This window comes from Myxocyprinus asiaticus, chromosome 2 (genome assembly GCF_019703515.2).
Source record: "Myxocyprinus asiaticus isolate MX2 ecotype Aquarium Trade chromosome 2, UBuf_Myxa_2, whole genome shotgun sequence".
Lineage (NCBI taxonomy): Eukaryota > Metazoa > Chordata > Actinopteri > Cypriniformes > Catostomidae > Myxocyprinus > Myxocyprinus asiaticus.
The window spans coordinates 20,884,062-20,953,631 of record NC_059345.1 but is presented as its reverse complement, the minus strand read 5'-3'; the positions used below and the strand labels follow the sequence as shown (position 1 = coordinate 20,953,631).

General features: G+C 38.8%; 5 protein-coding genes across 10 annotated transcripts in view; 1 reads left to right on the top strand and 4 right to left on the bottom strand.

Moving 5' to 3' along the window:
- si:dkey-19b23.8 (uncharacterized) overlaps positions 1-2,296 on the top strand; it is a 6,506-nt gene extending 4,210 nt beyond the window's left edge. For both annotated transcript variants that reach the window (XM_051725216.1, XM_051725207.1), the window contains exon 3: positions 429-2,296. In XM_051725216.1, the coding sequence (XP_051581176.1) occupies positions 429-514 (86 nt within the window). In that variant the 3' untranslated portion in view covers positions 515-2,296. The remainder of the gene's footprint in view (positions 1-428) is intronic.
- A 440-nt stretch (positions 2,297-2,736) lies between these two features.
- On the bottom strand, positions 2,737-8,414 carry si:dkey-19b23.7 (uncharacterized). The gene is made up of 9 exons (XM_051725080.1): positions 8,111-8,414; positions 7,608-7,679; positions 7,391-7,462; positions 5,187-5,362; positions 5,040-5,097; positions 4,635-4,806; positions 3,260-3,457; positions 2,950-3,060; positions 2,737-2,855 (listed from the first exon to the last, which is right to left on the bottom strand). The coding sequence occupies exons 1-9, from the start codon at positions 8,120-8,122 to the stop codon at positions 2,836-2,838; spliced, it is 891 nt and encodes a 296-aa protein (XP_051581040.1). The 5' UTR covers positions 8,123-8,414; the 3' UTR covers positions 2,737-2,835.
- Positions 8,415-22,164: 13,750 nt separating this feature from the next.
- si:dkey-19b23.10 (transcriptional-regulating factor 1) lies at positions 22,165-41,709 on the bottom strand. 4 transcript variants are annotated; one of them, XM_051720337.1, is made up of 12 exons: positions 41,449-41,709; positions 33,927-34,827; positions 30,257-30,378; positions 29,590-29,739; positions 28,140-28,363; positions 23,971-24,122; positions 23,748-23,851; positions 23,551-23,611; positions 23,377-23,465; positions 23,152-23,286; positions 22,902-23,002; positions 22,165-22,759 (listed from the first exon to the last, which is right to left on the bottom strand). In XM_051720337.1, the coding sequence occupies exons 2-12, from the start codon at positions 34,735-34,737 to the stop codon at positions 22,354-22,356; spliced, it is 2,355 nt and encodes a 784-aa protein (XP_051576297.1). In that variant the 5' UTR covers positions 34,738-34,827; positions 41,449-41,709; the 3' UTR covers positions 22,165-22,353. The 4 variants fall into 4 exon arrangements, with proteins under 4 accessions (XP_051576297.1, XP_051576288.1, XP_051576305.1 ...); XM_051720328.1 differs by lacking the exon at positions 41,449-41,709 and adding an exon at positions 35,854-36,426; XM_051720345.1 differs by lacking the exon at positions 41,449-41,709 and adding an exon at positions 35,352-35,759.
- A 2,003-nt stretch (positions 41,710-43,712) lies between these two features.
- Positions 43,713-60,421, bottom strand: LOC127453768 (4F2 cell-surface antigen heavy chain-like). 2 transcript variants are annotated; one of them, XM_051720465.1, is made up of 10 exons: positions 57,916-60,421; positions 57,675-57,816; positions 56,979-57,165; positions 56,688-56,875; positions 56,108-56,281; positions 54,169-54,257; positions 53,733-53,863; positions 52,903-53,215; positions 45,866-45,928; positions 43,713-45,703 (listed from the first exon to the last, which is right to left on the bottom strand). In XM_051720465.1, the coding sequence occupies exons 3-10, from the start codon at positions 57,128-57,130 to the stop codon at positions 45,356-45,358; spliced, it is 1,458 nt and encodes a 485-aa protein (XP_051576425.1). In that variant the 5' UTR covers positions 57,131-57,165; positions 57,675-57,816; positions 57,916-60,421; the 3' UTR covers positions 43,713-45,355. The 2 variants fall into 2 exon arrangements, with proteins under 2 accessions (XP_051576425.1, XP_051576417.1); XM_051720457.1 differs by having other exon boundaries at positions 57,675-60,421.
- Positions 60,422-62,295: 1,874 nt separating this feature from the next.
- Positions 62,296-68,097, bottom strand: LOC127453764 (4F2 cell-surface antigen heavy chain-like). Its single transcript, XM_051720442.1, has 9 exons — positions 67,970-68,097; positions 67,419-67,629; positions 66,691-66,878; positions 65,874-66,047; positions 64,488-64,576; positions 64,075-64,205; positions 63,234-63,546; positions 63,046-63,108; positions 62,296-62,908 (listed from the first exon to the last, which is right to left on the bottom strand). Exons 2-9 carry the CDS (start codon positions 67,607-67,609, stop codon positions 62,561-62,563), a joined length of 1,497 nt encoding a protein of 498 aa, XP_051576402.1. The 5' UTR covers positions 67,610-67,629; positions 67,970-68,097; the 3' UTR covers positions 62,296-62,560.
- Between the last annotated feature and the right edge of the window lie 1,473 nt (positions 68,098-69,570).

Sequence of the window (69,570 nt, the reverse complement as noted above, 5' to 3'; positions counted from 1 at the left end):
TCTCATCCACACCCATCATATCACTTCTGAAGATATGGATTTAACCATATCATCATAAGTCATATGGATTGCTTTAATGCTGCCTTTATGTGATTTTTGGAGCTCAAAAGGTCTGGTCACCATTCACTTGCATTGTATGCACATACAGAGCTGAAATATTCTTCTAAAATCTTTGTTTGTTCTGCAGAAGAAAGTAATACACATCTGGGATGGCATGGGAGTGAGTAAATGATGAATTTGTATTTTTTTGGTGTACTATCCCTTTAACTCAACTAAGGAATTTCCTTGTGATGTAAAAAAAAATCTAATATTCTCTAAAATAAACTCTAAAAAGTTCTAATTAGAGTTCTAGCTCTGTTTTGTTTGAAAATTGTCATCATGTTCTTCTATTTAAAAACAAAAAACTTCTATTTTCTTTTGTGTTGCAGTCCGGTGGAAGAAGAGAGGGTCAGTGTCCCGCAGTCCTCTCCGTGCCATTGCCAGACGAGGTTCTGCAAGTGACAGCTGGCATTGAGAGCCCCTGTCTCACCCTGGACCACCACCCCAGAAATTTGTGATGTCTGGGGTTTTTCTGCATGGAATGTGAGGAAAAAGACAACAACCTGCAATGAGTGGAAATTTTGAGCTCTGAAAGAGTTTTAAACTCTGATTTGGTGCCTAAACAGCCACATTTGAGGTTACTGATTCACCAGGCAACAACTGATTTTCTTTATTAACAAAGCAATAAATTAAAGGTTTCTTCAGATAATGGCTTGTGGTTAAGGAAGTTAAAGTGATGAAGTCATGCTGATTTCACTTTTTATCTGAGGGCTTTTACAAGAGATTGATTCTCTATACCGATAATGGACTTAACCAAAGCTGACATCATCTGGGATGGTGCGAATCTATCAAGACAGCAAATTTTAAAGTCATGTATCACAGAGTCGAGCATTTCTAGTCAATCCCCTCCTATGAGTAAGCATATCTGGGTGGAATGTGAATGTGACAGTTGAACAGTGAAACAGTTCTTGTTTGTATTAGAGGTGTCAGGAAAGCATCTGTTTGGGAAGTGGGTGGATGTATGACTGTAAACAGTAGGTCCTGCCAGGATGAGCTGATAATGTCACAATTGCACAACTAGAAGCTTTTCTTTAAGAACATACAGTGGGAAGTAAAACTGATATTTGTAGAAAATCAAACCGTTTTATGCTGAACTATATTTTCAAATTCTCTGTCGTATTGCCAAAGTTCCACAGATTTTTATTGATGATGTTAGAGTTGTAACGTTAGATGATATTGAATTAGTATTATGCCCTCAATGCAGTTCAATGACCATCATAAATGGTCTAATATTTTTTGGACATTTATTTGGCATCAGGACCAACTTGGCAATCAGGGCTGATTGTAACTTAAGTATTGGAAAGGGAGTGGTACTGCAAGTTTTGAAATAAGCCCAGTGATCTATCATAGCCATATCCTGCTTAGTCTGGTTCTACCTCAGTTTGTCATTTCTCATTCTTACTGAAAAGTCAGTCAGGCCTTGAGCTTAAACCATAGATTCTATTTCAAAGAGATAGGGTTAGTGTTATTAATGTGTGCTCTTAATAAGGAAATACAATATGCCTTAAGCAGTTCCATCCATGCTACTGCATACCAGCATGAGGACTTAATGGCTCGTGCTTTTACTGCATAACTTTTGTTCTTTGTGACTGCAAATTGTTTATTCACATCAGTCCATTTTTTCCAAAAATCTGCAGACTCATATGAAGTTACCGTGTCCAGGCAACAATTTAGGCAAAGCTGATCTTCAAAGGTAACTGCAGTGCAAAGATGCAACTTTCAAGGGCATTTTAAGTTATGAAGCACTATGTAATATTTTTTATCTTGCCTGGTTGCCTAATCCAAGAATTTTAAACAAGGGCACCTTGCTTTGTATGGTTGGCACCATTGAGATTTACTACTGCAAAGATTTTCCAGCATCATAATTGGCCATTTCTTTCACACACTGGCTTTCTTAGCTTTTGCATGTGCTCACTGAGAATGGCATCATATATTACAGTAGTACACAGTGCCTCTTGGTGTTTAAATTTCTGCCAGATGTATTGGGTCAATTACATCAAAATGTTGTTTTGTTTTATCCTTATGGATTTTTATTTTTCTCACACTACAAAGACTCCAGATCTGTCCTTGGATCTGTTCTGTCTGCTTTATAAGGTGTTTAATGTTCAATGAATGTTCTTGTACCTTATTATAAACATATTTGTGTGTACATATTTAAATATTAAAAGTATTTTATGGAATATTAAACTTTTTATACATTAAATATTTGTCTTTCATTCTATTCATAAAAAAAAAAAAAACTCTTAAAAACCCAATAATTTCCAGGACTGACTAGATTCCACTAAGGACTTTAACTGGGACTGCCCCCTCTTTCAGTCATAAGGCACAAATCTTTTAATGCAAGGGATTCAAATACTCCTAGTTCGATTTCATAACTTCACAAAAACATGCCATAACTGATTTAGGACTAGATATTATTTTACATATTTTTTTATGTTCAAATACGTTATCCTAATCCAGCTTAATATGAAGAAATCATTATGAAAAACCATTTGTAATTGATTCCCTGAAAAGTGAACACTGCAGCTTTGTTGCACTTTCAATATTCCTGTTTGTTTTGAGTGATCTGTCCAGACTGACACAACATTGGCTCTACAAATGGTGTGAGTTTGTGGCAAATAAGTGTGTATTCAGATAGCTGTTTGAAAATAAAGTTTATTTTTGCAATCCTGTTTGGTGATGCTAGTGGCACAGAAATGACACACTTCAACTTTTAGTTGGATGTCATGGGACTTGTCACTGTAAACTTCTTTGTTCTGCAAATACATTAATTATTAGTCAGTCTTCTCAAATGACAGGCAAAATGTTTTCTTTCACAAATGTATCTTTATTGGAAATATCAGTTTTTGCCTGGAGCTTCTTCTGATAAGGGGCTTGTAGTTCTGTCACTGTCTTGAAATCTCTGGACCTCAGAGAGGCTTTGAAAATGAAGTCGTCTCAATGGCTTCAACTCCTCTAAAACTAAAATAGAGGGTAGAGAAAACAAGGCTATTAGAGGCTAATGGAAAAAAAAGCTACCTCAAGACTTCATGACAATTTTGTTTTATTTTTCATTGGTCCATATACCTTCTTTTACAAGAGCAAAGTAAACTTTCCAAGTGTTAGTATGATGGATTTCCCGGACTCCAATAGTTCAGAGAAATTCTAACTTCTTACCCACCCAGATCATAGAATGATTCCTCTCGGTTTCCCTGAACCACAATCATCTCCAGGAAATTCAGGAGGGCCCCGGTGACCAGGAAGCGCTCCGGGAGGGAGAGGGTTTGGAGGTAGCGCATGTCTAGAGAGAAGGGGTTGTCAGGAGGTGGCATGGTGCAAAGTCCCACCAACTCACTCACTACATCCCATACATGAGTTCCTACAGGAAGAACATGAATTATACAGACACTGAACTGCCTTATATAGACAAAAAAGATATACACTCACTAAACACCTGTACACCTACATATTTATGCGATTATCTAATCAGCCAATTGTGTGGCAGCAATGCAGTGCATAAAATCATTCAAATATGGGTCAGGAGCTTCAGTTAATGTTAACATCAACCACCAGAATGGGGAAAAAAATGTGATCTCAGTGATTTCGACTGTGGCATGATTATTGGTGCCAGACTGACTGGTTTGAGTATTTATGTAACTGCTGATCTCCTTGGATTTTCATGCACAACACTGCTCTAGAGTTTACTCTGAATGGTGCCAAAAACAAAACACATCCAGTGAGCAACAGTTCTGTGTATGGAAATACCTTGTTGATGAGAGTTCAGTGGAGAATGGCCAGACTGGTTCGAGCTGACAGAAAGGCTACGGTAACTCAGATAACCACTCTGTACAATTGTAGTGAGCAGAATAGCATCTCAGAATGCACAACACATCAAACCTTTAGGCGGATGGGATACAACAGCAGAAGACCACGTTGGGCACTTTATTAGGACCATAGTGTTCCTAATAAAGCTCTCAGTAAGTGTCCACCCACATGAAACAAGAAACAAGGGACGTTTTCCAAATTGCATTTTTTGCGCCCTTGAAGTGCACTGCAGGAAGGGGACACCACTCAAAGGGTCTTCCAAACTAAAATAAGAAATTGTTTTTTTTTTTTTCACGAAGGGTCCTACTTCGACTGTTAGTGAAGGGTACATTCAAACAGTATTACCATGCTACCTTCAGAGTGCCCACATCATGAGCTCTGTCCTTTGGAGTGAGTAGGGCATAGGGATGATCACTTTTGACTGGAATTCACCTAAGGTCAGAGACCTAACACTTGCCCAGAACAATTTGTGTTATTTAAGACTTAAAAAAAAAAAAAAAGAAAGAAATTAAATATGCATTATGGTAACACAAATATGTACTGTAACCACCATTCTGCCCTCTGATTTGTAAATAGTTTTTTCTTTTTTTTTCTTTTTGACACATAGCTCAGAAATAAGATTAAAAAAAAAAACCTTGAGCTAAGAACATGAAGAAATTATGTATAATACGTTAGTGAAAAATATGCCAATAAAACATGGTGAAATACAAGATGTTTAAAGATCTGAAAACCTTGTGATGTTGAAACCCAGTCTGTGATGGACTTAAGCTTCATTGGGGTATCTTTGACCAGACTATCAGCTCCTCCAATGTTTACAAGCCGCTCGTGATTGGATCGAATCCAAGCATATGGTTGCCCATACTTGGCATAACCAGCTAAAAGGAACAGGGTGCAGTTCAGTTCCTGCGATGAAAAGAAAAATAATCTCTTTTGGGAGCCTTGACCAATGCAAGACAAGCAGCAATTTCGACCAGATTTCTTATAGAAAGCTACTAAGTCAAGGGGACAATGTCTTATTATTCTTTGTCATAAAACAATAGTGTACTATAAAACCTATTAAATATTTTATTGTACTGCTTCTTTATTTGAGATGTTTGTGGTTGATGTGTGAGCCTATTTCTTGTTACGGTACATACAGGAATAGCTATCTCTCTCTCACTAGGCGAGGCTGGGAGAAGGTGAGATTCAACACTCCTATGAAACAATAATGAAAATAATTAATGTTCTGCACATATTTTTGGTGTAATTGCTGCAGTTCCATTACAAAGCATTTTTCTCTCCACCTGCTGGGAGTTTGTTGCTGTGTGGCCTGTGGTGTCTGCTGTTTGGCTTGTGGAAGTGGCCCTTCTCCTGCCAAAGGGGAGCTGGCATAATCGCTGTCTAGACTGTAGCTGCTACTGCAGGTTGAGCTGGTGAAGGTGGAGGCCACAGACACAGCATACCCAGGAGATCGCCATCTCTGTGAGCAAACAAGCAAGCAGGCTTCAAATGTTATTTACCATCCACTGTCACTGATTTAGCACCACTTGAGCTCCAGAGATCAGATTTATGTTTGTAAAAATTCAGACAGAGATAAGTCACATAAATGACTTTAAGCCAACATGAAATCTGATTTCTTTTATTATTATTATTTTTTTTTAATCAAATTGTTATTTTGTTTCTGTGTTGGTTATTTATGTTTTTGAGTTGTTACAGACATTACATCAGAAATTAGCAGAATTAATTATGATTCAAAATATTGGACAGCATCATCCAATCACTGCCAATCACGTTAAAATAAAATTATACATTATAAATTCAGAATCTATGTACTGTTTACCACTGTCCCATGTCTGCCAAACATGTTGAGTGGTCCAAGCAACATCTGCAGCTTGAAACTGAACTTTTGGTCAGATGTTAGGTGTGAATGCACTTAGCTGCATAGGAAAGCTATAGGATGCTCCCTTGCTCCCTGTTTTGTGAATGATTTAACCTCCAGTGTGCTGCACTGCACTGGTCTCAGAACAGTTCGATTTGAACCTTATTTTTATTTTAACTCCATATAAAGCCTCTGAAAGCAAAATTTTTCATCTTTTGGATGAACCCATTGATTCTCAATGTGATAATACACAGTAAATATAGGAACTCTACAGAAAAAATTAGCACATTAGTGTACATTGTTTTTAGCAGGTTGGCGTTTCGCTGTAAATCGTTGATATTTACAAATGTTATATTGAATGAAACTAGAGACTCTAATCTTTTTATTCAAACATGTTTCAATGTAAAAACTTAATTAGGTTTCCTACCAGATGTAGTTCTGTTGGCGTTTCTCCCAAAGACAAACTGCGCTGTGATCAGTGCCATGTTGTTTGGTCACATGACTCTGTACGTCGGAGGTTTAACCCTTTACTGACAGCCAAGAGTCTCCTGAACTGAGATCATTCAGTTTAGATTAATTTGAATTTAGATCACAATCAAATCAATTTCTATTGTTTAAAATCAAGTCCTGTCCTACATTTTCCTCAATGAATATCCTTTATTAATCAGAAATAAATCAGATTCTGGGAGTAAAATGTGTGGCGAACCAGGGCCATCTCTAGGGTAAAACAGCTCAACCGCCGAATGATTGTAGTCTAGCCCTGTTCAGAACTTTGTGAGTGGAACCGAAGTGGCAGTTTCAGTGAGATGTTGATGTTATTGTGACTCAGTAAATCACTATTTTATACAGATGAATTGCTGACTGGCTAAAATCTTTAAAAAATATTTTCTGTTTAGAATCAGAACTAGCGATGCTCGATATGCAAATAAATCACACTTTTGAGTTGGTCCTTTTCAAATTGCTGAAACGAGTTGGCAATACAATCTGATCGGTTCACGATTATCTCGGAATCATTTGGATGTCTCTCTCATGGATTGAATCATTTGGAGTGGTAAAACAGTAATGGGATAATTTTTTAGAACATTAAATACCCACAACATTAGCTCAGTGGTTCTCACCAGTTTTTTGGTCACGCCCCCTTTTTAAACAAGAAGAACTTTGCTCAGTATCTTTTTGTCACTAGGAATAAATTCATCTGTTATTTTCTGTATACTTTCTGTGTTATATAAATACATTAAACATTTTAATAATGCCTACATACTTATAAAAACATCCAAAATTAGAGTAAATAACAAGTGATACTGCTGCAGGAGCAATGTTAGTGTATAACAGCTCACGCCAAAATTAAAATTTGATGGCCCGCACTTTGAGAACCAATGCATAAGCCCCTGATGTTTTCAAATCCTAGAAACACCCCTGTTGCGAACACCGTTTTCATGTTGACTTTAAAAGCTGCACCTTTTTCAAACATAAAAAAATAGGAATATGCAAATGGCAGGATATGCAAATGCATTATTTGCTGTGCAAAATCATTCACAAAATATAAAAAAAGATTGTGAAAGGAAAAAATTGAGATGCAGAGAGAGAGAGAGAGAGAGAGAGAGCACACACACACACACACACACACACCATGTCTTCATTGACCACAGTCAGCAGAAGTTCTTCTCTCCCTCTTAGCCAGGGCTGAAAATAATAGAAGCCCTGAAAACAAACCAACATAGCATCAGTGAAAGCAGTGCCATGACCCTGAATCATGTCGAAAACACGTGTTGTTGTGCAGTTACAAGTTTTAATTAAATGCCAAAACCAAAAACAATAGGTAGTGTTACTTAGAATAAAATCCCACCTGTAAAGAGCCCAGTATTGCAAGCTCGGAAAGGAAGTCCTGCAGTCTCGTCCTTTGTTCTGTTTCTTTCATCTAATTTTCAGTCACAAAAAATAATAATCATAATAATAAAAAAATAAAATTATGCATGCAATGTACATTTATACTAAACATTTATATTATAAGATATTCATAACATATTTGTCTTTAACCTTCCAATGTAAAAATGAGCAAGCTTTTTTAAAAAAAAAAAAAAAAGACAAAAAAAAAAAAGAAAAGCCCATTTCTATTCTAGGCTTCTTTTTTCTCGTTACTAGGCAACAGCAGCCAAGGCTTTTACAGTCATTGCAAAGCGATGGGTTGTAGAGAATAAAACAAAACCATGCAGTTTACAAATAGCAATACATCATAATACGACATCGTCAACATCATTTGGCATTATGCCAAACAAAACCTAATTGCCAAGTTTATTATATAAAGTATAAATGCATACAATCAAGCCAAGCTCATTTTCGTATACTTACACCGGAGTTCATGTTTATATGCACCTTGACCGAAATGTAATCGACCGCTGTAACTGAGATGCATTACATTGAGCAAATTATTGCAAGAACACTGTCACGCCTAAAATCCACATCCCGGTTCAACATGCGCTTCTTTGTTTTCCCCCTACTCATCCTACATTGTATCAATTTTGGAAAAAAAATAATAAGAGTAACATTCTCCTAATGTTTTTTTTTTTTCACTCCGGGAGCTCAGGTGTATGGGAATTCAGATCTTAATTCGGATGTGTCGCACTGATCATTTACCAGATGCTTCGAACGCACGTAAGGGATCATCTGCATGTTGTGCTCTTAAAGAAAAACGCAAAATACTGTATTATTCAACCTGTGTGTAATATTTTTCCACCGTGTTGTTTTATATCATTCTGAAGAGTGATAGTTTAAAAATAATCACAGGAATGTGATTAATCAAATCAAACAATAGGAATCATGATTACCTGACAGATCTCGTTAGCATGACCAAAAGGCAACCTCTGTAAATACAAGTCTGTCAGCAATAGCCAACAGTACACTGGCCTTCAATGTTTGTGTAAAATACAACAGAGCACTATAGTTAGGCACTGTACATGAACAATTGTAAGGTAGCTGTCGCCATCTAGCTGCAATGTGGTCTCGCCATCACACAGTAACTCAAAACACCTCTAAAGTCATCAGGCCAGACCAACCAGCTAAGGATGTTTACCTCCAAATTGTCCATTGTTGCCAAAGGTTTGCTGCAGGTTCACCACTACTGGTGAAAAGGTGCTAACTTTTGGCAAAGCTTATTTGCATGTGAAAATAATGAGTTACAAATTTGCTGCTAGTTTGCCAGAACTCTCGATTTTTTTGCAAGGGAAATGAACCTATCCAAACAAGTCAAAAGGAAAGGAAACATTTGGTATTTACTGTGTTGACTAGAATTCAGCAGTGGACAGTTAGTCATAAAATCATAATAGCCTATGACTCATTATACAAATCAAGTAGAGTGATGTCACCCAGCTGTACCCACAACAGGAAGTAAACACAATAGCAGCCCTACAATGCTGCCATAAGAGTTTAGAGGCGTTACAAATATGTTCTTAGGACAAACAAACGTACTTTCTGTTTTATTCAGGGGTCTCATTAATTAACCTACTCAGTCTGTGATACTGAACACTATACCAATGTAATGATGGCACTGTTTCACTTTAACCAACCACTTCTCAGAATAAAATAAAGAAGTATGATGTGTGATTACTGTTTCTCATTATAATTTATGATGGTTTCTTCGGTAGCCTACCTTCAAAATGCCCTTTCTGGTTTTAGACATATCTCACTTTCTTGGTCTTATTTGTAAATCTGATATTGGATGACAAACTAGCTGCTGCTGTTCCTCATATTTCAAATTTTGAAAGGTAGTTGCACATTTTTGTAGTATTATTACATCAATTCCTTTAAGTAGTATGTTATCGAATGGTATAAATTTGGAAACTGACTTCATTTTCTATCTGACAGATAGCAATGGGTTATATTCCTGTGCTGCAGTAGCAGAACAGAGCTACACTGTTTTCTTTAATCACTATTTAGATGCTGTACAACATGAATTTTACATAACTTTTTTCATAGGCAAGAAAAGATGTTAATAACCAGTTTGTTTCCATTTCATTTCATTTATCAGTGAATATACAGTAATATATAGGCCTTCACTACAGAACCTTTAAGGTGAAATTCTATTGACACAAAGCTTGTGTATTGCATTGACTCCTCCGATGCAGACATTCTGTTGTGTGACTGTCTTCCCATTCAGATTAACTTAGGGTATTTCATTCTAACACTGTGTCATGGCTATATATTTAGTTCTTGAGTTCGTCCTCATTGCCCACATACTCCTTATCAATACATTTTTCTCACCTTTCCATTATTTCTCTGTCTCTTTTTATCTCTCTCTTTCAGATGAGGGTATTGTCGAGGAAGCTTGCCCATTGTTGCTGTTTTCTCTGGTGCAGTGCTGGATGCTGGTATGTGGATGAGTATGTGCCTTGAGTGCGTGTGAGATGTAGACAGGAGAGGCTGACATTAAGCTAATGACCAGAGAGCAGAAGTCAGCTGCACTTTCAGAATAAAACATTCTGTAGTCCATAAGATTCTCATGATTAAAGACTGCTTAAAAATGCCCTTATTCAAAAATAACTCTATAAAGAAAGACACAGTGGAGTATAAAAGTCCAGACAAATTCTGGGTTTAAAAATCTGATTTAAACCTATAAATATAAAAATAATAATAGTAATAATAATAAAAAACCCAGAAACGTTTTGGTTTGTGAAAAATGTAAAACCAAGAAACACAGAAATCAGATAAGCATATGTGTTGCATTGACCATGTTTACTTGAATATTTAATGCATACTGTCCTTAAAGCAAAATGTTCATTATCATTCTGATGATATTGTTTGTAATGTTCATTTATCCAACGGGTGCTATATCATGCTGGGTGGATTTCCTGCAAATGTGACCTATCATGGTGTCACATTTGGGGTGACATTGACACATTCTCATGCATGGAGGACCAAATGACATAGTCTTAACGTTTCTAAATAGGGCTGGTGTTGGTATTGAAAACATCCAGTGAGCAAAATAGATTAATTCACATTGTCATTTGGGTGTGCTGTTCAGTACTTTTTGTAGTGATGTTTCATTGTGTCCCTTTTGATTTTCAATTGCAGGAAATAAAAGGCTACCATATGCTTCTGCGACTGTGAACTCTCTGATTAAAGGCAAATTAATGCTTTGGCCAGTTCAGATTCTACTGGTACTAAAAGAAAGGAAATATCTCAAATTATTCTGACAAGATGCACAGGCAAAGGCCTCTACTGAGATTTGTTTTACTTATGGGTTTTACTTTTCTGGTTAGATCATTTTTAGGACTTCATATTTTTATGTTATTTCTCTCTCTCGCTTCTATATATATATTATTAGGCACTGAAATATCAGCAGTTCCATATGATATTGATGCGAACTCAAATCATTTCCACATTTATGTGCCTTTTCTGACATGTTGACAAAAATATCATTACACTGGTTCATAAATTGTAGATTTATTGCACAGTTTTATTGTACAGAATAAGAATGTAATGTTGTTGTTAATGTAAATGTAGTGGTTGGTGTTGTCTAATTAAATATTAGCTATGTACAAGGAACATTACGTGTGAAAACAAACACAAAACATCCTCATATGACCAATCTCCTCATTCTGGAAACAAAAACCTGTGGAAAAAGGGCATAAAACCTTGAACTACTCCTATCTTGGATGAACACTCTGTACTGACTCTATACATCAACTTAAACTAATTGCTATAAGGCAGGAGTTAAAGGATGTCTCTCAATGCAAAAAACACTATTTGTAGGATCATCTATTTCTTTATAGAAATATTCGGGGTTCAATCCAAGTTAAGCTCAATCAGCAGCATTTTGGCATAATGTTGATTACCACAAAAAATAATTCCAAATTGTCCATCCTTTAAAAAAAAAAAAAAAAGGCAAAAACTCTGGTTAACAGTGAGGCACTTACAATGAAAATGAATGGGGCCAATCTGTAAACGTTGAAATACTCAGTGTTTCAAAAGTATAGCCACAAGACGTAATCAACATGCATGTTAAAACGATTTTAACGTGATAAAATCGCTTGCTTACCTTTTCTGTGTAAAGTTATATAACATTTGACAACTTTGTTACCATGATAATGTAACGCCGTAAACCCTAAAATCCTAAAATGACTGTAAAAACAATGAAAACAATGATTTAAACAACTTTAGAGCTCAAATAATACACAATTTTGAACAGAAGAATTATCGGAAGTGCTTTGTAACTGCCCCATTCACTTCCATTTTGCCTGACTGTACCCTGAAATGTTTTATTTCTATTGGACTGAATAATACAAATGTTCCTTTAAAACTAGGCTCTATGCTAGTTTTAGAAATCAATTTCCCCAATATTTATTTCTAAATCCATAAAATGGTTTGGTTAGTTCTTATAGTATATACGACTTACATTTTTCTTGTGCCTTTATTTCTTTTTAATGGTCTTCATTCCTACTTTGTCCAGACTTGTGTGTACAAGCCAAAAAATATCAACCTGCAAGACTGCAAAGAAACAACAGCCTGCAAAAATGTGACTCTTTAAGGTAAATTATTCTTCTCTTTCCTCCCTTTCTTAAATTGTTTACGACAGCAGGAATGGCTACCAAATGTGCAGGCCTTTGATTTCAGTCATTAATCAGACAGTTCAGTTTTTCTGGTGATTTTTACCATCTCGTGGGTTGTTTTGTTTTCTCTAGACATATGAAGCTTGAATGTAGAACTAACAACATATGGAACCAGTTCAAGTAGTTCTGCATTCAGAACTTTTTATTGTTTTTTTATTTTTCTCAAAAACTGCATTGTATTTTTCAAAACAAAACAAAAAACATTCCTACTTAGTATAATTACATTTTCAAGCACTGGCGGTGGTCTTTTGGTTCCTGTAATCTATTCAGCAGTGAATCATGTAATTCTGGAAGACATACAATACAAACACATGCTGTAAATGTTCATCTTCAGTGTTCTGGCTGCTTTTTTCCAACCTGTAGGCCTGTGAAATGTAGAACAGTTTAACAGTTTTTTTCTTGTAGAGATTTTACTTATGAGGAGAACTATATGGAGGTATGACTGACATTTTGTATGGTGTCTGTGCTGTTTTCTTTTATAAATCATCCATTTGCCCCTAGGTGTCTGTGAGAAGTGAGCTACCCTGCCCTAAAACTGGCACCATTAAAGAGGGCTTCACAGCTGCCTACTCTGTGGTAAGTGGCCTCCTAAAGTATGTGTGTGGGGTGGGTTTTTTATTTTTTATTATAGATAATGTGTTCTTTGCTGTATTGTGGTAAGGCCCAAACATCAGCTGTAGAGGCCTGGCAGGTGATTCTACAAGGAGAGGGGCAACAGCCTGATGTCATATCAGCTGAAGATGCAGCTGGTCAGGGCTACTTCATAATGGTCACTTCTAGCAGAATTGTGTTACGCACACTCTATAGACAATCTCACTCTACAATCAAAATGGTAAGGTGAAATGTCCATTGCAAGTACCGACTCAACCATTTAGGGCTCCCCCCCTCCCCTTTTTAAAATCATTGTCAAACTTTATTTCAGGTCAGTGGTGTTGCAGTTGAAGTGATCCAGGCCACTGTGTTTTTCAGACAGAACTGGATGGTGGTCATGGTGGACTTGGTTGCTGCCTGCTCACTGGGAAAGAATACTATCTGGAGGATGAGGAATGTAAAGTGAAAAGCTAGTAAGCTTGTCAGGGCAGAGTCCCAGTGTACTTATTTAAAATGGAGTAGTAATGCAGTGTTTTTGAAAAGGTGTTTGATGTACACTACACTCGCATAAACTTGTCGTCAGTCTTCGAGAGAAGCCGTCAATCTCTGAAAGAAGTCTGCTTTATTTAAATGGTGTTGGGTGCATGTTCATGAGAGCTGGCATTTTCTATGAACGGATGAATTGTACTTCCATTTTCAGAATACACTGATCGTGAATTATGGCATCTATCACATTTATACATTGACATTAGGTCTATTAACATGAACTATTTTTATGCGCATTTTGAAATTGTGCATAAGAAATCCTGAATGAAACGCTTCATGTAAATAAACTTTCTAAATTAGCTTAAAATGTAATGCGGTAGGAGGAGGTGGATTTTTGAGTTGCGCATAGGTTAAAATGCGCATTAAGGTGATTATAGCAAGTTTCTAAGTTCTGGGCAATGGAGGAGTCAGGAGACAGCGAACAGTCAAAGGTGAGTGTTTTATTACTCTCTCCCAGTCTTAATAAAACTTAAACAAAATGGGCTCTTGATGGCCAAACACACAAACAGCTTCAGGAACAGGCTCTAGTCTCTCTCTCCCACTCTGACATGCCTTTTCAGGTCTCTCTCCGCCATCACTATAATTAGAGTTAGACTAATAAATAGCACTGGCCATTCCTCCCCTCCCACCTCCTGCGAGAACACAGTGCCCAGCCCTCTGGCAGATGCATCAGTCTGCAAAATAAAGGGGAGAGAGAAGTCAGGTGCATGTAAAAGCGGCCCCCCACACAGTGCGGACTTTACCTTAAGGAAAGCCTATTGACACGACTCTGTCCACTGGACTGTATCGGGAGCCACCTTTTTAGTAAGGTCAGTCAGCGGGCTTGTGACATCAGAATAGCTAGGCACAAACCTCTGGTAGTAGCCAGCCAGTCCCAAAAACTGCCTTAACTCCTTTTTGGCCTTAGGCACTTGGCAGGCTGCGATCACTGTGGTTTTGTTAACCTGTGGAACCCCAGATAACTAACTTCCACCCGCCCAATTGCGCACTTATTTGGGTTGGCCGTGAGTCCTGTCTGCTGGAGCGCTCTCAGGACAGCCCCCACATGTTGCTTATGCCGGCACCAATCATTACTATAAATGATAATATCGTCCAGTATGTGGCGGCATATGTCGTGTGCTGTCTGAGGATCTTGTCCATGAGGCACTGAAATGTGGCCGGGGCCCCGAACAAATCGAACAGAAGTGTCATGAATTGGTGTAATACGAACGGTGTGGAAAAAGCCATTTTTTCTCGGGATATTGGAGTTAAAGGGATCTGCCAATAACCTTTTGTTAAGTCCAGCATCGAGCAAAATTGAGCCGCGCCCAACCAATCGAGTAACTCGTCAATTTGCGACATTGGATAAGCGTCAAATTTGGACACCGCGTTCACCGAGCCGTCGCTCTTCAGTACCAGAACTACCGGGCTGGCCCAATCGCTGTGCGACTCTTGTATTACACCCATTTCAAGTATTGCCTCCACTATTTCCTGAACAATCTTTTTCGTGTGTTCAGGAAGATGATGGGGCGGCTACGAACCACCACCCCTGGGGTGGTCTCAATATGGTGCTCTATAAGGTTCGTGCGACCGGGAAGGGGTGAAAACATGTCCGTGAATTCCACTTGCATCCGGGCAATGTCTGTAAGCTGCGACAGTGAGAGGTGGTCTTCGCAAGGGACCGGGATGAATTAATTTGGTTTGGGAGATTTCTCTGGCCTGAGCTCCACCCTCTCTGGAACTACCGGCGCCAAGGCTACAGGCACCACCTCCCTCCATGGTGTGAGGAGGTTGAGGTGGTAGATTTGACGTGCCCCTCCCCTATCCATTCGCTTAACCTCATAATCGAGATCTCCAACTCGTTGTGTGACCTCAAAGGGTCCTTGCCACTTGGCGAGTAATTTGGAGCTCTAAGTGGGCAGCAATACAAGCACTTTATCTCCCTGTGCGAATTCCCGTAGTCGAGTGCCCCTGTCGTACAGTTGGCATTGATATTCTTGCGCTTGGAGAAAATTCTCCTGTGTTATCTGCCCCAAAGTGTGGAGTTTTGTTCTAAGGTCAATAACGTATTGAATTTGTTTTTTGTTATTTGAAGGTCCTTCCTCCCAAGCTTCCTGTATAACATCAAGCACACCACGTGGCCAACGGCCATATAGTAGCTCAAATGGGGAAAACCCTGTGGAGGCTTGCGGGACCTCTCGTACTGCAAACAACAGGGGTTTGAGCCACTTTTCCCAATTTTTAGCGTCTCCATGTATGAACTTATGAATCATGATTTTCAAGGTCTTATTAAATCATTCGACCAATCCGTCAGTTTGCGGGTGATAAACGCTGGTGCGAATCGACTTAATGCCTAATAATTCATACAATTTGCGTAGTGTACGTGACATGAATGTTGTGCCTTGGTCAGTGAGGATTTCTTTTGGAATCCCCACTCAGGAGATAATTTTGAAGAGTGCCTCCGCAACACTACGTGCTGAGATGTTGCGAAGAGGCACAGCTTCTGGATATCGCGTTGCATAGTCCACCAGAACTAGTACAAAGTGATGCCCGCATGCAGTCCGCTCTAATGGTCCGATGAGGTACATGTCAATTCTCTTGAAGGGGACCTCGATCAACGGCAGAGGGCACAATGGTGCTTTTGGGGTAGCCGGCGGATTCACCAGCTAGCATTCACGGCATGCCGCACTGTTGTATGTTACAATAACTTCTTAACTATAAGAGCAACTTTATATAATATCCTCCTAAGACCAGTGTGACAGCAGTGTGCATTTTACTTTTTTATTTAATTAGAAGCACCTAACAAACAAGCCAAAGTTGAGCAAATGTTTTTCCTGAAAATTGAGGTCCATGTATGTGGACAGTGGGAATAAGTCTTTGTTTTTTTTTTATCATTTCCAGGAGTGTTTACAGCTGATCTCTGAAGCTAAATAAATAATTCCGATTTAAAGTAATGGCTAGCATTATCCAATCACTGCCAACCATGCTAAAACAAAATGTAGCATTATAAATTCTGAATCTTATGTACCGATTACCATTGTCCCATGTCTTCCAAAGATGTTGAGTGGCCCAAATATAATCTGCAGCCTGAAACTGAATTTTTGAACTTTTGGTCTGATTTTAGGAGTTCATGGTCTTGGCTGCATAGAGCGCTATATGGTGCTCCCTATTTAGTGACTCACTTAACCTCCAGTGTGCTGTCTGTCTGCAATGGTTTCTGAACAGTTAAAAGTACACCTTTTCATCCTAACTCCATATAAAGCCTCTGAAAGCAAAATCTTTCAGCTTTTGGATGAACCAGTTGATTCTCAATGTAAAAGATAAAATGTATTAAAATTAAGCGAAAATCCACAGGTTTGTTAATGTGGAAAGCTATTCAAAATGACATGATTTTTTTTTTTTTCAACTCTTGTGGGAATAATGTTTCACAATACATGCACACTCAAAGGATTTTTGCAGGTTGTTCAGTTTAAACTAAAGCAACAATTAATTTTATTTTGTTCTATCCAATTAAATTTGAACGTAAATTTACTTAATCCATTTGAGTTGGGACTACAATACCTTTTGTAGCATTCAAAATGGGCAGGGGATTTTTATTTCCCAGCATGCTTTGCATGGGACTGGATGGGGTGAACAAAGGTTGAAATTAAGTTTTTTTTAGCAAAATGAGAATAGGAGATTATTAGTGTTTAATGTTCTGTTATATTGGTATTTAAAATGAGCATCAGTTATGCTCGAGTTTTGGGGGTTACTTAACATTGTGAAGAATGTCTCGGTTACTGTATTCCCAAACTTACCTGTTTGTACCTGACAGAACACGGGACAAAACTGGCTCAACCTGGAGATTGTAAAATCTCACGAAGGTATTGGGTGTCGCCCGGCCTGCTGCCCTGCAGATGTCTGCTAGAGAGGTGCCATGGGCCAGTGCCCACGAGGATGCCAGACTCCTTTTGGAGTGTGCTCGTATTCCCCAAGGGCCAGACGTGGAGGTTCCAGAGGTCTGGGTGCGGGTGCCAGATGGTGCCCCTCCCTTAGAAAGAAGGTCCTTCCTCAGGGTCGCGAGGAGCGTGAGGTCTGAGAACCAAGTCTGGGTGGGCCAATACGAGGCCACGAGGGTGACCTGCTCCTCGTCCTCCCTGACCTTGCACAGGGTCTGTGCAAGTAGGCTTACTGGGGGGAATGCATACTTGCACAGCCCCTGGAGCCAGCTGTGTGCCAGTGCATCTGGGCCGAGGGGGGCCCCCATTGGAGAATACAAGAGCGGGCAGTGGGAGGTTTCTTGGGAGGCAAATAGGTCTACTTGTGCTTTGCCGAACGGACTCCAAATCAGCTGGACCATCTGGGGGTGGAGTCTCCACTCTCCCCTGAGTGTCACCTGCCGCGACAGCATGTCCGCTGTGGCGTTGAGGTTGCCCGGGATGTGAGTGGCCCACAGTGACCTCAGTCACCGCTGACTCCATAGGAGGAGACAGCGGGCAAGTTGCGACATGCGATGTGAGCATAAGCCACCTTGGCAATTTATATACGCTACTGTTGCTGTGTTGTCCGTCCAGACCAACACATGCTTGCCCCGGATCAACGGCAAACGCCTCTGCAGGGCAAGCAATACTGCCAGCAACTCAAGGCAGTTGATATGCCAACACAGTCGCGGTCCTGTCCAGGAGCCAGCGGCTGCATGCCCATTGCACACGGCGCCCCAGCTTCGCTTGGAGGTGTCTGTCGTAATGACGACATGCCTGGACACTTGCTGTAGGGGAATTCCTGCCCGTAGAAATGCAAGGTCTGTCCAAGGGCTGAACAAGTGGCAGCAGATCGGCATGATGGCCATGCGATGTGTGCCGCGGCACCATGCCCATCTCGGGACTCGAGTCTGAAGCCAGTGCTGAAGCGGTCACATATGCATCAACCCTAGTGGCATGACCGCCGCCAAGGATGCCATATGCCCCAGGAGCCTCTGAAAGTGTTTCAGTGGAACCGCTGTTCTCTGCTTGAACGACTTCAGGAAGTTCAGCATCAACCGCGTGCGCTCGCTCGTGGCATGCTATCATCGAGACTGAGTCTAACTCCATGCCAAGAAAAGAGATGCTCTGAACCGGGGAGAGCTTGCTCTTTTCCCAGTTGACCCAAAGCCCTAGCCGGCTGAGGTGCCTGAGCACGAGGTCACTGTGTGCGCACAGCAACTCTCAAGAGTGAACTAGAATCATCCAGTCATCGAGGTAGTTGAGTATGCAGACGCCCACTTCCCTTAAAGTGACTTTCATGAAGACGCGAGGGGACAGGGACAGGCCGAAGGGGAGGACCTTGTACTGATACGCCCGGCCGTCGAAAGCAAACCGTAGGAAGGGTCTGTGTCGAGGTAGAACCGAGATGTGAAAATACGCATCCTTCAGGTCTACCACCACGAACCAATCTTGATGCCGGACACACGCCAAAATGTGCTTTGGCGTCAGCATCTTGAACGGGAGTCTGTGCAAGGCCCGGTTCAGAACTCGCAGGTCCAAGATTGGCCGCAACCCACCGCCTTTCTTCGGTACGATGAAGTAAGGGCTGTAAAACCCTTTCTTCATCTCGGCTGGAGGGACAGGCTCTATTGCACCCTTGCGCAGAAGGGTCTCGATCTCTGCACGCAAGGTGGTGGCGTTCTTGCCCTTCACCGAAGTGAAGCGGACGTCGCTGAACCGGGGCAGGCGCCTGGCAAACTGAATCGTGTAGCCGAGTTGGATGGTCCTGGCCAACCACCGCGACAGGTTGGAAAGCGCTAGCCACGCGTCCAAGCTCTGGGCGAGGGGCACTAAGGGGACGATCGCGTTTAACGTACCTGTGGGTGGGGCCCGCATTCGCAGGGTCTAAGTTGCAGGTGCTCAATGCCCAGTTGCCGTGATAACGGCAGTTGTAAACACTGGCTATGTGACCCAGAGAGTGAGGAAACTGCTCTTTGATTGAGAATGTGGGTACCGCAGCCCGTTCGGGGTGCAGAGAACATAAAATAAATGGAAACCAAGGATTTACCTCCCGGTCCTCCACCGGGGGATGGAGTGGTCTGGATACCAGCTCCGGGTTTGCAGTAGACATCTCTCTCCCTGGGTCATCCGTCTCAGGGGCGCTTAGGAGCCTTCCCGTTCCTCGTGCCGGCCCGTGAGGCAGGGGGCGTCAGCTTCCTGCAGGGGGCTCTATGCTGGAGCCAAGAACTGGGCTCGGGCTGAGGTGGAGCTGCCTGGGCTTTCGCCGCCGCAGGGGGACGCCCTCGGCGAGCAGATGGGATAGGGGATCTTGAGCCGCGCCGGGGCAAGATGTGTTGTATAGCCTCCTTCTGCTTCCTCACCGCTGAGAACTGCTGGGAGCAGTCCTCGAGGTGTCACCGAATAGGCCGATCTGGGAGATGGGGGCGTTGAGAAATCGAACCTTGTCCGCGTCCCTTATCTCGACCAGATTCAGCCACAGGTGGTGTTCCTGGACCACGAGGGTGGACATCGCCTGCCCGAGTGCTTGCGCCGTGACCTTTGTCACCCGAAGGGCAAGGTTGGTCGCTGAGCGCAGCTCCTACATCATATCGGGATCAGGACAACCCACGTGCAGTTCCTTTAGTGCCTTGGCCTGGTGTACTTGCAGGAGGGCCATGGCATGCAGAGCAGAGGCGGCCTGACCAGCCGCGCTGTAAGCTTTTGCTGTCAGAGACGACATCGTCCTACAGGCCTTGGAAGGGAGTGCCGGGCGATCCCGCCAGGTGGCTGTGCTTTGCTGGCACAGGTGCACCGCAACCGCCTTATTCACCTGAAGGACCTCCGTATACCTGTTGGGCCGCCCCGCCATCGAGGGTAGTGAAAGCGGATGAGCTGGGAGGTTGGTTTCGGGCAGAAAAAGGTGCCCTCCACGACCTCGTCAGCTCGTCATGCACTTCCAGGAAGAAAGGGACCTGGGGGGGCATGGCTGTGAGTGGCACCCCGAACCCAGGAACCAATCATCTAGCCGCAAGGGCTCAGGGGAGGGTGGAAGGTGCCACTCCAACCCGACACACGCGGCGGCCCAGGCAAGCATGGCGGTCATCACGCCGTCAGCCTCAGACTGGGTGGGCCGACCCGAAGGTGGCAGCCCAGTTGAGTCCTCGGCGTCTGACATCGCCAGTACGCTCTCCGATGCAGCGATTGAGCACTCATCCCACTCTGGAGCTCCGAAAGGGACACTAAGCTGGCCCTGGGTGAGCTGGTCTCCTCTCAGAACTCGCCGGGGGCAAACGAGCGTGCTGGGGAATGGGAGGTCCACGGGGATTTACCCGGCAGAGCCGCGGCCATTGAAGCCCCCAAATTGCCTCCACCGCCAGCCGGGCCGGCCTCGTACCCGGAGGTAGAAGGCACAGTGCGGGGGGCGGCTAGAGTGGCTTTCCCCAGGAAGAAGGAAAGCCGCGACCGCAATGTTGCCATGGTCATATTCTTGCAATGAGAACATAAACCATCCACGAACGCTGCCTCAGTGTGATTACGACCCAGACACATGAGGCAGCACCCGTGGCAGTCGGAAGCGGAGAGATAGCGACCGCATCCAGGAATCACACAAAGATGGAAAGGCATCTTGAAAAAGACGCGTCTTTAAAAAGACATTCACATCAATATGTTTTCTCTAATAGAGAAAATATACTCTTTACAGGAATATAAATTCTCTTAGCGCTGTCGAAGTGCCCAGGGGCGTAATCTGCACAGATCTGTGCAAAAGGAGAGAAAAGCCACTGGAATGCGCCGTATATCCAACAGCAAATGCTTCTTGGGAGGTGAATGGACTGGTACAACTGCTCGGCTCCAAAGAAAAAATCTGAAAGCCAGCTCCTTTTATACCCGTATGTCCGGGGGATTGGCATGCAAATTCCACTCACCAATTCTCATTGGCCTTTTCTCAAAGATCTGAGGTGTTTGGGGCTCCCAAGGGTGACCCCTAGTGTCACTACATCACAATGTCTTGTTCCCTCCATCAGGGAACGGAGGTTACGACAGACGTTCTTCACAATGGTAAGTAACCCCCAAAACACGAGCCTAACTGACACCCATTTTAAATACCGATATAACAGAACATTAAACACTAATAAATCTCCTATTCTCATTTTGCTAAATAAAAAACTTAATTTCAACCTTTGTTCACCCCATCCAGTCCCACAATGTCGAGTGAGTGACAGAAGGGGAATGGTGCTTGTGTTTAGGTTGAAGATGGACTTTCATATTAAAATGACGTTTCAGTGCTGATTGGCTCGATAAGCAGTTGCTATCAGTTTCACTGTCCTTACACTTGCTCACCTGGCATTTACTAATAATTAATAAATTTAAGTTGGACCAAAATAAGAATTAAATGTTGTAAACATTAAATTGAGTTTGACTAACCTAATAAAGTTGAGTTAAGACTACTATAGTACATTGATTTGACCTAATTTAACTAAATTATGTTGGTTCAATGAATAGAATTAAATTGCTTGTAAAACATTCTCAAATTCAAGTAAGGGTAATTACTTGAAGAATTTTTTGAGTGACATGTTTATCGTGCTGACACGGCAAAAAGTTTATGATAAAAAAAACAAAAAGGCATATTAAATGAAACTAGAGATGCTACTCTACACCCAAACAGGTTTAAATTATCTATCTATCTAAATTTGATATACTGTATATGGTTATTTCATATAATGGTTTGTGACAATGAGCCCTTTATCTTTTAAAAGATTTTGTCTGCAGTAATGGAAAAACCTTTAATATTTTAATTATATTTGGTACTGTATTTGAAGACTTCAAACAAATGCTATACAAGTCAGTTTTAGACTAGACTATCAGTTATTGGGCATTAGCCAATGGATTATTCCATGAGTGGAGTATGGAGCCCATTTATCAGAGTTCAGCCTCAGTTATAGAACAGGCCTCCTGTCTCCGCACTGTGCAGGGAGCCCCATGTCTGCTGATGTCCAGTGTAGAGTGGTAAGGGTGGTGCTTTTGACACAATCTGTGGATTTTGTGTGGGATCCATGCAACTGGTACTACTGCTTGGGCACGTACTCTGAGTCTTTGTGCTTTGAAGACAAGCCAACTGGGTCTGTGACTGGACCAGATTCTGAATAAGACTTTGGGACAGGATGTGGTTCTGATGATGGGTCTGGGCTAGGATTTGCTGGTTCGGATGAGCCAGTGCTCTGGTGGGATTAAGGTTGTGGTGCTGGTTTGGGTGTATGTGCAGTTTTTCCCTCCAGTCCTCTTGCTGTTGCCGATGGATCTTCATGTGGGCGTTTCTACTTTTGATCTTGTAAAACATCCTGCAAGTACAATTTACAGGGTTAAAAATGGTGAACGACTGAACACCAACATAATGTGTTCACGGAAAGCCTTGGTCTTTACATTTCAACAGACATGTAAGGAAGCCCTAGAGTACCACAGGGAACATTTGTCCATACATACTTTCCACACTGTTTACAGGGGAAGCTTGTGGGAAGTGGTTGGGTATGCATCAGTCTCTCAATACTGGCTTGGTTAACCAACATCTTTGGAGCTGGAGAAACCTGTGAATGAGTTAGATTTTTAAAGTGACTTGAAAATGAATGTGTTGTAAAAGATTCAGGACTGACAATATTGGCTAAAATTTAGATGATTCTGACCTGATCCTTGGATTTACGTGAGTTGTTGTGACCAGGAGTGATCTTTGTCTTACCTGACTGATGGTGACTAAATTTCTCTCTTCCTCCAAACTTTCCTTTTCTCTCTCACTCTGCTTCCTTTGCTTTTCTGAAAGTCTCAGGGAGTTGTAGTAGAATTCAATACACTGTGACACCTGCTTTGTCCTCACCTAACATGCATGCAGAAAGATGTTGAATTATGGATGCTGTAATATGCAATAATTAGTGATTTAAGAGTTTAAAAATGGTTAATATATTACCATTTTGTGAATGAAGGAGAAATCTTTTCCATAGATTGTAAATGCTTTATGGAACAGTCTTTGTTCACTCAAAGTCCACATATCAGTGCCTACAGGGAAAGTGACACTGGATTAGTCTAATTTTATAATAGGCTGACTGTAAAGGTTTGAGAGAATTATTGTTATTATTTTCACCAGAGTAGTGGTAGTCTTCTGATGGAACAGAATTTGAAAACAACAGCATTTCCAGTGCTGCCTGTTACATGGGATTTGTAGAGATGGGTAGCAGGAGAAAAATAAAATTATTAGTGTGAATAATTTGTGGTATATATAAATTGTGTACATGTGATGTACATCTATAAACACTGACTCTTAAGGAACAGGGTGTTTACCAGAATGTTTCCCTGGCAACGAGAAAGGCTATGAAGAGCAAGCTCCAAATTGGCACCTCCTCCTGGTAGAACACTGGAAGCACTCAGGTCTAGAAGATTCTCCACTGGAGGATAGTGGATTGTTAGAAATCACACTGATTAATGTATTTGGAGAAAGGTATCCAATAATTATATACTCTATGTTCTACTAGTTTGATGATAATTTAGTGAAATGTGTCATTACCATGCTCTAAAAGGGTGTCATTCTCCTCCAATTCCACCCAAGGTTTCCATAACAACTCCTCCCTGACTGATTCTTCTGGCCACACCCTATGCTCTTCTCTTTTCATCAGATCTGGCAGCTCAGCTTGAAACTCTGGGCCTATATTTATACACCTTGGGTGTAAATGGGACAAGAATAAACTTGAAATCTTTAGTCTTATTAAACATCAATAATTGTTTTGGTTTTTTTTTTTTGCTTTTTTTTTTTTATATGAGGGAGATTCAACTCAACCAACCAATCTTTACACACGCACACACACACACACACACACACACACACACACACACACACACACACACACACACACACATACACACACACACACACACACACACACGTTGGTGCAGCTATCATTATGAGGACTCTCCAAAGATATAATGATTTTTATACTGTATGAACTATAGATTCTATCCCCTAACTCTACCCCTCAACATAACCCTCACAAAAAACTTTCTGCATTTTTACATTTTCAATAAAACATCATTTAGTATGTTTTTTAAGCAATTTGAATTATGGGGACACTAGAAATGTCCTCATAAACCACATTTATAGCATAATACCCTTGTAATTACCAGTTTGTAACCTAAAAAAAAGTCCTCGTAAACCACTTAAACCTGCCCACACACACACACACACACACACACACACACACACACACACACAAAAACAGACTTTCCAGGAAATGTAGCTTCTTTTACATAAAATTATTGTGGTCAAATAAATTTAAAAGCTGAAGTGTGCAATGTCTGCACCAGTAGGGTCACCAAATGGAATTGCAAAAATAAATATTGTTTACAAACTTGTTTTCCACGCACCAAACATTTAATAGTTAAATAAAAGTTGTTGCGTCAGGTTGGACGGGTTGCTCAAAATCAACAGATCAGTTTTTAAAGAGGCCCTATTATGCTTTTTGGGATTTTACCTTTCCTTTAGTGTGTAATATAGCTGTTTGTGCATGTAAAAGGTCTGCAAAGTTACAAAGGACAAAGTCCACGTCAAAGGGAGTTACTCTCTCCAACAGAAAACACTGCTCCTGAACTGCCTGAAACGCCTGGTTTGCAGTCCAGCCATTACTTCCGTGACTTAGCTATGTCACAACGTAACACATTTGCATAATGCCCACCTAAGGGCTACTTCAGTTATGGTAAGGGACGTTACATTTCCGACACACGCTCTAAGCAGTTGACCAATCACAACAGACTGGGCCAGCTGACCAAACAGTGCAGACTGGGCTTTTCGAAAGAGGGGCTTTAAAGAGACAGGAGCTAAAACAGAGCGTTTCAGACAGAGGGTGAAAAGAGGTGCTGCAGCAATGTACATTATAAGAAAAATAATGTGTTTTTTGAACATTAAAGCATGTAAACCTATTCTAGTAAACCCCCAAAATAAAATTAGGAACCTGTAAATGAGCATAATATGGGCTCTTTAAAGGGGTCATGTCATGAGGAATCAAACTTTCCTTGATATTTTGACATATAAGAGGTCTTTCTACTATAAAAACATACTGTATATTCCAGAACTCAAAATGTAATCCCTAATGCAATAAAAGCATTTATTGATACCAAGCTGCAAAATGCCTCCTCTACTTCTGCAACTTCCCTATGTCACTAGGGGTACATTAATTCATGACCGCCTCTACAGCAAAAAAACATCAACGCCTAGTACCCATCTGGACTATTTTGAATAATTTTTGTATTTAAACATGCACTACACAGACGTCTTTGACTCTATGATACATATCACGGACTGCTTTTAAAAGACAAGGTGTCATATTACAAATCTGAAGAGAAGCCATTCGGTTTCATTCAGCTGCTGCCTCTTGTTGTTTTGAGCACAAACATCATGGACGCGTTCTTGCGTCCATCTGCACTATTTTTAATTGTTGGTGTATGTAAACTTGCACAAGATGGACGCCTTTGACTGTTTTGATGCATTCCCAGCTTCAGTGCACGATGATACTGGATGTGTGTGTCTTCATTGTGCTTTGGACTATGAATGTGTGGTTTTTAGCCTCACATCAGTGTGGATTGAATGTTTTTTCAGCTCATATCAGCAAGGATTGCTTGTGAACCAGTAATAATATGATTCAAGCTTTGCAAAGGAACTGTTATTGAAGGATGGGGCAGTTAAAAACACTTGGACTCAATCGCAAAAGTGAGTAAACAGTTTCATTCACGAATATTTCACATGTCAGGACTGTTTGATAGTTTATGGAAGGGACTAAAACAAAATGTTTTTCATTTCAGTTCGTTCTGAGCAAAAACAGTATTTTTTCGTTTCTGTTCAAAAGTTCCGCAGCCTCCTTTCCAAAAGGTTACCGGTTAGAACAAAATAAAAGAACTGTTATAACGTTCTTTTTAAAATGACAGTACTCTGCACTAATGGGTGGTTGAAATACCAGTTGCAATGTTGCCAGATCCTGCAAGAGAAACATGCAACATGGTCTGGAAAAACAAGCCCAAAATAAGCCACTTGCCTCACCAAAACAAGCGAAAATAAGCTCGTTTTTTTCCTGGTAGATTTATCGGCATAGAAATCATAACAAGCAGTTAATTGACAGTTACATATTTTATTTACAGATCTGCTTCTGTCAAAACCCGGCAGCATCATATCTGTATTAATGCATCATATCCAGGGTTGGGAGGGTTACTTTTGAAATGTATTCCACTACAGATTACAGAATACATGCTGTAAAATGTAATTTGTAACATATTCTGTTAGATTACTCAAGGTCAGTAACATATTCTAAATACTTTGGATTACTTCTTCAGCACTGGTAGATTTTTTCACTTGTTTTGACTATAAAAACTCTGCCAGTACAGTAAGACAAAATACACATGTTAAAAGTACATTCTCTGAAAAGCCTAAATATCTTATGCAGTGTTTCTACTAAAACAAGATCAATCTAATTGATATTGTTTTAAGGATATTTAGATATTTTTACAGGAAAACAATACAAAAATTATTATCAAGAATATGATTTTTGATCTAATATCAAAGGTCTTACTAGAAAAAAGAAATGATGATCCAATGTGAATTTTCTTGATAACAAAATATGATTGTGCCTGGTAACGTGCATGTAAAATGGCTAGAAATAGCATTTTAGCTTAGCGTAAAGCTGACAGTTTACACGAGGTTTATTTCTATTTCTTCTGCTCCAAACTTACTTCAAACTTAATTCTCTGTCTGCTCGTATGAATGTAACGCATCATAAGAAAGTGTTTCACCGCTGCTCAAAATCTCTTTGGATCGAATCATTTATATGTATAAATGTAATTCCGTTACATGTATTCCGTTACTCCCCAACACTGATCATATCTAACAATAATTCAGTGAAGACTTGGAAACAACTGAGATGAGAAAAGTACTTTTTACCTCTAATAATATTTTCCTTGTATCTGGATTAACTGTGAATGTATATGTAATAATTATACATAGTTATACATACAAAAAGGTCTTCATTCAGAGAATGTGACATCCACAGTGGGCAGTTAGGCAAAGAAATGTGTGATGCAGCAGTTTCCTTCAGGATCAAAACATGTTTAATTTTTTTGGGCAACATGAAGTGGTGTAGTTCCAAAAATGTACTGTGATAAACCCTTTGGTGTTTGGTTTCATGAAAAAGTATCTGGACAAAATTAACCGGTTATAACCGGTTACCAGCATTTAAAAATGTTACGTTTTAAAAATAAATCCGGAACAACTGAAAATCACTTTATTCCCGTTTTTGATTACATTTGGTCAAGAAATTTCGTTCGTTTTCGGTTTTCATTTTCGTTTGTTTTATAATATTGTAGGGTTGTTCATTCTCTTCCTATTGAGTTTCAAATATGGCTGTATTTTTGAGGGGCTGCACGACGAAAAAGCATTTCATGACCCATTCAAACAGAGACAAAGTGTTTATAGTTTTTGAAGAAATCAGCCTACGAATGGCTTACTAATAGTTGTCTCTGCATATTAAGCTGGGACAGGAGAAAGTATTTTAACATGGAAAATGTTACACACTTCAGCTTAAATTTTTTTTTTTTTACTTTAAGTGTTCAGGTTCTGATGCCTTGCTTCCACTGTGATGAGAAGCCCCAAAATTTGCACAAGTATTGGTGATGTCTATTCAAAAACTTAATGCTCACCCGTTTGAGCAATCATGTTTCCTCTCTTCAGTCCACTGTGCTCTGTTTTCCACAGCTAGGGGAGACAGAAGGTTGCAGAAGAGTCCTGTGCCACTGCGGGCGGGGTTCAGCACTGGTGGTGGCGTATAGTGAGACATAGTTCCTTCCCAGTTCTCAATGAGCTCCCTACCCAACTGGATCACACTGTTGAAAGGGACTCCAGTGTATACGGCATTAGGAACATTCTAGGTGAGGGAAACAAATAATACATTTGCATTGTCGATGTTAAAAAAAAGTTAGTATCTGTTGAAGCAGTTACATTTGAAAATTTAAAGAATGAGTACTGTAAGTTAAAATTTATACTGCAGTGCCAGCCACAGCGTAACAGTTGACATAAAGTATTGTATCCCATGACACTTGTAAATAACTGTTCATTTTAAAGTTGTCATGACATGAGGAATAAAATATTCCTTGATCTTTTGACATGTAGGTGTTCATTGTACTATAAAAACAATACATAAGTTTCAGAACTCAAAACTTCCTCCTCAATACAAAAAGAGCATTTATTTAAACCAAGCTGCAAAAATGACTAATTTGGATTTTCCATACATTGTGATGTCACATATATGAATACATCAGCACATGACTGCCTCAACAGCAAGATATCAATGCCTAATTTTACATCATCATACCCTTGACCTGCCCACTGGCCTTCAGTCAGAAAGGTGAAAAGAAGAGAACAAGACAGATGGGTCTACTATTCCTCTACACCAAAGGGGACTTAAACAGTAAACCTTGTGCCCACCTGGAATATTTTTCAACCTTTTTTTTTCACATAAACATTTTACATAGACTAACTGCTTTGACCGCTAACATGCATCTTTTTAGTCACTTTTAAAAGATGTGATGTCAAGTTATCACTCCTAAAATGAGACCACCATTGTTTTGAGTATAAACACATCCTGGCCATGTTTTTGCTCCCATCGGTGCTATTTTTATTTGTTGTTCTATGTAAACATGCACTAGATTGACGTCTTTGACCATTTTGATGTATTTCTTTGGATATGTGCCACGTTTTAAGAATGGTACAAGCTCAACTTTTAAAAACGCATCTGTTGCTCCATTCCATTGCTGCCATTTGCTGGGACACCTGTGTCTCAAATGGAGTAAACAGATGGTGGAAGATGTGATGTAGTGCCTGTGAAGACCAGTGTCTCTGATTTGGCCTCTGTTAAGGCATCCCAACATCAGTAAATAGTGACTGAAATGTAACACATTTCCTGATTGCATCAGTGCAGGATGATATGTGTGGGCATCACGTCACGTTTCAGCATGGATTGTATTATGTGTGTTGCTGTGTATATATGACTGTATTCAAACGGCTGCACAATGTTAGATAATCAAAACAGTTGGCATCTACATTGATGTTTAATGGAGACACTGAGGCACAGAGCCACATATGGTCACATGCCTGTGTACTGAAAGACCCCAGAGGTTTATCCAAGGATCCAGCACTGAAGTTAAGCCTGCAAGTGAATCTTGACCCTTCTCCTGGCCCTGATTCCTGCCCATTGAGGCTGGACTGGTGAAGAGGTCCAAATGAATGGGATAATTGCCCCAACTGCCAAGATGAAAAATATTGAGCGAGAGTGAAACAAACAAGTGGTTGTAGAATTAATGGTAGCCAAACCAGATTTAAAGGGATAGTTCACTCAAAAATTACAATTCTGTCATCATTTACTTGCCTTCATGTTGTTCCAAAGCCATATGACTTTTTTATTCTATTAAACACAAAGGGAGATGTTAGGCAGAATGTCAAGGACTGACAGCCTAAGTCACCATTCTCTTTCAATGTATGGACAAAGATGCAGTGAAAGAGAATAGTTACTGAGGTTTACTTTCCTTCTAACATCTCGTCATGTGTTCTATTGAAGAAATTCATAATTATTTGGAACAACATGAGGGTGAGAAAATAATGACAACATTTAAATTTCTGGGTGAAGTACAATATCCCTTTAACTGCACAACTGCCATGATGTTGAAGCAATTGGTGCATCAGTTTAAGAAGTTTGAGTATTGACCAGGCTGACACTGGTGAAGACAGAAATAAATCATGTCTGAATGTTCAGTTAACAAACCTGAGGCCATGTCATGTGATCTTCGGATGTCCCGGGCTCGTGACCCAGCTGGAGCTGTACACAGGACTGTGGATGATGATGCTGAGCCAGTGCAGAGCTGAGGGACATCTGCAGTGTACAGTCTAAGCAAGGAAAGCACTCATTTCATTAATAGTCATTTTAATGAAATTAATAACAATTTATCAATCCAATATATCTATCTGCCTCACTGTATCAATGATCCATGTGCATTATACATATATACTATAACCTCTCACTTTTGTGAATACAGTTGTTTTTTGTTCTTATTATAGTTTATCTTTATTCACTTGTTTCTACTGTTGCTTGCATTTTTACTGTGTAATACTGTTGATCTACTGTTGTGTTATCTCTGAGGCTTGCCAAAATAAATTACTTTGTATTGTATACAATGACAATAAAGCATCTTTATCTTTATCTGAGTCCAACAAAAAACTTCCAATGAAAATCTTGCTGAAAATAATTTTTATGCTGGTCATACAGGTTGGAAATGACACGAGAATGAGTAAATTATGACAGAATTAAAAGTTTTGGGTGAACTATCCATTTAAAGGTGCACTCAGTAACTTTGGTTGGTGAATATTTGTTATTGAATTTTTAATGACATTTTTTGTGAAATGTTTTTTTTTTTAATATTCAGATCTTAAAAATACAACCATGTTAAATTTCAGCCCCCCCAAAATGTAACCACTGCAATACGGCATGCTTTTTTTGTTTTAAAAATATTTGTCATTAATTGTTGGGGACAGATATGGGTTTTTTAATGGACAATTCTGATGCTGGTGCTCTTAGACACTTTTTAAGAATCTAAGAGAGCAGGGTGGCCAATATAATGCCAATATATCACACAATGAATTCAATTTTATTTATGAATATATTTACAAAAAAATTTACACAACACTTTAAATGTAAAATAAAATTAAAAAAAATTTTGAAAAAAAAAAAAAGGAATTTGTATGTTTTAAATGGTAGATATCAGTTTCTCCTGGTTTCTGTTTAGTCATACCATTTTAGTAATTTATTTGCACATATAGAAGTTGTTTATATATCAGGAAGAAGGAAATAACAACAGTGCACACAGTAGTCCAGCAACCACGGACGTCATGTGCGCATTAGCAATCGCATTTTCTCACAAAATACCAAATCAAACTAATTGTACATACAGTGCACAGTGAATATGACATTTACTTTGAGCGCAAGTAAAGCACTTTTACTTTGAAGTTGTTCTCACACACTCGTGTGGATCCAGCGAGCAGCAATCTCCTGACAGCTTTCAGTTTACACTGCCCAGATCGCCTACTGGAGTGCCACGAACTGACCATCAACACTCGTGGGTCAGAGGAGCAAAGTGTTGGTCAGGCTGATAGAATATGTGCTTCAAAGGAAGATATATGAGCACTCCACAGGAAGAAAACACTGGATTTGTGCAAGTTTAGTTAGGTTTGTGAATTACATTTGTTTAAACGAGATATCGACATATTTGCAGACTAGGCATGCAACGATACACAAATTTCACTATATGATACGATACAAAGCCTCACGATACAATACGATTAAAAAAATAAATAAAACAGTGCCCACAAATATTTCTCTCAAACTTATTAAACATAAATGTCTTCTAAATCGTAAATGACACAGCGGTGTCTGACATTGGCAACAAAAAGCAGAGCTCCATAATAAAGTAACTTAACCAACAGCACTGCATTTATTCTGTTTGACTGTGATGAGAAAAACTCATATGAACTCACAATTTTCATGTTTTCTTGAGAAAAAAAAGTAATTTATATTTTTATAGCACTTTTCACAATAAACATATTTTCAAAGCAGCTTTATAGAAAATCATGCCTTGTTGTCTGAAAGCCCCCTGTGAACAAGCTGAAGTGACTGCATCAAGGAAAAAACTCCTTTCAATGTTATTTAGTGGTGTAAAAAAAAAAAAAAAAAAACTCGAGAGGAACCTGACCTCTGGTTTTACGATATATGTACATAATCCAGTATTATTTTGCGGCTTGAGCAAAAACTGATCGGCACACAATTTTTTGGGCCTCATCCCCGTTTCACTTTGCATGTAAACTTTACTGCCGTTTTTACCCGCTTAAACATGTGCGCAAGTTCATACCCGTTTATATTTCAACGTCAAAACCAGAGAATAATAAGTCTCATGTAATCGTGGGTTTCTTACATTGTCAGATTTTTCAATAAGCTTGTTTTTGTTACTTAAGAGCGTCTTGCTCAGTGTTATGCTCTGTGTCATCTGGGAGAGGCTGGCTGTTAAATGCAACTTTTCTGCTGCTGTGTTTCTGCCTCACAAATCCACTGATTTGCACGGTGATGTCAGCGTAAATAAAATGACATGTTTTATGTACTGTAGCGCCGGGACATGACACCGTTGTTTGGCAAATTCGACAAGCTGTAACACTACAATCCACCTGGTGTTTGCCATTGATCTACCTATATACTGTAGATATGTTGCTCTGTTTTCCCTGTGAGCGCTCAGTGCTCCCTCACCACAGAGGAGATTGTTTCGCAGCTCTTAGTGTTGCGCTTCTTGGTTTTAATTACACTATAATGTGTTTGTTTATGTATCGTATGATACATATGGTATTGTATAGTGAGCCTCGTATCGTATGATACAATACGATACAATATTTTTTTTACACTCCTATTGCAGATGGTGTATGATGAAAATTTTATAGATTTTTGCCTTTTTATCATTAGACACGAGAGTTAAAGTTTACAGGAAACTGTTAAGGAGAGAGAGAGAAAGAGAATGAAACACGTGGGCACTTTAAACATCATGAGCCCATACACGTCTGTCACGGTTCTGATATATACGGGACAGTTTAAATAAGAAGTTGCTGTACACCGATCTATTATTGTAGTACAGTAACACAGTGGCATGTAACAATAAATCTCCTTCACATCCAAGCAGGTGATTCTCGGCACCCTTGTGGCTTGAGAAACTAAATGGCCGAACAGGAACATTTATCAAGTGGTCGACCAATATATCGCAGAGGCAGATAAATTGGCGATATTCTTTATCGCATCGGCCAATTTATTGGTCTTGGTGATGTATTGGTCAACCACTAGTCATTAATATACTTCCATAGGGTAAAAACTCCTTACCTGATTTGTTAGGGTTAGGTTTAGGGATTGGGTTGGGTTATAGTTTCTCCTGACTAATCAGGTAGTGCTTTCCTGATGAATATTACTGAATCGCCCAATCAAGCAGTGCAATACAAATAACTCTTCCCCTGCCATCCTAAGTTTTTAAATTTACATGCTAGGCTCACATTCATGAGCGCCACCATGTTTAAATCATATGACTAGATTTCACTGGTAATTTACTCTTTCATGATGCTGCATCTACCATGCTAGGTGTCAGGGCAACATAAACACAGAAATTACTGAGTGCACACCTTTAAGAAGCCCAATGCCAGCACACCATTGTTGGATCACAGCACCATACTGTAACAAGCATCCAAAACACAACATAGGCTGATGATCAGCTATGCTGGCCCTTACAGGTGGGAAAGTAGCAAAACAAGCAAAATGCTCTGTGGCTTGAGTCAAAATTTCAACATAGGTCTATTACAATTGTTACATTGTTGGTTTGAAATGTGTGCTGCTTTGAAAAATGACTTGACGTTACCTGAACCTTTTGGTGGCGAGTTTATTTGTCTCATATGGAGTTCTGCATGGTCTGAATAACCTGGGGAAGGGCTAGAATCTTGTGGGAGGTACTGGGTTATGTCAACACCCTCGTTGCCTTCTGCTGGCAGCTGGAGCCAAATGGGGTAACTAAACCTGCCAGTGGAAGGGGAGGGTAGAGAGGGAAAGAACTGCAGTGACCCATCTGTCGGTGTAAGCATCTGCGATTGGCTCAGTATCTGCCCAGAGAGGAAGTGCTGATGTCGTTTGGGAGGAGAAAAGGAGGAAGGAGGCAGAGGCGTTGGAGGTGGGCTGAGAACAATAGGGAAGGAGAGAGCATGTGAAGGAGGAGTAGAGTTGTTTGAAGGAGTGCTGAACCCACTCTGATCTCCTCCACCCATCATTCGAGAGGTGCTTCGATTGCAAAAAGCCTCGGAGAAAGAATCCAGTTTCTGTTGCTGATGCTCTGTTGTTTCATAACTCTCTGTTGCCTCCTGCTGGTGGCAGTGAGAACTCCAGTCATTCTCATACACTCCAGACTGTGCCTTGTTCCTGTTCAGTCCCACAGAGGAGACTGGGGACATATTCCCCCAGTAAGATGCATTCCCTGACTGATCTATTCCATTCATAGTGCTTCCGGTGCCATCACTGGTTTCACATGGCAGGTGGTTGGAGACCTCAAACTGGCTCAGCCCACTCATTGAACCTTGCTGGTAAAGATTGTGGCTTGACCTTTGAACTTCTGTCTCAGGTCGGAACATAGGAGCAAAGGAGAGAGACTCAGAGGGCTGGGATGATGTATGATCAGCCATGTGGTGTGTTTGGGTGGCTTTTGCAAATGGCTGAAATACCCTCGACCAGCAAGACTGCAGCAGTTACAGGACAGTCATAGCATCTGAAAACTGTGGAAAGATACACAAAGTTATTAAAAAGTCATAAAAACCCTTACTTCCTCACAAACGTTAATACTCTTTGAACCAAACCACACAAACAAATGAGACAGTAAGAGAAGTTTCTCACCCACAGAAACCTTTCTTTTTATTTCCAATTCTACCTCTGTAACAGTTGATTTTTAAGACCAAATTTAAACAGGAGTCCATCAATGTTCCAGTGAAGGAAAGACAAAGTGATTCAGAAACTGAGAGAACTCTGCTGAAAGAACCAGGTTAAACCAACCTAAGTTTTCCAACCTGGCCAGTTGAAAAGTGCCCAAAACCCCTCTAAAATCATCCAAAAGACCAGCTTGACAAGGCCAGCTTGATTAACAAACCAGTTCAGGTTGGTTTTAGATATTTTCTTTCAGCAAAAGACCACAATGGCCTTTGTTTGTTCAATGGCTTATGTTTAGTTCTTTACTTTCTCTCTTTCATCATTCTAAGAATTACAATCTGACTTTCACGCTAATTTTTCTAATGTTTCTACTCACCAGTGTTCTTCTCACCATTTTCTTCCTCTCTCCATAATCTGTTGTTTCAGTTTTTGTTCTATCTTTTCATATTGACCTGTCACTCTGAATTGTGTGGCGTGTACTACCCATGTCTCCAACTAACTAAATTAAAGTACTGCCACATGTGGAAGCAGACACTCTCTCTGTCTCTCTCTTGCTTGTGCACACACAAACACATTTTACATAAACGTGACAACATTTTCTCACACATACACACATATTTATTTTGCAGGTGCCACCGATCAAAAGGTAACACTTCGGTTGTCATAGAGTCACCCCCTCCCTTAAAACCCTGAACCGAAAGCCACATCCTGAGGAAACAGTCATGGATCTCCCTCTATCTCTCTCTCCTGCTCTCTTTCTCTCTTTCAGTATCTCTCTCCCACTTTCTCTCCTCCCATCCTTTAACCCCCTTTCCTTCTCTGTCTATTTTTAACTGTTGTCCTACATTACAGAGTAAAGCAATCAGTTGTATACTCACAGACTCCCATAGATCACCAATATCTTCTCTAGGTCCATGATGTTTCTCATTCATGTTTGACAAACACAGGAGAGCAAGCACAATAGATGCTGAATCCAGCGTAACTGTAGTTTTAACTCTATAACAATTCACAAAAGATTCAGGATTTAAGAGTGTTGTCTTCAGTGATGTTGGCAGGTTATGAGACCTATTGTGCATGTGGCTCAGAGTGTTCTCTTCAGATTAGCATCTGTTGTGGTTAGTCACTTGAGTGTAAAGAACATAAAAGTAGTCAAACAGGCAGGTAAGGCGTGGGCATGCGTGTAAGTGTATACGACATAAGTGAGAGGCAAAGCTTCCTGTCAAGTGTGTGTCGGTAAGAGTGAGAACATGTTTGTGTACTTTTGAATTTATGTGTTTGAACTCTTCAATTGTTAATTAAATTTTATGCTGCATTTTAAATATCTAATCTTCTCTATCAATCATTCCATCTGTGAGTATATGTGTGTATGCATTTGTGTGGGTGAAAAGACAAACTGTGTTTATGCCAGTGAGAATCTGTTGTTGCTCAAAATCACGTGACAGGAAGTTGACCAGGAAACAACAACTGAAAAGAAAGTGGACAAGGGAAACCTCCGTACACCCCGCCTCCGCTCTCTCTGCCTCTTTCTGCAAGTGTATCCCTCTTATACCCACAATATACAAATTGTTTCCATACCGCAGCTTTACCCGTGCCTTTTCTCCTCACCCATTTTTCCACCCACATATAGTGTTTCCCTCCCTTCTCTCTTTCTTTCTCACTCTCTCTGCCTCTCTCTTTCTTAAGTTAACTTATTTGTATTGTTTAAACTGCAAATCTGTCTGTAACGGCAATAGCGTTCGTTCATAATCATTGACAGACTGTTTTATTTTGAACGAGAGGTAAAAACTACAGGTCTACCCACTCACGTCTCCACGCATATTGTCTTGGACATAAAACTTTAAGAGACGGCAAATCTGGACAGCCCCCGTACAGGTTTTACGTTTGTAAGTGTTGGCTGATGAGGGTGATGTTAATTCAGTGGTAAGTACAGTATGAATGTACCTGCAGAAGTCACCTACACAAACCTCACTATTAGCATAATGTGGGTGAAAGAAAAAAGGTGTAAGACTATACACTGAGCAGACGAATTCCTGAATCAGAGAAATGTAGATATTTCACTCTCGCTGCCCTACTTACCAGCTTTTGCCTCTTTTATTTAACCTAGTAGAAGTTGTAATACCCAAGAACAAAGAGTTCGAGGGTTTTGCCTATAGACTTATTTGGACACTCAAAATACCCTTGTACCGACATGCCAAAAAATCATTTTTCCATGACCTCAAATCAATGTGATATACCCTAAAAATGTCATCAGATAATACTGGAGAAGGTGGCAAGCATGTGAAGGAGAGAGTAAAAGGAGAGAATAAAAATATAGGATACAGCTGAGGGAAAGAGGAGTGTGGAGGCTGTTTTCTAGTTTTCTGTCATATGTGTGAAAGAGTCAACAGAGGAGGGGGAAAGCAGCAAAGTGGTTTGGACTTTTTTTTCCTCTCCATCACTATCATGCTATCAAACCATTTATCTTATCTATCTGACAATGTTCATAAGTGCATGCAAAGAGTTTGAGGTCACAGACAAAATGCACTGAACAAGTAAAAGAATTAGGTGTGAAACACCCTAGTGAGTGAATGCTGCAGGCTACGCAGATAAATGAATGTACTTTTTGTCAAATGCAAGCTAGTCCCCCAAAAGAAATTCAAGTTTCACATGAGTGACTTACAATGAATTTAGAATCTTCACCTTCATTAGACTACTGTAGACTGATGCGAAATGAAATGTTCCGATGATGCAGGCCAGTTTTGCAGAAAGAAGAGTAAGAACTCACGTATTTAAATGTTCAGTGAAACTTACAACAGCTAATGCAAGAAGCAAATCAATAGCTCAGCTCAAAAGGATTTTCTATTGAATTCTAGGAGTCAATTGCCATGTCATTACACTGTTAAACATATAGAAAGATAGGACCACTTGTCACCATAAGCGTAAATCTGAGAAGAAAATGGGAATACATGACTGCAAATTTATGTGGCCATCCTGATCTGCCCTGCTCTGTACCTATGACCTCTTCGGTTTAGAATAGCACATAATATTAGGAAGTGTTTTAGTTTTGCAACATTACACATTTTAGTGGTGGCCTTTTGTAATTTTTTCAGTGTCATTTTAGGAATATAGTTATAATGGAAAATCACCTTTTTGCAGAAGCAAAAGGTTGCCACCACACTAGTATTTTGATAGACCTCCGTTTACGTATCCATTATTATCCGTAAGTGTTGCAGTATTTTTGTTTTGTTTTGTGTGTGTTCATATGATGTATTGTAAAAACAGGATAAAAAATAAAAAAGATAAATTTCCCACAGTAGCACAAAGAAATATAATTTATTTTAACTCCAAAATTGCCTTTTGAATTCCAAGCTTTCTTGAATCCAAACACAAAATAATTTGGTTATTGGTTGGCAGTAATGATGGTGGATCAGTTGAAAGAGAAACAAATAATATATTGTTGACTTTTGTATGACAAATTGCTTGTCTTGTTCCTCCTTTGTAAGTCACTTTGGATAAAAGCGTCTGCTAAATGACAAAAATGTAAATGTAAAAAATTTTAATCTACAGATTATTCAAATTTGCATGACTATATATATATATATATATATATATATATATATATATACACACACACACACACACACACACACACACACACACACACACACACAAAGGCTTCTTATAAGGCTTCTTACATATTACCCCTTATCTGGTGTCTACACACTTAAGAATAAAGGTTTGTTATGGGTTCTTTATTTGCAGCACTTTAAATTCAGCAAAGAACCTTATTCTCATCTTATCTTTCCCTATTCTTAGAACCATTTTTTACTGTTTAGGTTCCTTAAGTTGGCTTTATGGTTCTTTGAAGATAAATTTTTTTTTTTATGTTGTTTTATAGGTTCTTCAAATCAACATATTTGTTCTAGGTATCATTTGTTGAGGAAAAGTGAAGCCCTCCAGAGTTCTTTGAAGTACCAGTACACAGCTGGTTTTCTAAAGAACCGTAGCACTTAAACATGTTCTCATCTGGCATCATTTGGAACCTTTTTATAATCTGTATTTTTAATTGTTAAATTAACCTAACTTCTAAGGTTTCAAATGTATGAGTGTTCATGGTAAAAAATCAAAACATTGTAAATACTATTTAAATAAATATGCTATATGTAAATTAGATAAGTCAAACATTAAAAGTCGAAAAAAATTATAATGAGCCATTTGTATGAACCCTCTTACAAATACGATTACATGATTAGGTTTCCTTGATGGGTCCCGCTCAAATTATTTTTTTTTAAATATGAAAATGATCATATATATATATATATATATATATATATATAATAAGGAAAAAGGAGCTGTTGAACTTAAATAAATCTTTATGAATTATACTGAGCCATTTTAATATGATCTCATCACTTTATGAAAGGGAGATACTCTATAGCTACAACTATTATAGAACAGTTTAATCACGGGTATAACTGAATTCAGTCTCTAATTACACCTTTGTGATTGTTCATCAGTTTTTCTCCTATTAGTCCATTGTACAACATCAGTTTATTGTACAAAGTCAATTCAACAATTTCTCCAGGAATTCAGGAACATTGCATCATTAATTTGACTGTCCGAACATATCATGATATACTTCTTATAAATTCAGTCTAGAATAGGCAAAATCTAGAATAGGCAAAAATCTATATTTCTTGTACATTTGTAGTCTATGCATTTCTAAAATTTTTGTTTGCCTTTCATTGTTTACATAATCGTGCTTATTTATTGTTGGTGGGCAACACCCATTAAGTAAGAATATCAAGAAATGATTATTTCAAGAAATATCAAGCACCTGATTAAATAAGGCTGTTTCACCACTCATTAGAAAGTAGAATAAAAACGTAAATTATATTGGACTTAAACGATCATTCTTGCCTAGGGTATGTCTCGACACCAACATTCTGGGCAGCAGCATTACCTAAGTATATTAAGGCTAATTTATGCCTCAGTGACAAATACACAGGAAATAAGCCTTGCAGAATAAAATCAGAAATTTTGCTTAGAAATCATTGCAATTATTAGGCACAAAGCTGAAACTAAATCAGCAAAAATGGGGATTCTGAAATGATTTGTGGAAATGTTTTACCCCTGCCTGCACTATTAGTCACTGATACTAATTGTGCCTTATTGTGCTCAATTATTTATTATACACATTTACATGAGTCAGCATTGCATGCATTAGTAATCTATTACATTGGAACAGCAGCAGGGCAACTGAGGCGGCTGCATGAAATTATTTGTGTATATTTCAGGTGAGCTCTGATTTCATAAATTATAATTTTGAATTGCTTTTTGCAAAATGACATCATACTCAGCTAAATATTTAAAAAAAAATACAACTAGAAAGTGGCAAGCTTCAATAATTAGACCTTGCTTTTTAAGGTCTAAAACATACGCAAGCAACGGAAGGATTGTACAGTCAATTATACTGTAGGCCTACACTATAAAGTCTCTGGGTTTCTAATATAATTAGCATGCACAGTCTACTGTCAATTATTAGACCTTTACTGATTGCTGTATGTTTTAAAGTGAAGAACCTTGCACATATTAGTGGCTCGAGAAAATCTGACCCATAATTGGAGATTCTTCACTCCAATCACATATACAAGGTGAGTGAAGACAGAAATGATCATTAAAGTTACACATATAAAAAACATATTTTCTAAAGATTAGAAAGCATATTTTTATCCTAGATTGTTAGTAGTAATGGAACACAGATCCGAGAACAGCTTTTCAAACAACTTATTCTCTCATGATTCTCTGTGTGATGATCAAATTCCGTTTCTTGTGAGGATGACTTCACATACATGCGCAAGTTTACATATTATTAAAAAAATAAATCAACTATTTTGTCAGTGTTATTTGTGGAATTTTGCAGAAGCCATTGCAATATGCTCATGGAGAAAACTATTATTAGCATTGACTAGTAGAAAAAAGATATAAACTATATTAGCACATTACGCTGTGGCTTAAACTCAAGAAAAGCTTAATTTGAAGGTGTGAAACAAACATAGATAAAGTGAGGAACATTACTGTCAAAAAGATATCACATTAAGTTGCAAAGATATCCTCAATCCTCCAATCGTATTCTAAAACAAGGCCTTTGCGCCCATGCATGATCTCTTTAATGCAACAAACAGATCCATTTGGCTTGTGTGTTTACATCTGAAGCAATTGTTTGCGTAAGTCTACGGGTCTGGAGCAATAATGAAAGATGACTTTCAAGCACAAGCAAAACACATCTGCATCACTTTACAATTAAAGCATAAAAGCAAACAAGATGAGTGCCAGCACAGCCATGTCTGTAACTTATACAACTTTGTTTGCAAAACTATAATACATGTACTTGTAAAACAGTGTGCTGGCATGTCTGTAGGTCAATTTTAGCACTTGCTAACTCTTAATGTTCTATGTTGTTTTTTTCTTATACTGAGTAAGATGGCGCTTACCTCTCAGAGCTAACTCAAGGCCTGCAGGACAGTTGAACTCTGTGAGCTGGGCTGTACACACATGTCGGTATGCACAAGTGAATAAAGGAGTGATGCACTGTTAAGGTAAGACAGAAACAGCGAGAAAGACATAGAGAGGCTCTGCGGAGGCGTTGGTGATGGTTAGCTTTTCGGTGCGGCAGTCTTCTTTGGGTTCCTCTGATCATTTGAAGCCTTCGTCATTGTGATCCTGGAAACAAGTGAGAAAAAACATCATACGTGAAAGAGAGACAGAGAGAGACAGACAGACAGAGAGAGAGAGAGAGAGAGAGAGAGAGAGAGAGAGAGAGAGAGAGAGAGAGAGAAAGAGAAAGAGAGAGACAAAACTGTATTGCTCTGACCCAGACCTCAGAGGCAGCTCTCAGTTTGACAAAGCACCCATCTTTACCTCTACTTTTTTCTTATCTTCTTTTTCTTATCCCTCTTGATTTGACTTACAGTAACATCATTAAATGCTGCCAGTTTGGATAAAAGGGGGGAAAACAGCGGAAAAAAAAAACCGATTCCATATATTATGATGGTTTCCTATCCATGTAAATGATACTAATAAACCAAAATAAAAGCGATTCAGAAAGTTGAGATAACAAGCAGGTTTTCCAACTGAATGGCAAAAATGGACGTGGCCTGCTGAGAGAAAGTCTTCAGTGAAGGTGAAATCTGAATACACAGTTTTGGATGATGGCATAATGATGAGGATGATACTGATATGAAAATGCTGGTTATTAAAATTGCAACACAGCTGCCAGATGCCCACACAAATGCCCAGTTTTATTTAAGGGGGAATTACTCTTGAATGCAGAGATTATGTTTGACAGTCCGAGAACAATATATTTTGTAGTGAATGTCACACTCATGCTGAAAACAATACAGATGAGTCTAGTGTTGATGATGATGATGATGGTAGTGATAATGGAGGTGGTGATGCTCATGAGGATGATGACTTTGAGATCAAGATGAGGTTGAAGAAAACAGGGTTTAATAAAGTCTAGTGAATGTGAGTAGGCTGTAGCAGTAAAATCGAGAGTCAGGCATGACTGGGCATTGTTCTGTGAGGAGTTTCACATCAACAGGGCGAGAGGGGGCGTTCTTTCTTTCTCTCTCTCTTACAGAAAAGAAAGGAGAAGAAGGAGAGAGGCAGATATGAGCCTCATAATGTCTGAGCAATACAATACAAATCAGTTTTTAGGTTCAAAGTTTTGAGTTTTGAGGTTCATAGTCACGAGGAGGTTTTCTGTATTTCATTTTTTTTTAAATGGATTAACTTAAAGATGTAACTCTAAGATAAGTTGCTGTGTGTGAAGGCTCCTCTTTCAAACTCTCAAAAAAAAAAAAAATCCAGATTCACTGCCGTCAAAAGTTGCCCAGAGTCAAACTGAAACCACCATCCCCACAGAAAAGACACACACACGAACACATGCATACACACACCCATGGACACGTTTGACAAATACACGTAACACAGAGAGACTTGAGACCACACGCTGTCATTTCAAGAGTGCGACATCGTGTTTTACCAGAAACACGTCGCTCTCTCCGTCGACTCTGAAATATCACTGTACCCCCGCTGACATTCAGAGATCAACACAAGCGTGTGTGTGCGCACACACACATGCAAACACACAGCTGTACTGAGTTACACAATCATACACAATCAAATTATTAAGACAGTCACTTAGGTGGAGAAATATTGAATTCAAACTATGAGTAACCTCTAAAATGTATTTAATAAAAATTTACAGTTATGATACAACACATTCATTTCAGCATATGTTTATTGGTTCTGTTTTTAATGTAGATTTACATTACTAATGAATTTCAAACCAAAGATTACAAAATCTAGTTCATTGTTATCCAGTACTATATATAAAAAAGCTTAATGTAGTTTATAAAAACACTTTCGATTGTCCAAAAGAGGGAAAAGCAATTGTTCAAAACTGAAAAATGTTATGCTTTGGATAAACATTTTACATAATCCAAATAATGCAAAAATGTGCACAGTTTATTTTTAGGAAAAAAATACATGCCAGTGCTGTTTAAAAAGATGATGAAAATTATGAAACAAATATAAAAAAAGATTACATTAGAAAGCACATTATGAAACTGATGTAATCAAGAAGCATTAATACAATTTGTTCAGTCTTTATTTGAACATCTATTGAACAGTCTGATTGTAGTTTTTTTTTTTTTTTTTAAGAGTTCTCAGCAAACGTGTAACTCTATTTTCCTTTTTGTGTTTTTGATCAAATTTGTCTTGTAAGTTACAACCTCACTCAACTTGATTTACATTTGAAAAATATTAAAAGTAATTATCATTCTATTGAACTTTATAATCATTAAACAATTATCAAATGTCAAATGCTCATATTGCGCTACTTTGTGTGATTGATGTGATTTTTTATTTTTTTATTTTTATTTTTTTACCGCTCTGGATAACTAACAAAAAAATGTAGAGAGTTACAAAAAATGTAAAGACGGTATTTTACAGGATTCTCGTAGTTTATCATTAAATCATAACCGTGATCAGTCAGCAACTATATTAAATGTATTATCTCTGTAATTCTTCTTTCTATGCTAGTCATTTGAGTGTAGGTAAATGTCTGATTTTTTTACTTTTCTGTACCACACACAGTTTTTCTTCTGATGTCTGTGGGAGGACATGCAAACGAACGGCCTCACCACCACTTATAACAGGGAAAATTCACAATGAGAATTAGACAAAGATCTCATTAGACCTCTCTCACTCACACACAAGAATCAAGCACAGCTTTTTACTGAGGAAAAGATAAAATGGGATCAGCAGAGACAGAAGGTCAGTAAATGAGAACTACACCATAGGAATTTCAGATTTGACCTATGACCTCACATTAATCAACCCTGCTGGGAACAATCTTGATCACAATAAAAATTAGATCAAGGGCATCAGGTAAAATACAATATCTCTTATTGCTTATAGTGTTAATATTGAAGATGTTGATAATTTTCAGCACATTTAGCTGTACACAACCTGAGTAAAAAAACTGAGATTGTAAAGAATTATTTAATTTCTCTATATAAAGCAAAATTATAGTAAGTTGCCATGTTATTTATGTCTCAACTGAAGAGATTAAATGTATTTATTATTAGATATGACCTAGTATGCCATTTTGACCCCATTCTGTTTTAGGTGCTATTCTCCCCCTTCTTTTCTACTTGCCAAATTGTGCAGGAAATAAAACAGTTTTATATAGTACAGAAAATTATCGTACATGACACACATACAAACAAACACCTGTTAAGTTTAGAGACTTCCTTTTCCTGCCCTGCGAATTAACGACATATGGCACACAGCCAAGACACAAGCACACAACAATTATGTATTGTGTGTACAAAATCATATTGGGAAAAAAAAGTATGCCATACATACACACAACAATTATATTGCTGCAGTATAACACTGCAAAGATGAGTAAATTCACAAAAAATTACAACAGAAGTAAATTTATAACAAATGTATTTGTATTTAAATTGATGTTTTGTTTCAAGATAGATTCGAATCAACAGCTCTCTGCATGGAAACAGCACAATTCTGGTATATTCTAAAACAAATTTGATAGCCTTTTTTATTTATTTAAACTTTGTGGTCTTAAATGTATTACTATGAGAGAATAGTAGTTTCAGTAAACAAAATGAAAATCGGAAACATTTTCACTTAAAATTGGAATTTGAAATTCGAATTGAAAACATTTGTACTTTGAATTCCACGATTTCTTAAAATGTGTGCTTGCAGTGCCGACAGTAAGCTGAAAGATTCCCTTTTGGATTTTATGAGACTGCTGACAAAAAATAACAGCTCCAAGACATTAGTGAAGATTTGCATTTATGTGTGTCTCTAGCCTGCATAGGGATAAGACAACAGAACAGCCTGTTTGGCTCCAAGCTCCAATGTCTTTAATGACACCATGCTATCCACGGCTAGATTTTCTGCATTTGTGGTAACACAGACTTGAGCCTTAGCTGGCAGGTCACTATTAGTGAGTGTCATGTTAACAGCAGCATATCCCCAGTTTATGGCAATGAGGAAGCGTTCACTCTGGTCCCAAAGGCGGAGAAATGCTAATGCAGAGGGAGAACTGTAAAGTAACACAAATTCACCGTGCAGAAGAGCACGCTCTTTCCCCCTTAGATCACTAAGTGCTTTGAAGAAATCACGCAATGCAATACGCTCCTCCTGCAGAGTCTAAGTGAGAGAAAACCAAGATACAAAGATGAAGAGAGCAACAGAGAAAGAGAGAGAAAGAGAGAGAGAGAGAGAGATAGAGAGATGCAATATGTTGGTTTTAAAATTTGTTATAAGTACAACTATTTGTTAAAAATAGCAATGTGAATAATGAAAATGTACCTTTGCTGTTGCATTGGCCTCATCTGCTGGGCTTTCCAAGTCCCACATTGCTTTAAGTTTTTCCTGTAAAGGAGGAATCATAAGTCATCAATTTTAAAAATATCAATAAAGTAAATATTAGCATACTTAAGTGTATTTATGTTTCTGTTTAGCTTACACAGCATATTAACCACTTATGAGTATTGCTGGCTTTCTTTGCTAAGGTTTATGGTCTATGCCTGGTAAACTTATCAATAGAGAACCTCGTTCCATCTGTTCTATTCAAATTTGACATGATTGACATGTAACGGGAATACGTATTTAAAATACAAAATATAAGTAACTGTATTCCACTACAGTTACAATTTAAGTAATTGGTAATTACAATACAGTTACATTCAAAAAGTATTTTGATTTACTGAAGAGATTACTTTGCATTTTATTGTCATTTGTTTCATTTAATATTTAGTCCTTTCAGATGGAAAACATTTATTCATATAAATGATGCGATCCAAAGTGCATTTGAACAGCGGTGAAACACTTTCTTATGATGTGTTACATTCATACGAGCAGACAGAGAAGTACGTTTGAAGTAAGTTTGGAGCACAAGAAATAGAAATAAACCTTGTGAAAACTGTCAGCTTTACGCTAAGCTAAAATGCTATTTTTAGCCAGTTTACATACACGTTACCAGGCACAATCAGATTTTTTTATCAAGAAAATTCACATTGGATCATAATTTCTTTTTTCTAGTAAGACCTTTGATATTAGGGCAAAAATCATATTCTTGATAATAATTTTTGTATTATTTTCCTGTAAAAATATCTAAAAATCCTTAAAACGAGATCAATTTGATTTATCTTGTTTTAGAAACAACACTGCATAAGATATTTAGGTTTTTCAGAGAATGTATTTTTTACATGTGTGTTTTGTCTTACTGCACTGGCAGAGTTTTTAAAGTCAAAACAAGTGAAAAAATCTACCAGTGCTGAAGAAGTAATCCAAAGTATTTAGAATACGTTACTGATCTTGAGTCATCTAATGAAATACGTTACAAATGACATTTTACCGCATGTATTCTGTATTAATTTCAAAAGTAACCCTCCCAACCCTGGATATGATGCAATCCAAAGTGTGCTTGAACAGCAGTGAAACACTTTCTTAAGATGCGTTACATTCATACGAGCAGACAGAGAAGTAAGTTTGGAGCAGAAGAAATAGAAAAAAACTTGTGTAAACTGTCATGTGAACATTTAGCTTTATGCTAAGCTAAAATGCTATTTCTAGCCATTTTACATGCACCTTTTACCAGGCACCATCATTAAGAAAATCCACGTAAGATCATATTGTCTTTTCTCTAGTAAGACTTTTGGTATTAGGGCAAAAATCTTATTCTTGATGATAATTGATGCATTGTTTTTTCTGTAAAAAAAATCTAAAAATCCTTAAAAAAAAATCAATTTGCTTTATCTTGTTTTACACTGATAAAAAAATAAATAATTTGTGGTGAAGTAAATATAGCAGAAAATATAAGAACTTTATACATTGAATAAGTTAGTTTAAGCATGAACTTTAAAACATTACGTAAATTCTACATTTGTACTCAATTCAAACATGTAAAAATGAATGCTCTAGCTTATAAGTAAATATTATATATGATTGTTTGTTATCATTACAATGCATCATCATGTCCAATCCTAAAGTAGAAACCTTGTCATCTTTATTTGCTAATTTGAGTAAATTTCGCAGTTAAATTAAATAAGTAAATTTTACTTAACTTTTGGAAGCTGGCGTTCCCAGCATGCACCGGGCTTGAATAATTAATTAACTTGCATGGTTTCACTGTTTGCAAGTTGATTTACACTTTTTTATTGTTGATTTCATGTTATGTTTGGTAACTTCGTATTCTGTGAAGTCTGAAGCTCATTTTCTACTCAAAATTACCCGTTCATGTTCAAAAAAAAATATCTGTTGATTGTTACTGTCATGGTGTTTTGTGCACCAAGTGTTGAGTTCTGCATGCGCAGCTCTGAATCTTACTTCTTTCACCAACAAGGAAGATGATGTTTTTTTCTATCAGACTTCATAACATGCATTAATGGTCTCTGATGAAGGCTTCTGTGTGTTATGTGGTATAAGACTAAGTATGTTAAAAATGCATGGAAATTCTAGTACACTTTTAAAAGCTTGACCTAATTCAGTGCTATATTGCTTAAGTCAGATGTACAAACAAAGAGTGAGTAAAGCTTACTTCAAACAGAGAATATTAGAAAGCAAGCTTTACTTGGGAATTTCTCATTAAAGCCACCAAGAATTGTGTGTAGCCTTTACTTGAAAATATGGTCTGTTAAATTTACTAGCAATTTCTGTGTGGAAATTGTTTCCTAGGTTTTTTTTTTTAAAAAGTTGCATAAGAGATTTGGTCTTTTTTCAGAGAATGTATTTTTTACATGTGTATTTTGTCTTACTGTACTGGCAGATTTTTTTTATTGTCAAAACAAGTGAAAAAATCTACCAGTGCTAAAAAATTAATCCAAAGTATTTAGAATACGTTACTGACCTTGAGTAATCTAACGGAATACATTCCAAATGACGTTTTAGAGCAAGTATTCTGTAATCTGTAGTGGAATACGTTTTAAAAGTAACCCTCCCAACCCTGCCTGAAACATCAAATGTGGAGCCCCCAATTTATTTATTTTTTAAATAAAAGTAATAACACCATCTCCATTAAGTAAAAACACTAAAGTTGTGCATTTCTTTTACAATTTTATGGTATTTTAGACCTTATTTACCTCTAAATTACTCAATAACTCCATTCATGTTCATACATAATAAGCACATTTTATGTAATCTTCACTTAAAAAAAACCCTTAATTTCAGTAAATGGTAAGATTGTGAAAACATCAAAATATGTCATGCATTGGGGATCTCTGGTGACATCAACTGAAATAAAAATTTTAATTACATGAAAACATAACTATGTTCAGTAGATGGCTTCAGTGCTCCATGCATTGACTGATCTCAATAAGCCAATGCTGAAACAAACTTCATTTCTAGATATTATCACAATTTATGCATTGGATATATGTTTAGACATTATAAAAGTCAATTATTTGTAGAACTGTAGCATTTTTATTTTTTATTTTTATTTTTTGGCAGACACTAAGTGTAAATAGCAACAAAAATTTAAAAAAGTGCAAACAGTGGTAAATGCTATTTGCACCCCTAATTAAATACTAACATACAGTATAGGGCATCCCTGCAGTGGGTTTAATGTGTTTTATTAGAGTCTACAGACATCCTACACCAAACCCTAAAGCTAATCCTAACATTCCCTTACACAAAATAACCATGGTTTTTACTACAGTAACCACAGAATCACCATGGTATTTTGTAGTAAAATCAAAGTAACCACAAAATTAAACATGGTTACTATATTAATAACATATAACTTATATTAATTGTCATGTATTTATGTGTTTTTGTTCTGTTTTGTGTTAATGTTTTTTATTTTGGAAGTTTAGTTCCTGTTTTATAGTCATGTGTTCCATGTCATGTTATTTCCTGTTTCCCTGCCATGTCATGCGATTCCCTGTTTCCATGTCACGTGTCTTGTTTTCATTGGTTTATTGTCTTGTTATCTTGTTTATAGATCTGTCTGTTCATTGGTTGTCTTGTTACACTTGTCCACGTATTTATACCCTCATGTTTGCCTTGATCCTTTGTCAGGTATTATGTGTTGTAACATTGTTTGGTAGACAAGTCAAGTCAAGTCAAGTCAGGTCAAGATATGTCAAGTTATGTTATGTTATGTTAAGTCATGTCAAATCAAGTTTCGTCAAGTCTAGACAAGTTTATGTTTTGTTCATGTTTGGAGTCACTGTTTTTGGATTTCACATTTGTATTAAACTGCACTTGGGTTCTACACTTCATCATCATCATCTGCCTGTCATTGCCAGCATCGTTACAGAATACCTGACCGCAAAATGAACCCAGCAGTTCAGCTTCTTCGTTTATGTCAGGGTTATCGTCCCCTGGAGGAATATGTAGAGGGCTTCTGTGCTCTGGCCAGCAGAGTTGACTTTAATGAGATTGCCCTCAAGGACTGTTTCTGTTTTGGGCTGAATGAGCTGGTCTCCTCCCTGATGCCTGACGATTTGAGTACCTACAGCCTGACTCAGTATATCGACCTTGCCCTACTGATAAGTGGTTCACCGTTCACTGTGGGGGAGGTGGATAACGAGCCAGAGTCCCTCGTTACAACCACCAAGCCAGAGTCCCACGTCATGACTGCCGAGCCAGAGTCCCACGTCACGGCCGACGAGCCAGGGTCCCACGTCATGGTTGCCGAGCTTGCGCCACCTTCTGCCCCGGATCCTTAGTCTGCTCCAAGCCATGTCACAGACACACCTCGGCCTGCTCCATGCCATGTCACAGCCATGCCTGAGTCTGCTCCATGCCATGTCACAGCCACACCTCGGCCTGCTCCATGCCATGTCACAGCCACTCCAGAGTCTACTCCATGCCATGTCACAGCCACGCCTGAGTCTGCTCCATACCATGTCACAGCCACGCCTGAGTCTGCTCCGTGCCATGTCACAGCCACACCTCGGCCTGCTCCGTGCCATGTCACAGCCATGCCAGAATCAGCTCCGTGCCATGTCACAGCCACGCCAGAGTAAGCTCCGTGCCATGTCACAGCCACGCCAGAGTCTGCTCCATGCCATGTCACAGCCACTCCTGAGACTTCTCCATGCCATGTCACAGTCACACCTGAGTCTGCTCCATCCAATGTCACAGTCACACCTCAGCCTGCTCCATGCCATGTCACAGCCACTCCAGAGTCTGCTCCATGCCATGTCACAGCCACGCCTGATTCTGCTCCATGCCATGTCACAGCCACTCCAGAGTCTGCTCCATGCCATGTCACAGCCACTCCAGAGTCTGCTCCATGCCATGTCACAGCCACGCCTGATTCTGCTCCATGCCATGTCACAGCCACGCCTGATTCTGCTCCATGCCATGTCACAGCCACATCCTGGCCTGCTCCGTGCCATGTCACAGCCATGCCAGAGTCAGCTCCGTGCCATGTCACAGCCACACCAGAGTCAGCTCCGTGCCATGTCACAGCCATGCCAGTGTCTGCTCCATGCCATGTCACAGTCACTACTGAGACTTCTCCATGCCATGTCACAGCCATGCCTGAGTCTGCTCCATGCCATGTCACAGCCACACCTTGGTCTGCTCCGTGCCATGTCACAGCCATGCCAGAGTCAGCTCCGTGCCATGTCACAGCCACTCCAGAGTCTGCTCCGTGCCATGTCACAGCCACACCTCAGCCTGCTCCATGCCATGTCACAGCCACGCCTGAGTCTGCTCCATGCCATGTCACAGCCACGCCTGAGTCTGCTCTATGCCATGTCACAGCAATGCCTCAGCCTGCTCCATGCCATGTCACAGCAACGCCTCAGTCTGCTCCATGTTATGTCACAGCAAAGCCTCAGCCTGCTCTATGCCATTTCACAGCAAAGCCTGAGCCCATCACAATAATGCCTCAGTCTGCTTCATGCCATGTCACAGCCAAACCACAGTCTGCTCCATGCCATGTCTGAGCCAAGCCCCAGACTGCTACATGCCATGTCACAAGCAAGCCTTTGCTCCACAGTCCAGGCCCACCTCTGCTCCACTGTCCTGGCCCGCCTCTTCTCCACTGTCCTGGCCCGCCTCTGCTCCACTGTCCTGGCCCGCCTCTGCTCCACTGTCCTGGCCTGCCTCTGCTCCACTGTCCTGGCCCGCCTCTGTTCCACGGTCCAGGCCCGCATCTGCTCCACGGTCCAGGCCCGCCTCTGCTCCACAGTCCAGCACTCACGCCTGCCACGGCCAACGAGTCAGCATCCACGCCTACCACGGCCAAGTCAGGATTCTGCTGTTCTGTTTTGTTCACGTTTGGATTCACTGTTTTTGGATTTCACATTTGTATTAAACTGCACTTGGGTTCTACACTTCATAATCATCGTCTGCCTGTCATTGCCAGCATCGTTACATTAACACATGGTTAACTGCATTAAAACATGGTTACTACAATATTCCTATAGTAAAACTATGGTTAATTTAACCTAGATCAAAATTCGGAATTGAACTCGGGTTGTCTTCACAAAAAATACACATCTATACCGTCATTACACCCCATGCTACTGCAGCAATAAAAGGGGTGCAGTTTGTCTTCAATTTCTCTGTTTTCACCAGACTATTGGAATGCAAATAGCTGCGCTGTTGGCAGGTGCTTTTTACACCTAGCGCAAATCATGCTTACAGTCAAACCTGATGGTGTGCAGCTCCCACACCTAAGTGTAATCTTTCTCACAGTGAGTCAGACTAAGACTTTGATTTGACCTTGAAGTGTGTGTGTGTGTGTGTGTGTGTGTGTGTGTGTGTGTGCATGCACGCGTGTGTTTTCTGCATTGTGACTGATTGATTTTTATTTGACAAAATAATTACTCTGTTATAGTCTAACCTATTCATTTCTTTGTGTGTGTGTGTGTGTGTGTTCTGCATTGTGTCTGATTTATTGATTTTTATTTGCCAGAAAATAAAATTGCTCTGTGTTATATAGTCTTACCAATTTATTTTCGATGGCAGGTCAGATTTAACCCGAACATTATGAACAGGGGACTGTTTGATAAAACCACCTTGATTCATCTAATCTAGTCTACATTTTTTGTGTGTTCAGGTGGCAAGTTTAAGAAAAGGTTACCAAGCCTTGTACCGCTCAGATTAAGGAAACCATTTTTATAACAATCAAAACAAAATTGATTTCTGTCAAAAATTATCCAAACAGTGATTAAGGGTTAAAACAGGTCTTAGCATCTCTTGAAAAATACTGAACTTAAACTTTACCAATAAACGTATATACAAGACAGGATAATTATATACGTAAAACAAAAAAATATTTTTAAAAAATGATATCCCTCTAAACAAATACTGATTCAACCAACCACTTAGATATATATCTATCCATGCTGTCATTCACTCGAATATCTCCGTTACACACTACTTACCCCTGTCTTCAATCCGACCTCATCCCCAGCATTAAACACAGGCGTGCCCGGCAAGGTGAACAGCAGGGTCTGAAAGAGCCTTACAGGCACTGCTGGAGTCCTAGAAGCCAGACAGCCCAGGGTCCGTCCACTCAGGCTCCAGCCCAGCCTGGTCTGGGGATGCATGGAGTAGAGTTCCTGTATTGACAGGGCTTGGGTTTCACCGGACTTGCCCAGATCAGGCAGTCCCGTCAGAAGCAGGTCGACACCTGAATGGTTCAGCAGTACAGAGATGTCATGCACAGGAAGACCAGTGACGGAGCCTATCAGAGCTCTGTTAGAGGGATGAGAGAGAGAGAGAGAGAGAGAGAGAGAGAGAGAGAGAGAGAGAGAGAGAGAGAGAGAGAGAGGGTATGTGAGAAATGTAGTTAGTTTTTACATAATGCTCTTATCCCTATATGCTAGACTAGCACCAAACCAGTATGACTATGCTAGACTAGCAGATAAAAAAAGCCTGAACCAGAAAGAAAAAACATGCTGGTCTAAAATGGTATTTTCAGTAGGGAACTCTGCATGATGCCAAATTGCACTACAAAAGGCCTGATCCTCCTTAAAAGTGTAAAAAAGAATTGCCGTTTGATAACGGGAAATAAGACAATAAACAAAATAAGATGGACATTTTCCTGTATTGCAGATGTGGTGAGACACTTTCACCAGCCTAAGGCAGCAAGCAACAGTGCTCATAACCCTTTCTGGCCAGCAGGCGTCCCTATTGCATTACAGTAAACAAATTTGCCACATATACCATACATATTATGATTATTTCTTAGCTTATGACTACAAACACATACGTTTTTTCAGTCACGTTAGTTTTGTTGATTATATCTTGTATAGATGGCCAGGTGCTCGTTTTTGCAATATCTCCCAGGTCAGACAAGGAAATGCCATTGAATCCTTTATTTAACCAGTACACACATGCTTCCTAAAAGAAAAATAATGAATATGGCATATAATATTTAGACAAAGCTTTAGGCAGATAAGACAAATTAATTGGTATTATACTGTATGTACTTTTTTGTATACATATTGCAATTCCATTTTCTAAAATCTGGTATAACTTTAATATCATGGATAGGGTCTTACATGTTAGGCTCTTAAGTTAGGCTTCCCTCTTTCTAATATGTGCTAACAATATTTTCATCTTTACATCCCCTTATTCATCATCCACATAAAAATGCCTCCCTCTACAATTTCCTGTATTTATTTATTTTTTTTATCAGCACTTACTTTGAGTTTCTCAGCAACAGAGGCAGTATTGTTGAACCAGGCTGAAACACTTTCATAGTTAGGTGTTAAATCCAGCACTACAGAGATACCTATGAAAAAGAAATGGACACCAAGGGAATGTAAAAAAGAGACAGAGAAGGGAAAAGGGGATATAAAAGTTAGCTAATCTTTTGTAAGAAATAGACACCAAGGGAACATAAAAAAGAGACAGAGAAGGGAAAAGGGGATATAAAAGTAAGATAATCTTTTGTAATTAAGTTCACACAAGTAGGTTTACACAAGCAAAACATTTGTATTGTAGCGTTCAACTTCCATTACCATATGCAAAATCTCTAGGCTCTTGAAAAAAACAGCAACACACATATTCATCACAGTCATAGTCTTCAATCTCACTGGCATCTAAAAAAATTTTTCTTTTTTTGTACATACTGTAGTTGAAGGATCTCAATCATCTACTGGCACTTCTCTGCTTTACCTCAAAAAAGTGAAACAGAGCGTCCACAACACAAAGCCAGAGTAAAGCAAATCTAGGATAAAATCTTAAAGCTAAAGAATAGTCTTTTCACACTCTTACCAGATATTGTTTCTTTCAAAATACTAAAGTCGATAAACAGCTTACTGTGATGGAATTTTGTTTAAAGGATAAAGCAGACTACTAATTTAAGTGACTAAGGTAGTTCAGTTGTGAATATTCTCTTCGTGCAACCCCTCAAATCACTATAATAGAAGAATCAAAACACCAATCAAAAATGTCCAATAATTCAGGTCAGGTCTGTTTAGGGACCAGTTTTAAAGTTTGAATGGGTGACATGGAGGATAATAATGATGTACGCACATAGGCGGAGCGTGTGTAAGGCATGGTAAGGCTTAGCCTTCCCTTGGCCAGTAAACTGTCTCAGTTCCCCCACCTCATATAGCTTATCAACTTTAATTACTAGCGGGAAGGGAAAGCTGATCCTAGATCAGTGGCCTTGGCCAAATTCATCATAAAATGTAAATCGCTTGAGTCACTGCGTGGGTTGTCTTTATTTCTGAAAGAATGTAACATTTTAAAACAAATATAAAATAATGTAGTGCAATTCTTACATTAATACATATTTATTAGATTATATTTGCATTGAAACGAGTGTATCCACATTTGTAACATTCCATTCCTTGCATCCATTCACATTTAAATCAATAGCATCCAATCAAACTCGAAACGATCCAGCATGGAGATGACTGAAAATATTTTCATCATCGTTCCTTGAGCTTGTGAAGAAGACTCTCTCTCCACTGGATTTTATTTTAATTTCCAAAACTTTAAATCAACTGCATGACATAAGCCTATACTGTAGGTGCGGGACCACCTTTAACGGCGTATGCAGGTGCAAACGGTTCCGTTTTTATTTTTTATTTTGCTGCGTTAGCAAAGAGTGCTATTACATAGTATTTAATTGTCTGTTATGCCGATAAAATAAATCGTGCATATCTGCTTGCTGTAGCCAAATATTGAGTCGCTAAAATAATTATTCACATGAGTAGCATACTGGCATCTGTGTAAACAAAAATAATAACCATTTATTCATCTGGAAGGTTTTGTATGGAGTGTGAACATTTACAGTTGGAAGTAGATGCCATTTAATGAAATATTTTGTCTTGAATGCAGGGGTTAAATTGAGATTTTGGAGGTGGGGAACATTAAAATTGTGTGATTACTGTTATAACACCCATTCAATTAAAAATATGGGTGTCTAAATATGTATATTCAGAGGCCTGTATGGTATTTCATAGAATATATTCTAATACCATACCCTGCAAATGCCTTTCCCTGCAGTTCGTTCACCCTCCGACCTCCGCCTATGTGTACACAGCTGCTCTATGACATTTTAGCAAGACTTCAATATTCAGAATTCACAAGATACTCATAAGAGAAAGAACATCCAGATGAAAAAGTCACCCTTTTTATGGGCTTGGTCCAGCAGTGTTTCCAGTTCATTCTCAGTGCCTACTTCAGGTTTAATAGATGTTAGTTTCAGTGTGTTGAGCTGGTCTGCTTGCACAGTGTGTATTGGACCCAAAACAAGACCCTTCACCTTCATCTGTTTCAGATAGTCCAGCTTCTCCTCCACCCCTACAAATAGTGATGGGGGAAAAAGAAGTGAAAACATCAACACATCCTGAAACCTGGGCCTGTTTTCTCATTATTAATCTGCAATGAACACAGCATTGTTTGTAATACTGCCCAAATAATGTATTCCACAATCCACATCTGAAATATCCTTGATGTGTTTTGGCCACAGCATGTCTGTGCAATTTGCAATTTCTGCCATATTCTGCAAAAATCATAATAAGCAAACTAAAACGAATATAAAATAACAAAACACAACAGCTAATGAGTTTTTGCCAAGTTACTACTTATAACCATTTCGCATAGGGTGACTACTTCAAGGAGCAGTGGGCAGTTTAATACTGTTCATTCCAATAAACAAACTGTTATTCATATGGAAAACCCAAAAAGACATATCCATTTGTCTCACCTTTCAGTCCTTTGTCAGAGAAAGCATTCACATCAGATATCTGGTAGAGAAGACCTTTGTTCCACCAGTTCATTTCAGGGATGGGTTTACAGCGTGGGGCCTGTAGTATGATTACTACTGCCCCAGCTAACATGCCAACCCAGCCGAGCCAGAACAGAACTAGCAAGATCCAGCGAGCCCGAATCCATCTGGGGAGATGCATGGATTTACTGTGAGTGGAAGAGTCTACAAGCCAAATAGGCAGACAGATACATCATTTTATTTTTCATAATGGTCATATTGGTTGCATACCCAGCTGTACCAGCAATTTTCATTAACTCATCTTTGGAGAGGCAGGTCAATTTAGCTCCAGTGTCCTCTTGGACCGTGACCTTCACACAGCCATTTTTTTCTTTCATTTGCTGCTTTTCCAGATCCACCTTGTTCAGTTCTACGTCCTTCATTTCTCTTTGTGCACGGTTAGACAGGTTTAAAGACACTGGATTAAAACAGAAAATGTATTAAAAAAAGTTTTAGAAATAGATTAGAAACAGATTAAGCCTAGATTGTGACAGATACAAACACCTACATCTCTGGTAATGGTTGTTAAAGATTGTATTGGATAAAGAAAGTGCCCCCATACTGCACTGTAATTAATTTTTCTTCAGCCAGCCAGTTTTAAAGACATTTTAATCAGTATTTGCTTTAAGGAGTTTTTGTGACAAGAAGAGGAGGACATTTTATGTAAAGTGTATTAATTGTATTGGCAACCATAAAGTGTTAATAGTAAACAGAACAAAAAGCACATTGGCTGTAATACAACTAGGCTACTCAGGCAAACCTGTCTCTGCAGATGTATGCTATTAATACTTTTTAATACTATGCTAAACTATTAATATTTTAAAATGAAGGTGTCAACACTTATATATATATATATATATAAAAACTCAAATGAACAATAAATAAATAATAGAAAACAAAAATGTGTTCTTAAGAATGCATAAATACCTGCACAATGTTCAAAGGAGTTGTCTGCATTGTTGTTGGGCAGCTCAGTGAAAGGTTAAAAGACAGCCTACGTTTTGTGGTCAGTTATAAAGGACTTTATTTGCACCGCCCCTGACAGCTACAACTAGAGTGTCATAGATTTCTGCAACCAAATAAAATATTTTAGTGTTTAATTACACTGTAATTTTTTTGCACATAAAATGAAAAAATAAAAAATAAAAAATTATAATAATTCACCTACACAATTTCCACCATTCCAAATCACAATATCCATATTATGCCATATTAGTGAGTCTGAGATAATTTTTCTTTTAGAGAATAAGTATTTTCATTACAATTACAGGCTGAAACACAGATGAGCTTTTTATTATCTCACTACAAGTTATTATAACAAAATCAATTACTCTTGAAAAGCATATTTGTACTAAAGTAATAAATACTTGCTATTGAATCTTTGCCATCTTACATGTCACATCACCTGCCAGCTGAACCAACACAACTCTAAAACATTCTCAAAGACATATCTTCCCTGTACACTATTCTGCCTCTTTCCCTCAGATGAACAATACCAGTTGAGGGGAAGAGGAAGAGTCTGAGGACTGTGGTTTATTTTTTCTTTCAGTACTCAGCATGGGGTTCTGAGGTTTACAGATCCTCTCCAGGGGTCTGGGTGGACCTTCCTAAGCCTGTCTGATCCTGCTCTCCATAACATATTTCAAAGCCATGAGAAAATATGACAGAGCAGAACCAGATGGAACTGGTTTCATCTCATTTTTTCTTTTACCATGTTTAATGTAACTGTTTAGTGTACAGGCTTTGAGGATTCAGTAGAATTGTGTTGTTTGAGGAGATGCAGAGTTGACGCTCATTCTAGTTTGGGTCACTGAGTATTTCTTGAACCAGTCCAGCTCCAGTGCTTTACGGTATATTACATAGCCTTAAATATCTATGAAGAAATTACTATTTAATTTGGCTGTCATGCACAATTTATACATGTGTGTGGAGTGGGTGATGCATGGTTAACAATGAAAGGCTCTGTCATCTATGTGATTAACCTCCATTTTGAAGCACTATTGCCAAGAATTTAAAAATAAACTGCATGCCTAAACCACATATACACATGGGTTAAGATAATATGGCTATATTGCATGCTCTCCTCTTGCTCCTTATGAGGGAATTCGTAAACTTCACTCGCTTTTATACACTTTTAAGTTGGCTGTTTATTGTACAAAGTCGAAATGTAGGCTTGTGCAGGTTCAGGGTGTGGAGTGTCCTCTAGTGACAGTTTGTGACTGGGCAGAATGTGACTGCACACTGGAAATATAGCACAATAAAGAAATCATGTAAGACTACCGACTAATACAAGACAAAAGTATGTCTTTCTTTGTGCACTCTGATTGGCTATTTGGAGGTGAAACGGTGCAATATTAAAAGATGATTGTTTTGCATGAAATAGAATACACAGCATTTTAATGGGCTAACAGGTACTTTCAAAGCCCAAAGCTACCAAGAGCTGACCCCAGAGAGAAGCCCCTTCAACCAGTTGGGCTAAGAGCTGACTTTACAATCCAAAACATGTTCAGCTGAACCCCAGAACAAAACCCCAGCTAAAATCAAATGATTAAAACACAAAAGGAAAAATATCTAAAACAATGGACAGAAGCAGCAGCAAACTTAACATAATAAATGGCTTTTATCTCCAATTTTTCTTACTCTATTTTATTGTATTTTTGGATCTTTTACTTTAACTGACTGTATATGTGTGTAAATGTGTATGAATGTTGGGTACAACTGGGCTAAAGGCCCCCTGTGGTAAAAGGCACTTTTGATTTTATTTTCTCCCAAAACACTAAACAGCAACAAAAACTACCCCAGTACTTTCCTTAACACCTGTTTGTCATTGTCAAAATATTTCCAACCCATGAGATCATTGCGTGCAATGCCTAAAGTTTTATTTTTTGATAATTTGATGCAAAATGTAATAATTTTTGAAATGTTGCAAATGCATGTAGCTATTGTGAATCCATTAAATTATCACATTTATTTTTAGACAAAATACTTATTTATAATGTTCAGTTTTGTGATTAAATAAAAAGTTTTTAATAACTGTCCAATAAGTGAAAAAACAGTATTTGGGGTAAAAAGCCCCCCTGTTGCAGGGGTTAAAGGCCCCCAAACTAAGTTTGCTGCTGGAAGAGGTATTAGGGAGGCCAGCAGGGGGTGCTCACCCTGCAGTCTGTGTGGGTCCTAATGCCCCAGTATAGTGATGGGGACACTAAACTGTATAAAAAGCACTGCCCTTGGCCTGGGTAGCTCAGTGAGTACTGACACTGACTACCACCCCTGGAGTCGTGAGTTTGAATCCAGGGTGTGCTGAGTGACTCCTAAGCAACCAAATTGGCCTGGTTGCTAGGGAGGGTAGAGTCACATGAAGTAACCTCCTCGTGGTTGCTATCATGTGTGGTTCTTGCTCTCTGTGTGGCACGTGGTGAGTTGTGCGTGGATGCCGTGGCGAATAGTGTGGGCCACCACACGTGCTATGTCTACAAGCCATGTGATAAGATGCGGGGATTGACGGTCACAGAGGCAACTGAGATTCGTCCTCCGCCACCTGGATTGAGGTGAGGCACTACGCCACCAGGAGGACTTAGAGCACACTGGGAATTGGGCATTCCAAATTGGGGAGAAAAAAAAAGCGCTGTCCTTCAGATGCAACATTAAACCAAGGTCCCAACTCTTTGTGGTCATTAAAAAAAAATCCTAGAGCACTTCTTGTAAAAGAATAGGGGTGTAAACCTGGTGTCCTGGCCAAAATCCCCCCACTGGCCCTTCTCAATCATGGCTTCCTAATAATCCCCACCTATTAACTGGCTCTATAACTCTACTCTCTCCTCTTCACCAATAGCTGGTGAGCGTACTGGCATACTATGGCTGCCGTCGCATCATCCAGGAGGATGCTGCACACTGGTGGTGGTTGAGGAGAGTCCCCTGTTCACTGTGTAAAGCGCTTTGAGTGTAGTGTCATAAAAAGTGCAATATAAATGTAACATTCATTCAATGTAAAGCTTTTTTTTACCATGCCAATAAAGCTATCTGAATCTTGAATCTCATCTCAAAATCTCAAAATAAGGATCATTCTCACTTATACATAATAATAATTTGTTACATTTATATTGTTACATGCGCTTTTCTAGACACTCAAAGCGCTTACAGTAGTGCAGGAGGAGTCTCCTCAACCACGACCAGTGTCCAGCATCCACCTGGATGATGCGACGGCAGCCATAGTGCATCAATACACTCACCACACACCAGCTATTGGTGGAGAGGAGAGTACAGTGCTGTAGCCAATTCATTTATATTGGGGATTATTAGAAAGCCATGATGGATAGAGGTCAATGGGTAAACTTGGCCAGGACACCAGGGTTACACCCCTACTCTTTATGAGAAGTGTCCAGGGATTTTTAATGACCACAGAAAATCAGGACCACGGTTTAGTGTCACTTTTGAAATACAGTGCTTTTTTGTAGTATAGTGTAAGTGTCCCCTTCACTATTCTGGGGCATTAGGACCCACACAGGCTCAAGGGTGAGCACCTCCTGCTGGTCTCACTAACACCTCTTCCAGCAGCAACTGTAATTTTCACACTATGCCAGTATTAGGACATACTACTTTATTCAATGTAATGTCATGAAATTTTGATAAAACAAATCCCTCTCTCACATATAATGACAGTGTTCTAGATTATAGCTATATAGATTGCCTTTGAGGAAGAATTTCAATATCATATTGTATTTTCTATAATGTATTTACATTTTATTTTTTATTTTTTTTTAACAAAGTATTGTTTTTAGTCTGAGAGTTTACTGTTTCAGTAATTTCAGATTTTTAACTTTGGTACAGTGCGATTAAGTACCTGCAGTTAAGATTAGATTCATAGATTTAACTAAAGGAGAAGCGAAGACTGGTATCAAGATGATTTCTTATAATTGATATTTCCTTTCACTGTGTTCTCTTGCTGATTTAGGATTTGTTTAGAACTTCTACAAGAAAGCAGCTGATTTGATTTGCATACACCTAAGGCTCATTGAATACTAATACAAAAGCAAAAAAGGCTCAATATGTGGTATTAAAAAACAAAACAACAACAAAAAAAAACTTATACCTTGTGTAAAATACCTTATTTACATTCCAAAATGTTTTTCTACATTATATTATCTACACTAACACCTTTGTTTTAAATACTTTTTATAAGCATCTGAGTGTTTGAATGCTTATGCAAAATAAATATATTTATGACAGCCATTAACAATAAATAGTACTTACCCTATGTTAGCATAGCAGACATTTCAGTGAAAACTGAAGGAAAGTATGAAAAAGAGAGGAGGCCTTCAAATGTGAACAAAACCTATGTAGCAATTAAAATCAATTAAATATTTGGTGAATAATTTAGGTTAATGTTCTTTATCCAGCTTTGAGAATCCAACTTTTTGGAATTAAAGCCTGCAACAACAAATATGTGTGTAAATTGGGAAACATTTTCTGTTGGCATAAACACTACCCTAATCAGTGCAATGGACACAGTTACACAAACAGTCCAAAATGACAGCAGTAAAACATAAAATATTTTCAGTGCTGTTTTATTTGTTATTGTATTATAGGGGTTTTAGACCAACAAATCTCTATATGGAAACCAACTTCACAATTTGGAATATTCCAAAACCGCTGTGACAACCCTTTAAATGTTTTTTTTTTTTTTTTTTTTTTTTAATTAGTGCTCCTCAAGGTATTGCTGATAGAGAATACAACTAGAAGTTTAATACAAACTGTTCTAGTACTGGCAATACATTTTACTTTGAATTTCACACTTTCTTTTTGTGCATATGTGTCTAGCCTGCATAGGGATAAGACAACAGAACAGCCTGTTTGGATCCAAGCTCTAATTTCTCTATTGACACCATGCTATTCACGGCTAGATTCTCTGCATTTGTGGTAGCACGGACCCGAGCCTCAGCTGGCAGGTCACTATTAGTGAGTGTCATGGTAACAGCAGCATTTCCCCAGTTTATAGCAACGAGGAACCGTTCACTCTGGTCCCAGATGCGGAGAAAAGCTAATGCAGACGGAGAACTGTAAAGGGACACAAATTCACCATGCAAAAGAGCACGCTCTTTTCCTTTTAGATCACTGAGGGATTTAAAGAAATCACGCACTGCTGTACGCTCCTCCTGTACAGACTAAGAGAGCAAAAGAAGAAAGAAAGAAATGGATGGTTTTAAATCTTTCAAAAATGTGTTGTGGTTAAATCTTTTTGGTACAGTAAGAACCATTTTGTCATGAATAGCCATGTGAATTATTATTATTATTTTTTTACCTTTGTTGTTGCATTGCCATCTTCTGCTTGACTTTCCAATTCCCACATTGCTTCAGGTTTCTCCTGTACAAGAGGAATTATACATAATCAACTTTATTTATAAAGTAACAGCTTTCAAAACAGTATTTGTTTTATTTTACAGAAACACTACTATATAAGCCATTGTCTCCCTCTCATTCTCTACTCACCCCTAATTTCAGTCCGACCTCATCCCCAGCATTAAACACAGGTGTGCCCGGCAAGGTGAACAGCAGGGTCTGAAAGAGCCTTACAGGCACTGCTGGAGTCCTAGAAGCCAAAGAGCCCATGGTCCGTCCACTCAGGCTCCAGCCCAGGCTGGTCTGGGGATGATTAGAGTAGAGTTTCTGTATTGACAGAGCCTGGATGGCACCAGACTCGTCCGGATTAGGGAGTCCAGTCAGGAGCAGGTCAACATTAGAGCGGTTAAGTAGGACAGAGACATCATCCACAGAGAGACCAGTGACAGAGCCCATCAGAGCCCTGTAAGTGGTGATGAGGGAGAGAGAGAGAGACAGAGAGAGAGAGAGAGAAACAAAGAGATATCTGGTTATTCCCAAAATTGTAAAAAACAATATTGGTGTTTACACAATCACAAGTACCTGAGTAAGAAAATACAGTACAACTACTACCCAGCCAGCTATTTCTGCTCCCGGCCCCTTTTGGAGCTCTGTCTGCAGCTATATCCTTCTCTGTAAAATGACCGTAAAGATATAGAGAGCCCCTAACCTAACCCTAACAGTGTGTGGAAGTGTTGCCCCCTTTTGGAGTTGGCATAAACCCCTTTTGGATTAAGCCCGCCCCTTCTGGAGTAACCCCGCCTTGTTTTAGAGATTCTGGCCAGCAGCTATACCTACTTGGGTAAAACACCAAACTACTATTCACTAGCTGTAATCAATACTCCAATCTGGTCAGCAGATGCCTCTATTTTACTAAAACATTTACAGCTTTCACATTCAGCAAAGTTCTGACCCTATATAAACTGAAATCTTCAAGCACACTGGCACATACGTTTTTTTGGTCCCATCAGTCTTGTTGAATATAGCTTCAATAGACATCCAGGCTTCTGCATTTACAATCTCTCTCAGGTCAGATAAGAAGATGCCATCCACTCCTTTAAGGAGCCAGTGCACGCAGGCTTCCTAACAAAAGTGAAATGGTTTAAAAACTTTATTTTCCCTTAATCACTAGTGAAACAAATGATTAATTATTAAATCACTATTAGTGGTCATTTTTTTTTTTCTTTTTCTTACTTTGGTTCATATTTACAGTATATGCTAGTATCAGAGGTAAGGTTCTACACTAGGAGATACATTTTTCCCTGCTTAGGACATTTCATAAACCTCTAAATCATTTAATCTTCCCTCCCACTGATTGACCAGTCACATAAATACAGTACCTACTCCGTTCTTGTAAGCACTTACTTTGAGTCGCTCAGCAACAGTGGCAGCATTGTTGAACCAGGCAGAAATTCCCTCATAATTGGGTGTTAGATCTAGCACTATGGAGATTCCTGAGAGAGAGTGAGTTTAGGGAGACAGAGAAGAGGAGAGTCAACAAACCAGAACAACTGGGAACATTGCCCCAGGCCCTGTAATGAGCAGGGCCCACTAAGGTCCACAAAGGCTGGGGTTTTCAAACTTTTTGATGCCATGGACCCCCAAATATGACGATCCCCTACAAAAGTAGCTGTACATTTTCTTGTTTAAAGAAGACCCATATATTATGTGTGAGAAAAAAATTAAACATAATATAATAAAAGTTTGTAAAATGAAATAACTGGCTTTTATATTGTTATTGGACAAAAGCTAAAATCAAATATTAAAATATTATGTGAAAACTCTTTATTTTGTATTACGTTGACTGTATATCTGTTTTCTTTCCAGTATTAGAGTGTTACATTTATAAAAGTAACAGAGAAACCAAATGTATATGTTTTGCACTTTTCATAATAAAAAAAGTTCAGAAGCAGTTTTGCTGAAAATATTGCCTTACAAGCCCCAGTGAGCAAGCTAAAGGTAACAGTGACAAAGAGAAAATCCCTAGAAAGTTACAAAACAAATACAAACTATTCTTGAAAGTACTGTATGCACATTGCATGGAACGAGAGATGAATGCTTAGATGTAAATAAGAAGTATCTATGAAGATTTCTGTTTATTTATAACTGTTAAAAAATACGACTGTCAATAGAATAAAATAATCATGATTAATTTCAAGATTTCATAATGAAACAGTAATAATGTCAAATTCGGTAAATGTTAACTTTTCTTTCTTTACATTTTTTTAAATAATTTTTTTCTCTGAAATGTTCCACGGACCCCCTTTGAATGATGACCCTGCCTCCATGTGGCCATTAAAATGGCATAATGTAGGTATCTACAATATTGTACGTGTCTGTGAAGTGTTGTAGGTACTTAAACACTTGATTGAAAGATAACTCAGTTCTGTATATTTTGTTTCAGGTCTATACATTTCATCAAATGATATGTACACTTTCCATTTTTCAAAATCAAAAGGTTTAAAAATTAGAACATGAAAAATCCTGTTTGAAAATGAAGGTCTTCTAGTCACAATATGACAAAAAGCAGGAGGTCAGAAGTTAAACTGACAGCTCACTGCTATTTTAGACAGCTCCCCTATAACACAGCAACAGGAGTTATAAGAATCAGAAAAAACTATCCTGTGACCCATCTCGCCAGTTCTGTCTAATGTAAAATGATTGGGTTGATTTTTTAGAAAACCTTCCAAATTTTAGAACAAACCAGTAGGCATGTTGTTTTTGTGTGAGAGGACAAAGATCAAGGGTCACCTTTTCGATGTGCTCGGTCCAGCAGAGTTTTCAGGTCGCTATCACTACCAAAAACAGGGTTAATGGAAGTTAATTCCAGTGTGCTCGACTGGTCTGCTTGCACAGTGTGTATTGGACCCAAAACAAGACCCTTCACCTTCATCTGGTTCAGATAGTCTAGTTTCTCCTCGACCCCTATGGAACGAAAGGGAGAAGGGTTAAAAAGGTTGAAGCAAGAGAGGAAGTGACGAGACATCATCAATTACATTACTTCCTTATTCCCCAGCCACAGTGGAAGTTCAGGGTGATCTTTTAATGATTAATCTGCTTTGAGTGCATGGCCACAGTACTGTGTGCACATTTAGATATCAAGGTTTAAGGCCACTGTACTTGATTATATTAATCTATGATGTATTTAATCTATAGAATTTGTGTAAGAGTGTTCTGACATGTGTGCAATATCGCACATTTGCAACTCAGCAAAAGTTTTTGCTGAATTTGGGATATGAGGGCAGAATCAAGTGTAGGTCAGCATACTTCCTCACATGATAGAGTCACAAGACAGTCAGTCAGTTTTGCTTACCTTCACAAGTACTCTAATGTTATCTTAGCAAAGAGCCAGGGAAAAATACTGGGACTGTTATTAACACTTTGTGCAGTTCATACTAGGAAAGCCCTGGCACAGTGTGGTGAAAAGTGGGAGAATTGTACAAAGAGCAGGTGAACTTAAAAATGCTGTCAAGAAGAGATTTTTATTTTATTTCTTTCTTCATGATTTAGAATAAAATGTATAAACAGTAATACAAGTGGACCAAGCACTACATTGAGAAACTCTCACCTTTCAATCCACTTTCAGAGAAAGCATTCACATCAGATATCTGGTAGAGAAGACCCTCATTCCACCAGTTCATTTCAGGGATGGGTTTACAGCGTGGGGCCTGTACTATTATTACAATTGCCCCAGCTAACATGCCAACCCATCCGAGCCAGAACAGAACCAGCAAGATCCAGCGAGTCCGAACCCACCTGGGGAGATGCATTACTGTATGTCAGACAGACAAACAGACAGACAGAATGACAGAGAGATAGACAGACAGACAGAATTACAGACACAGACAGACAGACAGATAGATAGATAGATAGATAGATAGATAGATAGATAGATAGATAGATAGATTTAAAAACGAAAAGGTCACACTTTACAGTTCCATTTGTTATCATTAGTTAATGCATTAGGTATCATGAACAAACAATTAACAATATATTGTTTGCAGCTTTTATTCATCTTTGTTAATGTTAGTAAATAAAAATAAAATCGTTCATTGTAAGTTCATGGTGCATTAACTAATGTTCACAAAAACAGCTTTTGATTTTAAACATGTATTTGTATTTTGAAATTAACATTATCTAAAATTAATAAATGATGTAAAAGTATTGGTCATTGTTAGTTCATGTTAACTAATGTAGTTAACTAATGTTAACTAACAAATGGAACTTTATTGTAAAGTGTTACCAACGAAAAATATCTAATTTCCGAGTCATTTAATAACGGTCTTGTATGTGTACCCAGTTGTACCGGCGACTTTCATTAACTCTTCTTTGGAGAGGCCCGTAAATTTGACCTCCGTATCCTCCGGCACTTTGACCTTCACGCAGCCGTTTTTCTCGGTGCCTGTCGGAGCTTCTCCGGTCATCGGCTGTTTTTCTTGATCCATCTCGTTTAGTTCTACTTCTTTCATTTCCTCTTCTTTATTCATGATTTGACGGTCGTTTCAATCTTGTAGGTTAAAGCAAAACATTATCAGTAATCATTGAAAAGATTTGATACTTAATTACGCTATTCATATTATTAATAAGCTATATTGTTTCATTTCCAACAGACATACAGTGCAAGCAACCCACACAAATTGACAGAAAGTCTAATAACTTCTACCCTGTTTAAATGATTCATTACGACTTTAGAGTATTGTGTCTACAAAATGCCAAAGTAGCAAAACTACTGTATTTGGTCTGAAACTATTAATTACCGTGGTCATTTTAATGCGAGTTAAATTTGCGAAACCGCTCAAACCATTACAGGAATGCTAATTCAAAAGAATACATCAGAAAAGGCCTACCTGCAAAAATAAATATGCTTGAGCAGCACTCTCACCGCAGAAAAACTCACTTCTAGCGTCTGGATTTGACGGTCAATCCAGTTTATATACCGTAGTGCCGACATCACTTGCATCCGCCCATCCACGATCTAAGGAGGAACTCCAAGGCAACTCAAATATAGATAAGACTATGTGATAGATTTCTGCTGTATCATAAAACAGCAGCATGTTTTAAAACACCACAGTCTCTGAATTTACACTCGCAAAGTTACACCACAAACACCACTGTAAAATAAACTTTATTGTAAAGAGTTTCCACCTTAAATTTCCCCTCCCGACCACATCACTGTGCCTGAGTTCACTTGAGTGAACTGGAATTCATTCTGCAAACATAAGGCTACCATGAGAATCGATGTATGCTCCTTTACAGTTAGAGGTACATAGGGGAAGAATACAAACTCACATTGGAAGACAAATTAAATGCCTACTCATAATTGTCAGGTAGAGTCAACCTTGAGACACCCATGAACAGCTATAGTGAATTACTGAATTGTAGTTCTCCGCATTTATTGCATAACAATACCATAAAACATTGGGTTGAGCTTTCTGTAACAAAGGCTTTAAAGCATAGCAGGCTGAATCATTTATCACCATCATGTCTGTTGATAAGTGGCTGCCTGATCTTAACTATCCATTTGAGTAACTCAACTCTTAACATTTCGGTTTATCTTGACTACTGGGTAAAATATTTTCATGTTTTATGGGTAAAATATTACAAACAGTAAAACAGCTTTCAAGTCTCCATCTAAATCATTTTCACAAAACCAAATGTTTTCACAAAGCGAATGTTTTCTCAGCCATAACATTTTCTTCTTACACCTTTCAGAATGTTGCTGAATACAGTTGGCTTGTTCATTAAAGATTAAAAAAAGCCACAGGCCACAGCCACATACCAACACATGATGGTTTGTTTCACATGAGAGGAAACATGCACACAGAAAAACACAGAGGTTTCATTTCATGCTGCCTCATCTCATGAAGTGCTTTGTCTTTCTTTTTACAACATGTTTTTGCCATGATTAGGGGCATCAGTAAGATATGGGACACTCAGTTGATTTTCTCATGTACTAAATTTTTAAGACTGATCTTACATGTGGACTGTAGGTTATGTAAAACATGCCTGTGTGAGTGTGTGTGACAGAATTCAAACAACAAATTAATATAATTTTAAGTGCCAAGTAGTCGATTTTCCTTGGTGGCATTCCGAAAGAGTGGTTATTGACTACTGGACCAACATTATGCAATAAAATACAGTCTCGGTTTCTTTGTTATCTCAATACTGTATATGTTATGGTCCTCTTTTTGAAGCTCCGCTACTCTATCTCGTCACAATGAACATTGCACTGCCAGCACTACATTTCTGTGAATCTTACCTCTTATATAACCTTCCTTATATTCCTGGCCTCCATTTTCCATCTCCATTTTCTTAATTCTATACTTAAGTTCAGCAAATAAATAATCGAATTAAATACTGCTGGCAAAAAATAAATAAATTAATTAAAAAAAAAAAATTAAAAAAAAAATTAAAGAAGACCTGTTGTTGTTTTTCTTTGTGGCTCTCT

Coding starts and splice junctions, on each gene's coding strand:
- si:dkey-19b23.10 (XM_051720337.1), bottom strand. CDS start 34,737: ATGGCTGATCATACATCATCCCAGCCCTCTGAGTCTCTCTCCTTTGCT. Junction 23,287..23,376: donor TCTCCTTCATTCACAAAATG/GTAATATATTAA, acceptor CATGCATGTTAG/GTGAGGACAAAGCAGGTGTC. Junction 22,760..22,901: donor CCCTGTAAACAGTGTGGAAA/GTATGTATGGAC, acceptor TTGTACTTGCAG/GATGTTTTACAAGATCAAAA.
- LOC127453764 (XM_051720442.1), bottom strand. CDS start 67,609: ATGAATAAAGAAGAGGAAATGAAAGAAGTAGAACTAAACGAGATGGAT. Junction 66,048..66,690: donor CTCTGAAAGTGGATTGAAAG/GTGAGAGTTTCT, acceptor TTCGTTCCATAG/GGGTCGAGGAGAAACTAGAC. Junction 63,109..63,233: donor AGGTCGGACTGAAATTAGGG/GTGAGTAGAGAA, acceptor CCTCTTGTACAG/GAGAAACCTGAAGCAATGTG.
- si:dkey-19b23.7 (XM_051725080.1), bottom strand. Junction 7,463..7,607: donor CAATACTGGGCTCTTTACAG/GTGGGATTTTAT, acceptor GTTTGTTTTCAG/GGCTTCTATTATTTTCAGCC. Junction 3,061..3,259: donor GGAATCATTCTATGATCTGG/GTGGGTAAGAAG, acceptor CCTCTATTTTAG/TTTTAGAGGAGTTGAAGCCA.
- LOC127453768 (XM_051720457.1), bottom strand. CDS start 57,130: ATGAAGGACGTAGAACTGAACAAGGTGGATCTGGAAAAGCAGCAAATG. Junction 53,216..53,732: donor ACTAACGTGACTGAAAAAAC/GTATGTGTTTGT, acceptor TCCCTCTAACAG/AGCTCTGATAGGCTCCGTCA. Junction 45,704..45,865: donor AGGCCAATGCAACAGCAAAG/GTACATTTTCAT, acceptor TCTCTCACTTAG/ACTCTGCAGGAGGAGCGTAT.